The sequence below is a fragment of the Microchirus variegatus genome, assembly GCF_963457635.1.
Source record: "Microchirus variegatus genome assembly, chromosome: 9".
Lineage (NCBI taxonomy): Eukaryota > Metazoa > Chordata > Actinopteri > Pleuronectiformes > Soleidae > Microchirus > Microchirus variegatus.
This window is the reverse complement of record NC_139810.1, coordinates 14700652-14772740: the sequence shown is the minus strand read 5'-3', so window position 1 is coordinate 14772740 and position 72089 is coordinate 14700652. Positions and strand designations below refer to the sequence as shown.

Below are 72089 nucleotides of genomic sequence, written 5' to 3'. Positions count from 1 at the left end.
CTTGATCCTGTATGTTTGAAATGTGATTTTTAAAATACCAGAAGGAATGTGGGAATGCTTCGACATCATTTCTTTTTTTTCAAAGTTGAGCTTGTGTAGCTGCGATCGTTGTGAAGTCTTGACATTTTTACTAAAAATTGAGATGGATTACCTCACAGTGATCGTTACTGATCTATTTAGAGCTGCTTTTGATGATGAGAGAGTGAATTTGGCTGCGATTACGTGCCTATTAGTTTTCTCTGTAATGGCTGCCCTGAGGATTAGCGGACAGTGTGTCAGGCTGTGTTTAACTGTAATAACCCTTCATTTTGGCTCTTGCGGCGGAGACTTCTGCTTCCTACAATCTGCATTTAGTCTTTATCAATTCCATTATAATGAAAAAGAGACAGCTAGAGGGCACGACTGTTGAAAGCAGATAAGAGCATCAAAAATGAACTGTCAGGGATTTGATTTGTACATCTAGCCGTCTGTCTATCATCTAACTATACCTACTGGTCTGTCTCAATTATGTGATACTAATGTTGGCAGGGTATGTTGTGTTCACTCCCTTTAATGCAAAGATTGTGTTTGAACCGTCACATATGCTCACAGTCAAGGGACTTTTACTTTATGTTGATGTGCACATGTACGCTGGCTCAGGGACAATGTGGAGTTACGGGGCATCACAGCACTCTGCCCAGGACACGCTGACATGTGAGCTGTATGTTTTGTTTGGATTCTCTGAATAAACCAGAAGTGGTTAACATTCTCTGCGACATTCATTGAAGCAGAAGTCAATCAAGGAATCACTTGCACACTATGGAGACTTTGGGAATAAGACGACATATATACGTGAATTATAACTTATAACTTTACCTGAGATCATGAAATTGTGTTTCGAAATCAGTTTGTGTGTGAACCAACACACAAATTACAAGTGATTGTGAGGGGTTGGTAGAAAGATCTTTATTATTTGGCTTGATTCTGTAAGAGAAAAGGATAAGGACTAAGTTGTGTCTGGCAGATGTAATGTTGTCTGTAATTGTGGTGACATTCTTCTAAACTATTTTGATTTCAACTGCAAAGAATGATTATTTTTCAAAATCATTTCCACATTATTTTGGTTTGCTTGTTTGCCCAGGAGCTGAGACGTTTGTTGAGAGTTTGTTAGAGCAATAGGGTCAACTCTGGGTCATTCTGGAAGTCAGTGGTTACAACGAAGAAGTAGCTGCTGCACATGAAGAAAGGATTTGATGTGGAAAATCATTTTATGATTGACGTTACACGTGTACACTCATCTGAGATTAAAGTTATACAAAAGGACACAAACTCTGTTGCAAGATGTGAACTATGCTGAGCATGACATAACAGACAGAGATGTTAATGTAATCTTTTATATCACTCTTTTTGTTGCAAGAGTCTTGTGTGTGTGGGTTTTTTTTACAGGTTTTCAGGTTTCCTCCAAAAATGTGCAATATAGGGATTATGTAAATTGATCACTCTTAATCGACCGTAGGTGTGAGAGTGAGAGTGAGTGGTTGTTTGTCTCTATATGTGGCCCTGAGATGGACTGGCGATCTGTCCAGGGTGTGACCCCACCTATTGACCTATGTCAGCTGAAATTGGCACAGCCCCCCCCCCGCAACCCTCATGTGGAGGAGAAAGCGGTAAGAGATGGATGGATGGATGGAGTCTCGTGTGTCAGATTCAAGAGTTTCCCAACCACTCCTTTAAATACTACGCTATATATCATCAGACGAGCTTTACACTGCAGCATTATGCCACACTAACCCATGGCCTATTTTGGGACACTCTTAATAACTTCATTAAAGGCGTTTGCATCAAGGTTGACCTAAATAATCCAGATGATTAATAGGTGGACACATAGGCACAGTGTAATCACACCACACAGCTGACTTCTCTTTGCGCTTGTGTTCAAATCTCTGCCCCCACCTGTGAAAGTATGTCCACAAACACATCCACCCCCAACCTTCACCTCTGCCTCCGTTGTAGACTTACTTCATCCACCCCTTCTCATCCTTCCCACTCGCTCCTAAAGTGCTATTCTAGGAGCAAGGTAACAATCAACATGGCCAAGATCGTTAGCCTCAGCTTTCCCCGTGGGCCAGACACAGAAAATAACTTTCCCTTTCCCTGGCATCTGCAGATACTGGGGTAAATGAAGACATACAGCCCCCAGGTCCACCGGTCCGCTCAAGGTAACCTCTGCTGTCAGCACACATTTTCTAATGCCGCCTGTCGAGCAGAGGGTGGGAGCACAGAGAGAAGAGAAAATAATATGCCACTGAGGTAATATGCCTCGTTTGATATATTAATAAATATCTCGGCCCAATCCCATTTCGTTTTCATGAGTAAATTCACAAAGGAGAAATCCACTATACTATCACATATTTCTCCTGCAGTGGAAATCCCAACTCCTCCTCCACACATTCAGATCTCACGCTGTTCAGCCTTGTTTTGTCTTGTCATGCCGTTCCTTGAAATGTCTGGATTAGAGTCATTCTAGCATTTGAAAAAGTAGTTTTCACTGGCATATTACGTACAATAACAAAAGAATGTAAGCTTAACTGCTGTTCCTGTGTATCAGTCTATAATTATTTTCCCTGTGAGCACCTGGGGTTCTATGGAACAACATCTCATTCTGATGTGTAAAAATTGTTTTCAATTATGGCCTTTTATTATCCTTTAAACTGGGTTTTCTCTTCACCTTGGTTAGAAGCAACCATCTAAATTGTTTGACACTGAGGACCAATTCCAATTCCTATCTTAACCCTCAAGCTCAACCCTTAATCTTAACTGGCCCTCAAAACCAAGTGTTGAGGGTTATTTTGTCACTTAGAAATGGGACATCCCTTAAATGCAGGTACGTCTTCAGACTGTGGGGGGCAGAATAACGCGAAAGCTGCGTCCAGTCTGTCAAGAAGAAGAAGAACACATTTATGTCACGATTATTTTATTACGATCCGTTTGTCAGTCAAGTTATTAGGTTGTCAGTTAGTTATAAGATGATACTCATACAAATACCACAACCATGGACATATTCAGCTGACAGTTACCACACACCACAGCTTATTGAAAAGTAAACGATAGCAAACGATCGCTTGTCCGCACCGGCCGGCTATTGACAAAAGATCGTAAAAAGAAAATAAATGTTACGCAACAATGACGTCAGTAATCCATAATATGGGCCTAAACTAAGATAAAACAATGGTTTTCATATTTTTTATATCTCTATTAACAAAGAAAATACTTAATTTGTAGCGTACTTGTTTCGCTGCTTTCAGCGCCATCTTTGTTATGTGAAAACACGCAATGCATTCTGGGTAGCCCTTGCTCCCAAGGGTGGTCTCGGTAAATTGATTGAGGGTTAAGCAAGGATTTGGAATTCACCCTATGTCTCTGTGGCTTTTAGAATTTCAGGAGCTTTAATTCTTCTCCATGTCCCTCTAAGAACAGTGATTGAGTGCAGTGATAGAAATCCGAGGCACAGATGTGTTGACATTTTTTTTAGCTGCAATCTGATGCAAAAATAGCAAACTATCATGCATCTCGTGGCAGAAATTTGATTTCAAACGTTTTCAGAAGAACACATTCGGTCCTATATCAATAATAAAACGAGGTTGCAATACTTTTTTCTAAGCTATCCAAATAACCTAGTCACCTTTTACATATAGGTTATCTGTATTCTGATAGTAAACTTGGTCTAATCTTTCAAACGGCAACATCTGAAAACAACAAACAACACAATTCTGTTCTGATGTAGGACCAGAGAGACACTCGGCGTCTCCTGGTGTTTTCTGTAGTGCAAACTGGGAAAAGATGTCACAACAAGATGAATGTCGACAAATCAAAGCAGGACTTCACACAAGGCCGGCTTTATCTGTGTCTCTTGCTGACATTTGTCCAAAAAGTACAAATGTACAGTGTCCAACAGGACTTCAAGGCTCCAGCTAAAACAAGGGGGCAGAAGACATACGTCTGCTATTTTATGGTTTCTCTATTCTCTTATCTCAGAAAAAATGAATCCCTGTCATGAGATGTTTTCTTTAAGGGGCCACATCAAACAATCTAATAGGCCACGTACAGTTCACATGGTTTACCAACCATGAGCTAAATTAAGTTTTAATTTCCACTGTGGAAAGCTTATATTGAGGCCATAAGCGATAAGTGAAATAAATGATATCAATCAATTCACAATCCTTTATTTCCTTTTTTCTGGTTAAAGTGGTCTTATGTTATCTTGTAGTAATGTTAATCTGTTGACAAAGTGAGTGTGTCCTTGGGGAGGCTTAGTAGGTCAGCCACAGCTAGAGCTAAGAACATTCTGTACTGTACTCCAAGGCAGAAGGCTGGACTCTGTGGCTGAAGGGGGATATTTTCAACATGCACTCAGTGTGATAATTGACTTCACCTGAAACCTGTGGTGACCCAAACTGGGTCTTTATCAAAGGCACTAAAAGAAAAAGGAAAGAACAGAGAGTAGAGGAGAACCACAATAAACAGAGCGACACTGTAATTATTTACTTTGCTGAAGTCTCTGGAAAAACAAGGGTCATTTTCTCAACACCCTGAGACAGAAATGTGTCCACCCTGAGGACAAAACACCCAATCCAACCAGGAATTAATATATTCATAAAATACAGGAAAAATAGAGTGTATAGACAGATGCTAGAGTTTGCTTCAGCACCATGGACAGCTGCTTTGAGGAAACTTGTAACCAGCGGATTTATAATGATCAATAATCCCAGTCTGGATATATTAACTGCAGCTTTTGGGCTTGGTCAGCAAAAATGTGTCTCCCTACGTTGAGTAAAACAAAACACTTCAAATGTAATTTACGGATGATTTCCTTATGCAACAGCTCCTGCACATCCGCGGCCTCCATATAAACCCTCTCACAGTGGGAATGTGCTTTAATACGGCCCTCTGAGACCCAATTTAAACAGGACGGATGCACAGGATATCCCCTGATTTGTGATAACAAGAGAAGCTTTGTGATTTTAATCCTGCAATGTGTTCCAAAATCCGGGAACAAAAAGTACACACTGTTTTCTAGAAGGAAAAGCTGATTACGAGAGGATATAATAGACATTCGATCATTTTCCTGTGTGTCAATCTTATCTCCTCCGTCATTAAAACAGAGGCAGTAATTAAATATAAAACGTGGATTTAGTTCAGAGATGAGTGATTTGAGTGCATTGTAAAATGTATCAGCATTACCAAGAAGCTCCTTCTCTTTGTCGAGGAGTGTGGAGTCTCCCAGTGGCCTCAATACCATGAGCTGAAATCCACATTTTTGACCCGGATACTCCAGTAACCTGGTTCCTGGAAGAAGCGTGAAATAATAAATTAACCTGAGTAAATTCATCGCCGTTCAGGGGAAACATGGTTTACCCTATTTTGAAGTTGCTACCGTTGCAGAAGAGCAGTGTTTAACTGTGCTGTGTATTTTATTGCCTGTCTTACACACTCCCAGAATGTTTACGAGTGTCGTGTCAAAAGAAAGAAAACAATATATGGGGCTTGAATAACATAAGAGACTGGCTGTCAACTCAGCGGAATGAGAATAATAAGCAGTTTACAATGAATTCAGTCCAAATGAGGTAACAAAAAAAAAAACAGCTGATGTCAGGGGACTGTTGCCAAGTTTAATTTTAAAGATTTAAAGCCCTTTAACACACTGGAGTCCATTGGTTTAAACCAAAGTCTCTGTCCTCTGGTGGTGAGATTAGACAAAATTTCTTTTCCACAGCTCTCCACCACACATCTGCTGTCAAGCATCCAGTGCACCAAATTACAGAAATAAATTCAGTATCAATAAATTATTGATAAACAGTACTCAGTATTGTCATAGTCTATACTATAGCTAAAGCCGCCTGACTGAGATCCTGAGTTCGTTACGGATTGATGGATTTTTGTGTGCCATTTATCTGTGTGACATTTAACAGGATTACATATTTCACGAGGTCATAATGAATGTAGAATTATCACCAATGCAGTTTCTGTCTACACAGCAAAGGTGTATTTAAGTGACTGCACAGCACCATAGAATTTGATAACACCCATACTCACTGAAGCTTTTTAGTATTTAGCCTCTGGATATGTCAGGTTTATTATAATCAACTTTCATTGGTGGCGCTATTTTTATGCTATAAACGTGTCATTTCGTACATCACACCAGCCCATCACTGTCATGATGATGCAGTGAAGTGCTTTCTCTTTATATATCCCATGTTATAACCCTGTGTACTTTGAAGAGAGAGAGTCTCTATGCATTTTTAAAACTCCCATATCAGAGATGGAGGCACTGTACCTGTATTTCAAAGCTGGTGTGACAGTCAAGATGGCAGAGTGAGGCTAAACGGAAGATTACACACAAGTCATACTTCCCCTTCTTTATTTCCCTTTACTTGCTCTGTTTTTTTTCTGCGCGTCGCTGTCTTTCACTAGTCTGTCTATCTGTCTTTCTTTCCATCCTACATTGTCTCCCGTCTTCTATATCTCGCTCATTCTCACCCTCCTCTCTCTGTGTCTGACAGCAGTTGGGCTCCTTTGGGAGGTAATTAGGAAAAACTCAACAGGAACACATACAGCAGCCACTGAAAACAAGGCGTCAGAACTTTCTCCTCTCCCGTCTTGCATTATAAGAGCAATAGGCTGGGAGTCAGAAGAGGATGAAGGAGGAACTGCCAGGACAGCTTTAGGGAATATGGTGAGCAGGATAATGGTGCTTTGGTAGAGCCAAACCTTTATGTGCTGAGGTACCTGATGCAAGTTTTACATTTCTCTCCACCTGTTTCTCTTCATCGTCTAGTGAATACAACATGTAGGATAATTGCACTTGATGGTTGTTTTCTGCTTTCTTCGATCTGTAGTGATTTCAAGTGTTTGGCTGCATTTGTCATTTTGTGCCCAGAGTCTTAACAATGAACTAAGGAACTTTCAGTTGTGCTGATGACAACTTCACTTCACTTTACAACTTTTATTGAGAACTTAATTTTTAATGTTTCTAAAATCATGAACCCATTAAGGCCTGAAACGCCTGGAAAAAATGTCTCTAAAACCTGAGCTTCAATGCCTACTAAATGACTGATTTCTCAGCCTCTGTAGCAGATATAGGAACACATTTCAAAAAGTATTTGAGAGCTTACACCTGTGGCTTTCCTATGAAATCAAAATGCAAATACAAAAATGTAAAAGTAAAGTGAATAACTATTTTCAATTAAAAAACAGTAAGAAAATAAAGTAATATCAACTTGTTTCAGTGCCTTGATTTAGTCCTGATGGAGTGTGAAGAACAAGAACAGCATGTAATGACTGTAACAGTTTGCTTCACATGTGACGGCGATGATGCTTACAGCGCTGTGGCATTTGCAGGTAAATCCACTGTCACCCCTGGTGCGCGGTTGTAAATACTCCGTCGATTACGGTGCTATTTATCGTCATTATCGCGGACCTCGTCGTCTTCAAACATAATTATGTCTTAACCATAAATCCCGGTCGATTTGTTCAGCGTGTTCGAAGTAATCAGCGATGACGTCATTGAAGGCGAGAAACTCCTCAAAATCACTGCCTTCAGAAATGTGTCCACTGTCAAAGACTTCCATGTTTGTGAGAAGTAATTTCAAAACAATGTCGTGAGGAACCATTATACCCCCCGAAAATTGACGTATCAGCTTTACCGACGTCTATGGTAGAATAAAACACGCAGCCACTCTCCCGGCTCTGATGGTAAAAATGCGGCAATGCTTTCCCGGCGTCAATGGGTTAAATCAGATTTTATACGTATAATCCGCTCTCACAATCAAAATTCGCCTCACAAGTCTTAAGATCTTATAGTCTCAAATTTATGATGGTTTTATGACATTTCTTTTCTTGACAGTCTAATACAGTATATTGTCACACTCAATATTTCATTTTGGGAGAGACAATCCTTTTGAATAATCAAAAATGAAAAGGCACGATATCAATATGATATCAATATTATCCTGATGCCAACAGTATATTTGTTTTGCCGCTAAGAATGTGTCTAAACTTTTCATTGCTTCATACAACCTTATGACTGTCATATTAAAATCTTCTCAAGGAAGCCGCAGTGTCACAGGCAGCATATGAAATGTGAATTCATCACCTTTTATACACATATTAAAAGTCTCGTAGCCGTGCTAGAGTGCCCGTGTGAGACCCTAAAGCAGTCAAATGTGTGGAAAATCACCACAGAGACTATACATTTCATGCACCGCATCTGTCCATGTAGAAAACAAAGGAGGATGATTTTCTGTCTGTGTGACTCCATAACATGTTTATGTGATATGATTACAACTGTCCGAGAAGGAATTATAACTCCTAACATTAAGGGAAATCAGTTAGTCATATCTCTTTAACTTAAAAGACCTTATATAGTATGTGAGTGTATAATAACGTTTACATTTACATTTGAGCATTTAGGCATTTAGCAGACGCTTGATACAAAGCGACTTAGTGAGAGGAATAAGCAACATGGAAGAAGTCTTGGAAAGAACTCCACACAATCTGTGGAATGAGGGTGGATTGTCTTGTGCGGGGGTGTCGGCACCGCCAGATGACAATCCTATGATGAACGGAGTAGTTGAATGGTAACATAAGCCTTAAAGAGAGCATTTAAGTAGGTTTGAGTAGACCCATGAAGCACTTTGTAGGCTAGCATCAGTGATTTGAATTTGATGCGGGCTATTAAGGTTAGCCAATGGCGCTCAATGAACAGAGGTCTGACATGTGCCCTTTTAGGCTGATTGAAGACCAGGCGCGCTTCCACGTTCTGGATCTGTAGTGGTTTCACACCAAAGGTTAGCAGGGTGTTGCAGTAGTTAAGGCAAGAGATGACCAGAGTCTGTACTAGGAGCTGGGTAGCCCGTTGAGATATAAAAGCTAATAATTACTTTCTGTATCACTTATTGCTCCTGAATATGGAATGTAGCAAAGGGTCAGACAACACAGCAGCTGCTTGAGATAAATAAGTAAAGATGTTACCTGATGTGTGGAAGAGAATCAAAAAATGTATCTGTGATATACAAAGAGACTGGAAACATTAGATGAGTTTTTTTTTTTAAACAAACTAAGAGTCTACATCATATAGGCCTATCCTACTTTGTACTGAATCCATCATAGGTGTATGTTTCACAGGCCGCTGAAGATGGATCGATGCTTACGCTGAAAGCACAGTGAGGATGAATGGATTGCTTTTTCTACGGTGTGGAGAAAAGGGATAGATGGTTAGACTGTGCCACAGCATCAAGGGAGAGGGCTGAGGATGGATGACTCACCTTCTCTGTCTTTTGTGGACATTAGGACAGAAAAAGGAAAAAACTGAAAAAAACACCACATTTGGTTACTTTCCAAAAGAGTGACTCAAAGACAAGTGATGACAGCTACTGTATTTGCAATGTAGGCTTTGTACAAAAGAAATGGCCTTGGGCAATATTCCCCCCACATTCTGTTGCCCGTTAAGTCTTTGAAAATGACTCACTGTTCTTCGTTTGCTCTCTGATTAGTACTGGATCATCCATAAAAGACTACTGCAATTAAAGAACTGCATCAGAGAGAGTTCAAGAAACGGATACAATGCAACAAGACAGACAGCCCTGTTTAGTCATGTTTAACTTTAAAACACTGAGAGCATTTGCTTCATTTGATTATGAATGGTTTGTTACATGTCTGGATTCTTCAGTTGCTCGCTGATATCATTTATCTAGATCTACCATCAGAGCAATAAGTCTTTGAGCCCTGACCTCCTTATTTGCAGCTGTTTCCTTATCATCAATTTTCAGCATGTATGATCTCAGATATGACTCCTTTTAGACGCCTCTTCATTTGGAGATTTTCTGAGCATTTCCAACCTGTCGCAGACCTCACAGTGGACCTATAACTCACTGGGGAGGGGATTATACACGATGTATCCAGTCTGGACTGGGAATAACACAGTATATGCCAGGGGAAGCTGTGGAGCATTAGGAGTAGGAGTACCCTTCTTAGCGTGCTGCTATATGCAACGGAAGAAAATGAATGATCCTGAAATGTAAATATCAATATCTCATTTAAAGGATAAAGAGTTGTGTCGTTTGGTAAAAAAGTTGAGGCAATGAAGCAATATTTGTAATATTTTAGGAAATCAACTAAGTACTACGAGGGCAAAGAAACTTAGCTTTTGATAAAAACGGGAAATGTTAGTCTAGTTTTGACCAAATGAAACATGAACAGCTGCTGAAATATGAAAAGGCACGAGTATGGGTCTTTTAATGTGTGCACATCCAGCATTCCCTTTCAATTTAGAGTGAGATCAGAGAGGTGTGTTGCGAGATCTTACATTTGCATTGAGTTGCTGTTAGTTGAGATGCAGACAGTCAGGGTTGCAGACGTGCCGTATACAGCTCTCTGTCGTACGATAAAAGCTGCCTCTGGCCGACAATGTGGATGGGAGTGACATCTCTCCAGTGGCACCAGTGTACTACAGATGCCTCTTAGATGTATTAAATAATACAAAACGTAATGTTTTCCACTTAAAATTCTTAGAAAAAGCAGTAGGTTGCATAAAACAGCAGTCGCCACTTCCGCTTGACACAGGTTCGGTGACACAGCACCTTCTGCGGGTGAAGCAGTGGGTGTTTATGTTCTGTGCTACTTACATGGCCTCTGTGGTTCATAGCAATGAAATTACAATGTGTTACAATGAGTACAGGAGCACGAAGCTGATACACCTCCGCTGGTAGTCGTTTGTGTGTTATGCACTGGAGGCCGCTTCAGTGGATCCAAGCTGCTGGCGGGAAAGCTCCAAATCATTAAGTTATTTAATAGTTCATTGAGTCTCTACAGTTGGGTGGTGATTAAACAATATTCGATCAATGTGAGGAGAGAGAGGCAGTGGATGACATTAAGTCGATGAGATGGTCTCAATCCCAGCAAACTGCTGAGATCAACCGATTGGAAATTAAGTGTGAAAACTCGCTGAGATGATTTTGAAAAGCTCGAAGTTTGCAACAGGACCCAGACTGGACCTGGACCAGCTAAAGATGGTCCTGATCTGTATGGGTTCACATCAGGTCTGCAGTTACACAAACGCTAAAAATACAAAATATACAAGCGATTTACCCTGTTGTGTGGAACATTAGATCAATGATACGCATCTGTATAAACTGTATAAACTGCCGTGCGCTGACCTCTGACATGAAAGCCTGGAATTATCCACGCGAAACAGTCACTTACCTGCAGTCGGTCAGATACTGTAGGAGAGACAGAGATAGTTGCTGAAGATGGAGAGAGGTGAGGGATTGTTGGGCAAAAGGTTTCATTTTAAGAAGCTGAGCGACGGAACCATCAATAAACTAAAAGTTACATGCGTGTCACGGCACAATTTATCGACAAAGACTGAAAGTTGCGATCCTTTGCCTTCCTTGACATCCTCAACGAGCGGAAAGTAAAGTGGCAAACTAACCACTCTAGGCACCGATAGTTTCTGTTATATGCTGGCAGCTGCCCGTAGACTTCCATTTCAACACCTACCCCACGTGGCTGACTGTGCTTTCATTCTCTTTTGTGTTTTGCTGTTAACACATGCTCTTGTTGCATACAGGATGACAGTCATCCATGTTGAGCCTTTATTTTAAGATGACCTCATCTGCACTTCATAGGCCTAAATCTCTATGAAATCCCATCTTTCTGTGTTTAAAAAGAAAGATTCGGTTAAACAATGGCATCTGAAATGCACACTGATTACTCACTCATTTAGTCATTAGACGAAAAGCAAACTTGTAATTGCGATTAATCTAGATAAAGAAATTGGGAGATGGGATATTATTATTTAATTTATTTTATTTGTTGACAGCCCTAGTTTAAATGTTTGTCACATGTATTACTGTGGGATCCAGGTTTTGTGTGATTACCTATTCACGTTTTTCGTCAATAAATCACAATGTAAGACACACTCAAGTGTATTAAATGTTCCCAATTTTGTGGAACCATTACATGTGCTTTACTGTGGGCAAAACATTTTTCAAGAATATGTCAGCCCCAATAACGAGGGCTGGACGGTTGTTGACATCATGAATAACAAAATGACATCACAAATTTGCCCACAATAACCGGACCATGAAGGTTTGACATCTGCACATCATTGGTGAGACCACACACTGCCTTCAGAGCAAAGGTCAGGCACCATGTTTCATGGACGAGTGAAAAAGCATTTATCGAAATATGTATTTTTGTCGATCAAGGCTCTTGTACAAATCTACTAATTACAGTTGTTCCTCGGTCAATAAGGCCACACAGATAGTAAAAAACAGAGCCGCATCTGACGCCACAGCACAGTGAGATCCAGTCTCACTGTTGCTTTTGGAGACTGCGACAAAAGAATTGGAGAAAAGGGTCTGATTCTCTGCGGGACAGGCGGCTGCTATATTGATCATAAACAGGGCAGTGCCATGAAAACAGTTAAAAGGTCAAGCCGGCGGCACACTGTCTGCAAAATATGAAAATCACTAACTTATCTGTGATTATATTTACATTGTGCCACCTTGTCTATTGCCTGCTGGCAAATAGCATCTGGTTGGGATTATGTCAGATGTAATACATTAATCTTACAATGAAAGAGGCTTGTGTTGTTTGACAGTTTCATGTAGTCACATTTTACAACAAAGCTCTATAAAAACATGAGCATCATTGATTATTAGGAGACCTCGTAATTGAGCGTTATGACACAATGAACAGCATCGGAAGTCCTAACATCTCTACACTCTCACACAGTTTTAAAAATGTCTTGCATCAAAGTGCATTTCTAATCAGCAGCAAACATTACCATGGAAGCAGAACTAGCTTTAATCATGTTTTGACCCTCTCAAATTTTTATCTGGGGTCAATTGGAAAACATGACATATGATGATGATGATGGGGAAAAAATGTACAGTGGGTGCTTGGGCCCTTAAAAGGTTTTGTTGATTTTAAAAGTTGATCCAACACAATCTGACAGCCTTCTGCAGACTTCTGCTTAATACAATTAACTAATAACACAAAAAGTCTTAGTTCAAATCCAAACATGAGTTCCTCTTTTTTCCGCCTTGTTGATCTTCTCCTTTCTGGTTGAAGAAGAACTCAGCCAGGGAGAAAGAAGTCATCTATCAGCTGAAAACAACACAAGTTGCAGATGGTGGGCAGTGATTCTACTATACATGGAGCGCTCGCTCTCTCTGTCGGCCCCATTCCCCCCTGCTACTCCCTGTATTGTTAGACTCTTGACCTACTGGTCTTCTATTCAGAGTCACTGGGCTGAGAGAAGGTAATCAAAGTCCTGTGTGTGGAAAGGGGACATCAGGCAGTGGGCAAAGTGAGCCATACCCTGGAGATAGATGAGAAAAGATGGATCCTGGCTATCCTGAACTCAATCTGTGTTCGTTCAAAGGGAGAGAATAAAGTGGTGGGGAGGACTAGAGCGAAGGAGTGGGGAGGCGTACTCGGAGAGAGAGAAAAGGAGTTCACCTCAGGGCACCCCGCCTCTCCAGATGCTGCTGCTGAACTCTTTTAATAAACATTTAACATCCGTCGAGGAGAAAAATCAATACCCACAGGAGGAGAATTCTCCGTATTCCCACAAGTTGCTGCTAACTGCTGATAGGTTGTGTGAGCAAACTTTTGGTGTTTTATGGCAGTTGGCATCCATAATGTTAAATTATTGCCCCCTTCATGCACAGGTCAGTACAGTGTGTATATATATATAAGTACAGAGTATTCACAGTGATGTACCTTATGCAATCAGTAGAGCGACGGTACTTTTGAATTTCCATGTTTATGCATCATCAAAGGTGACTCAACACTTCCGGCAGCCAAATTGGACACCTGACAACAGTTAATGCCTCCGGCACTGACAGCTGATGGAATTGTTCAACTGGCATTTAGAAACAGAATTCAAACAAATAACATAATTAAGTGTGTCAGAAATAAATTACAGGCTCAAGCATTAAATACTGGCTACACATTTATAGATAACTTCATTTTTTAGGGCATCCTTCCAAACTTATATAATGCAAGATATTTATGAGATGAATAGCACTCAAAACCTTTGGCTCAATCCTGTTTGTATTCAATCTTTTTCTTCTGTTCATACTTTTCACTTCGATTGTCTGCCTTTGATCTGTGGGAGGAGTTACATACCACAAAGGGGGAGGTGTCTCTGATGTAATCTCCTTTGAAATAACTTCACTCATACACTTCAGCAAAATGGCAGTAATGCATACTTAATGTGTGCTGAACACAGCACACATTATCCATGATCATCACAAAGACAAAAGAATGATGCCGGCAACAGATGCTAAGACTCTGGATGCTCGGATTCGGTACTATGTTAGAGACTGGGAGACTGAAGTCAGGCAAAAGCTAAGAGCTGCCAAAGTGGAGCTTTTCACAATGTCTGATGATCCGTATGAAAGAACCGAGGTGAAAACTAAAATTGAGACACTGAGCGCAGTCCTCGATCTGCTCCAGGGGAAAAGAAAATATGAAGCTCCTACAATTACAGAGCAGAGGGAGGAAATAGCTCAGCTCACCGTGAGGCTGCAAGATGCCCAAGACAGAATTGATGAGGTTGTCAGCAGCCTGTTTGCACACAAAAAGATCATCAAGGACCTCAAGGGGCAGCTTCATGCAGATAACGCAAAGCTAATCACGACTGAAAGACATGCAGAGAGTATGACGCAGGAGCTCTACCATCAGCTGCAAGAGGCCCATGTCATCAACATGGATCTCGTGTCAAAGCTGAAGAATGCCCAAGAACCGCCGCAACAGTTGAACACAAAAGACATCCAGACTGCAAACAAATACATGGATGCATGTACAGACACGGAGGACATGGTAATTGATGAGGACCAGGGGCTTGAACTTTCCAGCACAGAGGCTGAATCCCCCTGCCAGTGGTTCTCCACTCCAGAGTTTCCAAAGGAGAGGTCGCAGGAAGAAGAGGAGGAGGAGGAGGTTTTTTGCCTCAAGATGAGTGAGTTACAGGGAATCTTTGTCAGTGAGATCAAAGATGACATCGAGGCTGAAGAGCCAGGAAGCACACAATGCCAAACTCCAGGCTGCTTTGAATGTGGTTGATAAGCAGCTGATGCCCCAAAATATAGACTCTGACAAAGTCCAAGAGTGCACAGTGGCAACTGAGGGGTAGAATAGCAATTACAATACATGAATGAGAAGAGTTGGCGTGGTGGGAAGTGGAGTACAAGTGAAAATGGTAGAGACCCAGCTCAAAATTGCTTCCACATGTAAAAGGACCTGCCACAGTAGCTCCCTTTCTGGCGGAGATCCTCAGGCTCAAACCAGGAAATTATGTTTGTATTCAATATGTAATCAAGATCATGTGTCCTTATGTACAATGGGACACACAAACTAATAAAACACTTCCTGCATTTACTGGAAGATGCTTGCTTTACATTTGGTAGCGTTTTCATTGTCACACTGTATTTTATTTATTTATTTATTTATTTATTTGTTTGAAAATGCCAGAGAGATAGAATACCCCAGCTCGACAACACAAAGAGTATGTGATGAAGCTATCCTATCAGCTCGAGTGTCGGCGGTTATTGCATCCGTTCCGCATCCGTGAGCTCTCTTCTTAAACCCGGCCAAGATGCTCTTGGAAAAGCCCATTTACAAGGAATTGAATCACTCTCTGGAACAGTCAGGCCCAACGAGGATAAAAAGAAAATACCTGAACGTGTTTCACTTCAGCTGAGAATCTGTGCATATACCGTTCCATTTTATCATAGGCAGGTGATGTTTAAAAGGCCACAGCAGAGACAAGGAAAGTGAGCTTGTGACCGTTTCAGCAACATTTCCAATGTGTAGTCAAAACAAGCATTTATATTCCTGGAGTTGATATCCAGTGTGGACGTGCAGAGGCTCATCTAAGTTTAGCCATGCAAATGTGGGGATTAAAACTCCAGGCTAGGCTGGAGAGCGGGGAAGTGATTGCTGCTAAATTAGTATTTCCGAGGGAAATGCTTTCACAGGCATGTGTGTGTGTGTCAGTGTGCTCAAACTTAGACCCAATTTCCCACTGCTGGTCTCTGACAACATGTAATGTTAAATCACTGCAACAAAGTGTTTGATGTGAAGAATAAACTGTGCATCTACAGACTTGCCATGTTTCCATGACGAGTCACCCAGCATGCTGAGTGATGTGCCTGTGGAGCTGACAAAACATCGTCATTCTGGAGAAGTCGCTCATCCACTTCAGCATCAATCAGCCAGAGGCACAAACCCCCCCCCCAGAAGCCCATTTTGGGTCTGTTCATTGATGTCTCTCCCTCAAAGGTGAATCATTTGTTCCACACCCAGACACTCTCTAATTGGATTGTAAATCTTTGGTGACGATTAATCATGCAATGTGCTTCAGAGGTGCTAATGAGGAGCTATTTTAGCTTGATGACATCACCACAAATCACCCCTGGCAACTCCATGCTTCAGGTTGAAGTCTTTCTTCCAGTTGCGGGAGGATCTAAATAGTCGTTCCTTTATGCTTTTCCTGCAGACACTGTTAAACAAAAAGTCCTGAAAGAGTCAAGCTGTGCTATCTCTCAATTTCTCACACTCTCTCTCTCTCTGGTTTGTCTCACTCTTTGGTATCTCGCAGCTCCTCCAAGTGACAGACATAAAGTTTGACTGTCACCCATTTTCAGACTCAACAATTTTTGTAAGGCTTATATTTCTGCGAGTGATAAAGCAGCAGTTAGAACCCAGCATTATTGCATCCAGTAACGACTCTACTCTCTTTAGTTTGTATTGCCATTCAATATATTGTGACACTCAAAGACTAAACACATGCATTACCAAGTGCATTGCAAGTGTTCAGCTCCTTTTTTTATGATGCACAAACATTTTTGACTCTTGCATCATACTCTGATAAAGAAGGGCTTTTGTTAGGATGTAATATGAGACTTTTATGATGGCAGATGTCATCCTTCTGTTATTGCTTTTCATGAAGGTACAGCTGAGACTCCCGGCCTGCCGCACTCAGGTAGTGCTTTGTAATTTAATTATCTCTTTCTAATTTGGTCCGAAAGAAACAGGGGAGCAACTTCCGCTCTCCACAACTTTTAGACCTAGATAGACATGATCAACTTGGTATCATGGTTCATGAGAATCAGAAGTTTGGGAAGGATAGCTTGTTAGTCTTCTTAGCCCTTCCATTTCTTGTCTTAGCTGATCCACTCCACACAGGACAACCAAAGAGCTAATCAAGTTTGACTGCACTATCAATGCTTGGCGGGAGCACAATCTTTGAAAGGTGCAGGTCTGCAGCAATGGAATTAATCTCACCGTACTAAAGTATCTCTCCTGGCAGCGTGTACCGTCCACCTCATTGATCAGAGCAGTCTGAGCAGGCAGGGCTGGATTATTTTGTTTAATGTATGAGGAGTGAAGGCCTGTCACAGTCAGTGTGGACCGATCCAACTGCCCTCGTGTTAATGCAGCCTGGCAGGCCTCTCTGCCGGAGGACGGAGGATTCTTTCTGCTCATGCCGATTCGTCAAAAAGCAGAGCAGAACTTTATCTCCAGGTGATGCCTGCCTGAGCAAGAACACAAAGCTGAGACAGAAATAATATGACTAAAGAGAGGAGATACAGGTGAAGGAATGCCCTGGTATACTTCCAAGCGAAGCGGACCCAACGCACACCATGCGCAAGTGAATTGCGTCATCAATGCGCAACGCACATGCAGCCCAGATTTTCCTGGAGGGAGATGGCACAGACGCTAGGGAAGGATGAGCAGGCTTGTCGGCAGAGGTAGAAGATCCTACTGGAGTTTGTCAAGGCAAAGAAGAAGGCTAAAGGATGGAATGGTGATGCTGGCGACAGTGTCGTGACAAGTCTCGGGTGGCTCAACACTCTCGTGAAACATTGACAGAAACTAACATGCCCCGCTGGTTACCTAAAATGACATTACCTAAATATTTATACATTCATTCACTTTCTCTTTGTTGCTGCACTGCTGCCTGTTTGCACTGAAAATGACCGTGTTAAAATGCTTTTATGTTCTTACATTTGGTGTTTTTCGATCACTGGGAATCTGAGTGGTCAAAAAAGAATCTAGTGGTAATACAAGCATTTGTGCTGGCTAGACCATAATGGCCTGCACTTACCATACACCATGTATGGTTCTGTCCAGATCAATAGCACAATCATATTGAAAATGCCAACACAATGATGGGCACTCAAAGGTAGCTTCCCTGTTCACACTCTTTGATTCTGGTGTATTCTCCCCTGTCCTGCACAGCAGCAGCTGGCCAGCCTATAAAGACTAGCACAATAAAGGCATGACTCCATCCAGACCATTAGCACAGCAACAGCAACAGAAAAAGTAGCTCTTCTTTGTCATCGTCCTCACTATCTTCATCATGTAGCATTGTTGGAACACTCTCGCTCGACAGCTTTTCCTCGCCATGGTTGCACAATGAACCCATGTGGACCCATTCATTTATCCTCTTCTTCTTCTTTAGTAGGTCGGACGCCATTGATTGTATTCTTTAAAAACCTTGAGAATTGTTGACACCTTTTTAAATGCATTTACTGTAAACCTCAGAATACTGGTTCGCTCTAAATGTAGAGTTTGATTAAGGATGCAAACATGATGGCTGACGTAATCATGGTTTTTATGAGTTGTGGAATAGAAATCTGAATTGGTCACTCTAAATTGACCATATGTGAGAGTGTGAGTGAATGGTTGTTTGTCTCTATATGTGGCCCTAAGATGGACTGGCGAACTCAGTGTACCCTGTCTATCACCCTATGTCAGCTGAGATAGACACAGCATCCCCTGCGACCCTCCGATGGAGGATAAAGCGGTAGATAATGGATGGATGGAATAAAAATCTAGCTTTCCTGATTTAAACATCAATCTACACTTTTGTCACATGTTTATTTGTTCTACAAGTTCACATTAAAGTCCACAGGGCCTTGCATTTTGCAGCACATTCCCTTCATGGTCTCTCCACAACTATGAGGGGTTTTGCGCTCAAAGCTTTAATCAATGCTATTATTAATGGTTGACTGCTCTGGATGGGAAGCAAAGCTGGCTGAGAAAACATTTCACACCTTAATCAGCTAGAAAAATGGCTATTGCAGCACTGGCGCTCTCTACAAAGATGTCGCTGCTCATTTTGGAGCTTTTTATCCAGACAGACTGTGGTGCCTGATTTGTTTTTGTCAGTTATTACAGGCAACAGTGACAAAAACACGCATTATTTCAAGTGCTTCACATTTTTCTAAATGGCAGATGTTCCAATGCCGGTAACCCCCCAGTTTATTATGATGACACAATTACAAATACAAAAAGAATCTGAGCACTTATGTTGTGCTTTATCTTACTGAACCACACGTATAGAGGAAAAGAACATGGCATGGTTTCCTGTAATTACATTTATTGAATAATGGAGATTAGCAACCTTGGGAAGTCAATTCACATATATGGTTTATTTTCATTTTTCAAATACAAATGTAACTTTGAATTCAGTTGAACTTTTTCCAACTGTGCCCTACCTTTCATGATGTGACCTTTTCACTAGATTCCTGTTATCATTTGATTATTGTAATGCCATTTCCGGATATGGTTGGCTAAACTAACTCTGGTCTCGGGATTTATGTTGCATTTTCTTTTTTCATTAATCTGAACAGGAATGTTTAAATATAGTTTTATTATTCAGCTCGTTCTGCAAAAATATCCAGAGGCTGAAATAGAAAACGCATACCATTTCATCAACCATAATTTTTCCATTACTTATATTAGGTTTTTGTTAAAAAAATGATCAACGTTGAGTCCGCCGTTGTAGTGACGTTGATGACAGATGATGGTGCTCCTTTTAGAGCAGGAGTTATTTTTTAGCACCAAAGTATTAATAAATAAAACTAAAATAATAACTAAATAAATAAAATAATTTTTGATTGATGCTTTTTTTTACAAACATATTTATATATATATATTATACCATATTCAAATCTTTTATTTTGTGCTGTTTGCCCTGATCATTCTCTGCACGTTTACCCGGACTCACTCCAACAAACTCCCTGTAGCACAAGTCCATGTTGTTTTACATTTTATTAATAGCAACATCAGAGTACTAAATGTACAGAGGACGAATCCAATGAGAATCGCATTTACAGTGCTTGCAAATACAGAGCTTAGTAGTACAAGAGTAACCAAATCAAAGTCACCTGGAAATCGAAACGTTTACCAATAACTACAAAAGGAAGAAATGTGGTTCATAGGACACAAAATAAAAGTTATACAACATTTAGCCGTCACAGAGACAGACTGGAGTCCTTTTTGTGGTGAGTGTGTGTGTATGTGTCTGTGTGTGTGTATTTGTATATACTATAGTCATAGGTCTTATACAAAAGATAACAGAGGTACTCATTGATATATTTAACACAAATATAAAAAGTTTAAGAGTCACAAAGTACAAACTCTTCATTTTTATGGCGACAACACAACTCAAATCAGGTTCCTTCATTGTTGGTATGAATTGTGATTGTAAGTCAGCTTCAACTAACAACAGTGTTCACGTGTGAAATAATAACACTTCCCCACCCATTCAAATTAAAAATGTGTGTATGATATTGCCTGTAGTCTAACTTTCATCAACTTTTCTCCAAAAAAAACAAAAAAAACATTGATTAATATTTTCTGGTACACCTAATGTATGTCTCACTCATGTCTTTGTACTCGAGGCTCCACACAGGCCCTTTATGCAAATCAAACTTTACTGTGTCCATCTCACAGAGGGGGATTATGGGGAATGCTGCAAACCACGTTTTGTTTTTCCCATTGTTCAAGTCTTGTGACTGTGTCGGTAAGCACTGACAGTGACAGCACCTTAACTCTTGTGAATAGAAAAGTAAAAACATGACCCAAGAGGAGAGTCGGAGCCCTCCACTTTAGATACAATAAGCGCACAGTATGTGATGACGTGGAGGAGCAGAGTGAGGAGCTACAGGTTTTGAATCCGAATAGATTCAAAATATAAGATACAACTCAGTCTGTGAAGATACACTTTGTCCTCTCCTCTGAGTTGAACTTGTCTTTGTTACAACATATAATTTATTCTTCCTGCTGTCTAAGCAACCTGATGTAAACGTTCAATATAATAACACCACCACAAGTGCCCACCATATAAGTACCAGCTGTAACACATGTTTCCTGGTTAATCAGGCACCCAAAGGCCATGATTAAACTGGGTCAATACACCGATTCCTCTCCCCCTGGCATGTGAATGCTTGCAATGAGATGGAAAAAAACAAAAACCTTGGCCTTGGAGATGTTCAGCAAGCGTCTAATTTAAATAACACATGTGTCGATAAGTTCCACTCTGTATGTCTGACATGTAAACAGGAATCGCAGTCCCTGCAAATGAGTGCACGGCGCATCATCCTTCATCTTGACAGCAAAAGCCTTGCTGATTGATAGCTTGTTTGTGCTGAAGGGAGCATAGGTTTCATAGGCTGCAGAAGAGACACAAGAGACACAGCAGACGCAAAAAAGAATCATTCTTTGTGGAAAAAGGCATATCAAGTCTTTGGTGTCTTTTGAAGACTTTCCAACAAGATTCTCCCGGTCTCTCCTGCCCTCTCCTGTGCTGCTCTCAAATAATAATTCCTGAACCAAATCTGACCAGCGAAGTGGAATGATTTTCCTCCCTCTAAGCCATGATACACCCCACTTCCCAGCTATCCTGAACTATAAACTGAAAAGGCAAGAAAGCAGTAAGGCATTCCCTTACATCAGTTTGATTTTAGACAGAGGTAAAAGTAAGAAGGCTGATATGCGCCGATGCCTCCAGATATTTCTTAGAGCTGCGAGTTACGTTCTTTGTCTAAATGTCTGTCAGAAACCAAAGGTGATTTGTCAGCTGCCAGCCAAAGGCATGTCCACCTTAATGAAAAACATTATAACAATGCAAATAAGGCTGAATGTCGTAAAATCCTTGCAATCTTTTTCACCCACAATATGAAATTCAATGCTCAGTTTCCTTTAATAATTTGATTTTGTCGAAGATCAGTCCCTTACAATTATAACCAGTTTGATACAAATGCCCGATGTGATTCTCCATGTTATATTTTACAATTATTGTTGCCCAGTGTTACTAAATATGACAGTCACGAATACCTTGTTTGAATAAACACTACAGAAAGTATGTGAGTGCAATAGGGAACTAAAGTGAGAACAGATCTCCCACAGGCTACACTATTAAAGCTTAAGGATAAGTCTGGTTTAGTGCAATTTGGGTCTTGTTTTAACACTTAAATACTTCTCCTTTCATTAATTATTAATGTGCACTGCACAAGTTAATTGCTGAGCGCTCGGAACTGAGCAACATCACTACAAGGAAGTCTGACGAGGCAAGAATAATGAGCTGAGAAAATGAGGTCAAACAGTAAAATCATTACACTTAGTCTCTGTTATATACATCCATCCATCCAGTTTACTCACTGGAAGGATTAAGTTAGATTCACCACACGTGTGTGTTTGGGCACAGCTGTGCACTTGTGTTTCACCCTGTCAGACTTCATTTTAGCCACGAGCCTCTGACTTGGCCGTGTCTGTGCTGCGTGCACGCGCAATTCCAATATACTGATGTCCTGATTACCGTGTTTGTCGTGTCAGTTTAGCGTGTAAGCATGACAGGCACGGGCTCAGCTCATGCAATTATAGCCACACACAACAAAAAGAGATCGTTCGGCATCTGGCCCACTGCTGATAGCATGTCTAAAAATAACGTCAAGTTGAAATAAGCCAAAATTATCCATTAAAGGTCTACGATGGGAAAAAAAGGTGAACGGCTTCCCACGTCACTGTGTTTTGGAAATAGGACAATTTAGCAGTTGGTTTATGATGGAAAATGTAAGAAAAGGGGAACTTCACACACGTTCTCTTTTTACGTGTCCGTCTGTAGACGTCTTGCCCTGGTTATTTTGGATGCTCATAAATGTTAACATTAGTCTTCGCACTCATTACAGTAAAGTATGTAAAATGTCATACATTTTCTGGGATGGTTGTATCAAATATGAGAAATATGACAAATGAACACAGCCCAGTGTAGATCAAGTTGATTCAGTTTCTTGGCAGCTACTGGATTCCCACTTTGTAATATTCGCGTGATCTTATATTAGAGTTCATGGAGAAATGATGTTTAAGAACAGCGAGTCATTGGTTTCCCTGGCCAACCACAGATACAGCGGATCCCGAGATTTGCTCACAACACCTTTTTGAACCATTCGCCACTGTTCCTCTCACACACACACCACCTGAAAAAATCACAATCCCGTCTCTATTGCAGTGTCTACTGTAGTATTATACTGGTTAGCTAAATATATAATACAAGAACTGCTTGAAAGTGCAGGTAGGAAGCTTGGCACAAGGTTAGTTTTTTTTGTTTTGAAAGAAATACTGTAGTTGCACATGTAAACAAAGACATTGTCCCCGACCTAGCTTAGAACCTTCCCAAAAATGGGACAGGTCTCGAAAAATAGAACACGCCTGTACACAAATAGAAGCAAATATATATATAAAATACATTTACACGTGTATAATATACAGTAAGTTTTTGTAACCCTCTGACTAGTGAGATAACAATCCAAAAAAAATATATAAGTTATGTCAAAGAAGCAACTCTGAAGCCTGACACGCGCGTGTGGCTGAGCTGGTATGAGTCATTCATGGGAGCGGTTTTCATGTTGTGAATGGGCAAAAGCCGGAGTTTTGCACCACAGTGTTTATCGCAGGCTGCCGTGGCGCCTCCTGAATGGCTCACATTTACTGATTTACTGTACGGATGGTGATCTCACATTTTGTCCTATTCGCGGAAGTGAGAACAGGCCCATAAGACCTAACTAATCGATTTCCCGGCGATCCGTGTCGACACGTAATAAAACCCACCTTTTTTTCAAATCTGTACATATTGCTGTCTGCAGCCAAAAACATTTGAAATTACAGTATTGTATTTGTGCTTTGTACAAACCCACAGCACAATAAATGGTAGATTCAGCAGTGGCTTCCTCAAAAGCTTCGTAGCACATGGGTAATCCCTCTTTTAGAGATTGAGGTTGATAAAATTAGCGGTGCTAGAAAACTCGAAGGGGAGCTTAACTGTCCTTCCCGACCACAGAGTCCACTCACCTTGACTTAAGATATAGTTTAAACCAATTTGGCAGCAGCTGACTGGCGTGTCTTAATCCCCTTGCTTCCACAATGTACCGATGGAGTGTTTTCAGTTTTTCGAAAGAACACAATTTCACCTTCTCACAAGTATGTTTTGTACCTCTGCTCCGCTTCTTTCGGCACATAATTTATTTGTGCACTGGCTGTGATAGCTGAAAGTCTGATATGCTTCTGATATTCTGGTATTGTTCTCAAGTATCGAGTGGATCTGACTCTGAAGAGAGTCAACTCGCCGTTCACCACACACTCAGGGAGGGAATTCGCCCCTGCTTACATGCTGTATTTCAAACACACAACGTGGATGTGGATCATTTTAAACCCTGATGGGGTGTCCTTCCTTTCTGCAGCACCGTCTGCAGAATTTTCCCTTTTTGATATCAGTCGAAAAAGCTTGGAGATCATTTCACGTACTATCTTTGATTAATTGGGTCATGTCCTTCTTGACTTTGTAACTATAAATCCGACTTTAATGTTTCAAAAATAATTTGTCAAAACTGAACTGAATGTGGGAGTCGGGAAGGGATATTAATGTACTGTCTGTGGAGGGATTAGTTTTTTCAATCTCTTTCCTATTCATGCAAATTATCACATGAATGTGAAGCGCAAATTGAATCTATTCCACTCTTTTAGTCTTGCAGCTCAGATATGAATCATAAAAAGTCATTAGGATTCATCCCAAACAGCTGCTGTGGATATAACCAATAGATTTGGGTGCAAAGGAGCTAGACAGACCTGAGGCAGTGTGAATGTCCTGCCCAGCTCCATGCAGTCTGTTGTGCAGTCTGTACATGAATTTGCTGTATTGGGATTCAGTGAAGCTGTGAGCCTGCATCACAGAAACCTTTTGTATGTCTTTCTATGAACTGTGGTCAGGTTCTAACCGTACACAATGAGCAGTGGAAGCAGGCATTGGATTGACTTGCACCAGGTGTTTTCAGATGGTTTTCTTTGTTATAATCTAGGCGCAGGGGGGAAGAGAATTTATTCACTGTGTTGAGTTCCAAGTGCTCTGGACCTCGACTGTTTGGGCTGCGGCAGACTATACTGTGTAAAAAAATAGACGTAGCAATTTGTTCCTAAAATGAGACCTGTAGAAACGATTATTTAAAATCAACTGTTCAGTAAAGCATATACCGTTGCTTTTCGGTTTTTTTTCCCGCCTCCCTCTCATTTACCCTCTTCTTTCCAACAATATCTTTATAAATATGTTTAAGACTCTTTTGCAACACATTTCTTAAACTATTTGAAAACATATTCAAATACATTTTGTAGCATTTTTTTTTTTCTTTTACTTTAACCTTTCTTAAAAAAACATAACTAAACAAAAATTCAACTGGAATCAATACAGGGTTAATATACGCTCTTTGTTAAGTCCATCAGTTGTTGTTGAAATGTCTTTCCATCCAGGTTGTGGCACATAGTGGCATTATTGGCACATTGTTCATAAATACAGTTCATCTTCCACCCACAGCAGTTCCCTAGGTTCCTTTTCCGAAATGTCCAGTGTTTTTTCCTCGAGACATCTGTGATGACCACAGTCTTGCCCCACACATCCTGTAAATATTCCTACATGTAACCTATAGCTAAATGACTGCATGTTCCTGGAAATATGGATTGGCAGCGGTGTGGCTGCTCTGCTCGTCAGCTTTAGAAAAATAAATATCTTCACCTGTGTCCAAAGAGAGATTACACTACTTAACAAAAGAGGCTGTTTCTCGTGTGTCTCTTGTTTCCAGTTGGATCCTGTGGAGATGCAGAGAACAAAAAAAATAATCATAATTATCCCTCAGTGTCGGCTCAAAAGAAAACAAAACAAAACCCAGACAGGATTTTCAAAGCTAACCTACTTTGTACTGGCCTGAAAAACATGCAACACAGTGTCTTTCTTGAATTGGATGAAAGGACTGAAAAGTGTAGACTTTTTAGATCTGCTTTATCATAAACTCAAACCTCAGAAACACATTAAGTCTGTTGAGATAATGAGGGATCTTGTGACTTTAAAGACAACAGCAATGGGAGCATGGTGTGGACGACTTTGCTGACTAAGACTAATGTGTGTCCAGAGAATGGAGAGACACTGTCCTCACTGTACACTACCTGCAGGCAATCTACTCCTTTTACAATCTGGGTCAATAGCAGACGTTACACTTCCCTCCAGGCTTCTAGTACCAATGTGGGGATGAAGCATGTGCTAAACTTTCATGCTTTGAATTTCAAATGCCATTCTGGCGTATGAAAATGTGCCACAAGTGAAGTGACGGTGCTCCCTTTACTCCCTAGAAAATCCATATTCGCTTTGTAAGAGAGTGGGATATCGTGGATATTAATGAAAATATCTCAGACATGAGGAGTGGAACATTTAAGGGAGTGTGTAATTTATCATTTATCATATCAATACTGATAATACTGCACATAAATAGTCTTTTATCTAAACAATAGCTCTCTGATCATGACACAGGAAATTGAAAGGTGCATAATGGAGTGGGAAATAAGCATATGCCAAGTTCCCTTCTATTCCTAAAGTATCACCAAGGGAGGCTATAGTTCAGATAGTGATTTGCAAGAGGACAAAGTGGCACAGTACCCACCAGAGCATGATTTCAGAGAGTCTTTCTCCACCCACACAAAGTGAACAAGGCCTTCAGCTCGTCAACAGGAGATCTCAAACCATTTCTCGGACACAAAGGCCACAGGAATCAGCTGTCGCTCACTGGGGGAAGGTCTGTAATAAAAGTTAGAACATGATCTTGTGATTATGAGGTTATTGTGATATGATGAGTTTGCCTTTAGTGCCACAATCACAGTTGCAACATTGGACTATTTACAACTTTACAAATACACATTATCGGGAGTGAGACGGTTTCAAAACAGCAGGCAAATCTCTGGAGGATTTCCTGCTGTGTTCTCACATGAGCTCACTTGGACATTAACTGCAGATTATGCCTGAGCCCTGACTGAAGGATATCTTGTGACTTCTGTAGACATTTGTGCTGAGTGCAGGTCTGAAAGCAGCTTACGTGTGATAATGCTAGCTGCTGGCCCCACAGCTTAGATCACCGTTACTGTTTTCCACTCAGACAGTAAACATTGCACTAATCTTATAAATATATAATGATACCTGAACACCTTAAATGGCTCGATTAATGTGTTGTACATCAAGAGCGACATGATCTCATCCTCAGTGTGTGTAGAATTAGAACTGTAGTGCGTAACTTATATGAACAAATGTCTGTTACATTCAAGCCCTTGTCAAATGCATTCACACAATGCTGATTAAGCATCAGCTCAGCGTGCACACAGGAAGTCAATTGTTTTTTGTGAAGACAGACGGCGGCAATAGCGCCATTGCTCTAATAAGGCGAGACGGCTGTAAACAGGTTGGTGTGTGAATGGAAACACAAAGGAGTGTCGACGAGAAGTTCCAGAAGGGAATCCTGCTGCTCTAAAAAGCCTGATCTGTCAGCCGGTTGACAAGATAAACACGTATTGACCCCACCCTGCTGTGCTGCCACTATATTTGCACACAAACTCTCCATTTTATCGTGGATGTTGACACGATTAAGTGATGGATCAGTATGGATTAATCCTGAGCCAACACACCTGTTTCCATTGTAAGCTGTCTTGTAGACGGGCGTCTGCTGAATCATCTCATCAGTGTAGATGGGCACAGCAGTCCGGACGCACTCATGTGAGCACTGCAGGCTGTCATTGTAGGCAGTGAATATGTCCACCTTGCTGGGCACCCGGGCCGGGGTGAAGTCTGTCAGATTTTGGCAGCTCTCTTCCTGCTGGTGGATCTTGCGCTGATGGCTATTGTGGCGGCCATTTCCAGACTGTGCACAGCTACAAAAACACGCACCAAAGACAAGAAGCAAACATAAAATCATACCTTCTATCTCATTGGTCGTCTATGAGGGTTCATCCCACGGAGCTAGTATACTGCCCAGTTAAAATGTCTTCTATATGTAAAGGAATCTTTCCTACCAGTTCTTAAGGACGAGTGTTGTGATCAAGGCTGCGATGACCATAATAAGAGACACAGTGATTGTGATAATCTGGTGAACTGCCAAACCTGCAGAAAGACACAAATAAACACAAGAGTAGTGTTAGAGTCATGTGTAAAATACTTTTTAATACACTGCCTGGCAAAAAAAAAACAGTTGCCACTCGAAAATGGTCCCACTGTAACAGCCTTTAGCTTTGATTACGGCACTCATTCGCTGAGGCATTGTTTCGATAAGCTTCTGCAATGTCACAAGATTTATTTCCGTCCAGTGTTGCATTCATTTTTTTCACCCAGATCTTATATTGATGATGGGAGAGTCGAACCACTGCACAAAGCCTTCTCCAGCACATCCCAAAGATTCTCTATAGGGTTAAGGTCAGGACTCTGTGGTGGCCAATCCATGTGTGAAAATGATGTCTCATGCTCCCTGAACTTTCACAATTTGAGCTCGATGAATCCTGACATTGTCATCTTGGAATATGCCCGGGGAAGAAAAAATCAATTGATGGAATAATCTGGTCATTCAGTATATTCAGGTATTCAGCTGACCTCATTCTTTGGGCACATAATGTTGCTGAACCGAGACCTGACCAACTGCAGCAACCCCGGATCATAGCACTGCCCCCACATGCTTGTACAGTAGGCACTCTGCATGATGAAATCCAGGTGGTGACTTTTCTTTTTTGGCCAGGCAGTATATGTATATTCTAGACATATTTGGTCTACTAATTAGAAGTTCAACAGCAACTTACTGCTTAATTAGGACATGATTTGATAGCAGACCATGGTTGCAGTTATTTAATAATTGCAACCATTATTTGCAAACCCACCTCACGCTACATAGAGTCAAGGGCGACTCACTTAAAAAGTGGAGCATTTCAACCCCAGACAGTATTGATGACATTATCATCGGCTGCCATTCATAATGTAATACTGATATTAATTATTCCATTATAGAACAGCCAAGTGTAATGGATGACTAAGTTTATGCCCAAGTTTCTCTAAACATGTATTATACTTATGTCATTACAAAGAAAGGCAAACGCCTAAATTCTTATAACAGCAAGTGTCATTTCACCTCTCACAATCTGCAGTCCTCTATATACGTATAACCTTTCCCCAGACTAGCTGTCTCTATATTCTATAATCGTTGTCGATTTTTCCCTAAGGCTTTCATTGAAATGTTAGGTGAGAACAAATTATTTAATACAGTGTATCAGTAAAATATTTGACTAAAAGATGAGAGGCAGTCTCGTTGACTTTGTAGACGGAGAAAAACTATTTTAAGATAGTGTGGTGTTTTTTTTTTCAGGCTTAAGATTCTTTAAAGTCTCTTTAAAATACCAACATGAAGTAGCACTTGTCATCACTTGTCAAGCATTTCTATGAATGACAATATCAAGTGCTGATCATCAAGTGCTTGAAAGGATATTCAGGTCAATATGAAATATTATATTTTACGTGAATACAAAACAAATGCCTGTGAACTGTGATGCATATTATTCTCCACAAAACAGACCTGCTGAGCAAGTATATCATCTAGTACACAGACAGAAAGGGGAGATCCCCATAGCACAGAATCCATAACGTTTGAGCAGCATTCTTAAGGCCAAAGGGCATACGCAGAAACTTTTGTCTAAAATTGTCTAAAAGGCATGATCCCTGCCGTTTCAGGAACATCTAGTGGATGAACAGGTACCTCAGCGGACAATCTCCATCACAGTCATTTATTTTTATAATGTGCCCAAAATAAATATGGCGTTCACCATCACCACATGACCCACATTTTAAAGGGACCATGGTCACCATGGGCAACCGTATTTACAACACAGCCGTTAGTGTCAAACCACACGTGCCTTGAACACAAACCTTATTTTAGTGTATTAACCTACACGTACAGATAATGGTGAATTATGCTTATACACTGACTACAAATGCAACATTAAACCTTGCACAATTTCCAGAACCTTGTTTTACTGCTTTGGTGTGATAATCACTGTCAACCTGCAAACTGTTCTGACATACATTGAAAACCTCAGATGAAAACAATGATTTTTTTCAGGCTCAAGCTTAAGCTGCATTAATTGAGGTTTTGGTCTTTTTTAAGGCCGAGAAGCAACCTGACACTAAACGGAATCATTATATTGTCAGATCATCTCTTTTTTGGCTCTGGTTTTGTCTCCGTCGTCCCCTGAGAAAACTATGTGACTCTTTAGCTGATAAATGCTGCACTGTGTGCACCTGCTTGTCACTAAACTTCTCTGTCTGCTGTTTGGTGTCAGGCAGGCAGCGTACAGGGACTTCATCATTAGGTTCTTTTTTTTTTTTCCCCTAGAAAGGCTTTGAAATAATGTTGATAATGTTGGGCCAGAAAAACGAAAATAACAAAAAAAAAAAAGATAAAAAACTTCTCCATGGAGCAAAGGTGACCTGCTATTGTGGTGGTAATGTGCAAATATGTTACTTCGGGCAGCCCCAGGTCCTTTGTTTTTGCACTGCTTTCCATAGAACCACAGTTACCAAGAAGCTTTATTCTCCACAGATAGTCTGCCTTTGAAGCACAAACCCACCAACCGTTAAAGGAATATGTCACTGATTTGCATTTACCTTTGCATTACTACAATAGGGGTAGCATTTTTGAAAAATTGTGCTCGAACTCAGTTTCCCTTGGGTCGAGAAATGCCTACAATGTTGTTTTTGTTACGTGCCCCATTGACACTTGACTAGGCTTGAAATTGCAACGCTAATTCTGCACTTTTTAGACCCACCCATAGGGCGACACAACCTCATTCACAGATTGTAAACAGTGTCCGCCATCTTTGCTCACAGTTATGCTAACAGGACCAAGTGTCACTGGTGGGCACGTAACAAAAAAGGAATGAAGATATTTCTCAACTCAGGTTAAACTGAGGTTGGAAAGCACACTTTTTCAAAAATACTACCCTTAGTCTAGTAACAGAAAGCTAAATGCATAATATTCCTTTATTCCTTTAACATTTGTGATACACTGGACGGGTGAAGCTCAGCTAACTATTATCTGCCTGCTTTGAAGATGATTGCTGAAACACACATGAGAATACGTTCTTATATGTTTGAGTGCATTTCAAGAATGGTATTATAAATCCACCTATCGCTACTTGCTGTCAAACTATCACTAAATCACTAAATTTACACACACTTTCATGAAATCCTAAGTCTGGTTTACATATGCTTTCTCCATAGAACGCATTTTCTACAATCAAGACAGTCAAAATACCCTTTAAACAAAGTGTTGTGCTTATTCACTGCTTCTGAACCTGGCATACAAATATGAATGTGGACCAAATGTTCACATCGTTGCCCCCTTTGTTCTGCATGACTAACATACAAAAAACATTGTTCTTATTTCAACTCCCTAGGACTCCCCTGTGTGCTGATCTCTCACTTTTGCCAGAGAGGAGTAATCCACAAACAAAACTGGGCTCTACATGTCTAACATGAGGATTAGTGCAAATCTATTGCACTGTACTGAGTGGGTCCGTGCACTGCTTGTGTGTGGGTGAGTGATAGAGTGTGAGAGTGACTAGGACACAATGACACACTGCAGCAGGTGAAAGAAAGAAAAAAAAACTAAAGAGAAAAGCCTTCATGATGAAAATGCCCATGTGGGCCTGATACATCTCACCTCTCCATCAGTCAGCTGCTGAGCTGCTGATCTCAGCCAATTTATCTCCGCTAATGCTTAAAAGGAAGCGCCTCTCAGTCATTTTGGAAAAAACACAGTCTCTCCTCTGCTTGCAGCTGCCTGGACAGCCTCCTCTTGGATAATAAACATCTGTAGGCAGGGCCTTGCAAGAGGCATGCAGGTCAGCCTTGGATTAATGATATCTCTGGCAGGCTCAGGGAAGTCTTACCTCCCCAGTGAAGTCGGAGTCTGTTGCCACAGCTTAGGCACATTAACTTATTCGATGAGCCATTTGCATTTCCATCCTATCCTCTCTCAATCCTCCATTGCCCTCCCTGTCAGTCTTCAGCTCACATCAGGGCTGTTAAGTTGAAAATGTTCACTTATAATTTATTATCAGTCTCACTTTGGGCATAATAGAGCCTGCCCCTGACCTTGATCAATAGCTGAAGTCTCTGCTGAGACTTGTTTAATTTTGCATTACTGTCAAAGTGAAAGTGGGGGGATTTTCAGTCGGTAGGTTTTAAATTTGAAGCTGCTCTTTGTCCTCGATAATTAAATCACACAATTTATTCTACAACCACTGCATTTGCACTCCTGGTTAGATACTAACTGCATGTCGTTGCCTGTACCCGTGACATGTGCAATGACAATAACATTTAATCTAATCTAATCTAATCTAAACTGTTAGGAACTTGGGGTTGGGTGTCTGAAGACTAGCAGTCCCTGTAAAGCAACCCCTGACCTTCCGTTTGGAAGGATGACCAATTGTACCACTGATCCACGGTTAGCTCAGATTGAGTGGAAAAATGAAATGATATATATATATATATATATATATATATATATATATATATATATATCTATATATATATAGATATATATATCTATAGATATATAGATATATATATATATATATATATATATAAATGATACTATAGATTTTACAGTTTTTAATTCCACACCAGAATAATCCACTGGCTCTTTTGGTTGACCTGAGCATGCTGTGTGTCGTCGATTGATGTCATGACTCTAATTCTACATGGCTCATTTCGACTTACAGCCAAAAAGTATTGATAGATTTCAAGTACAGTTCTTTAATGAAACTAATAAAGACTGTGACGAAGACCTGAAACACAAACACCCCCATTAAGTCCATTATAAACTAATTTTCAGGGCATTACGTTGAAAGGGGCAATGAGAAAATAGCTGATAATGACATGGTTGAAAAATCTAAGTGCAGTGGCCACTTCTATTTTCATCTTTAACTGCCAGTTGGAGGAAAGAAATGTTGGCCCGTCTATCTAAAACTCATTGTGTCCTGGCAGCCAGGTTGTAAAAAAATCACCTTTGGCAGTCACCTTGCTTTAGAGATACCCGCTTAGGTTTTGTTTGGCCTAATCCCTGCCAAACAAAAAGAGGCCGAGAGGGAGATAGATAAAGAGGGGGAGCAGAACAGAAAAAAAGGCAGTGATAGGATGGGATATGGAGAGAGGAGGGGCAGCTAACATGTGACCTCTGTGGCAGCAGAATTAGAAACCACATCAGTGCACCCAGCAGGGAATAAATGAGATTTTTTTTCCCACCCTCCTGTCCATTGAAGTTTGTTGAACTTGTCAAAGAAATGCACAGCAGTTACATAAAATCTCACTTGCCATCTACTCGTAATAAAAGATTCACCATTAGACACAAAAGCTCAGCATGGGTTTAATAAATTTGTGTGGCAGCTAAAGCTTGATTTGAAACACATTAAAAGCTCCTCTGTAAGGTTTTACTGCTGTTGCATCAAATGATCTTAGTGTTATCAGACAGAACAGATTAAGAAAAACAAAACTGAATTAATCTGTTGTAATATGAAACAGTAGGCAGCTGTTTTCAGTGTGCAAGCACCAGTAATCCCACTGGATGCAACCTGCTCGAACAGCAGGCAACTGAACACTGCACAGAATTTAGCAGCTAAATAACTGGATATTTCCCTAAAGTGTCCCTCAAACGCTACACTTAGAGAAATGCAAATACTACACTGTATGGCTGGATGTGTATAAGACGTACAATTCACTTTGCAAACATCTCAGCTGACATTGCAGGGGCCACATATAGAGGGAAAAAAAAATTCAACCATTCACTCACACACCTACGGTCAATTTAGAGTGTCCAATTTAACTGCATTATTGTGAAATTGATTTTTTTTTTAAAGACAGTGGATTTGTTATCCTAAGTCGATTATTTATATCAGTTAAACATAAATTAATGTGCAAAGGAAACTGAATGATTAGTTAATTTCAACCATATACACTCTAACTTCATTTATTTGTTTTTATTGCTTATATGCTTTTGTTCATGTACTCTTGTTGACCCAGTTATGAACTAAAACGATTCAGTCTAAGTCTTCTTGCTTCACCAGTGTTATATTTATCATGCATCAAATAATATATTTATAATATATTATTATAAGCCCACATTGCATGCTATTGGACTGTGGCAGGAAGCCAGATAACCTGGAGAAAACCCATGCACACATGAGGAGAACATGCAAACTCTATGCAGAAAGGCCCTTGTCCCATCCGGGGCTTGAACCTGGGTCTTCTTGCTGCAAAGGCAAGAGTCCTAACCACCATGCTACACCAACAATATGGCCTAAAACGGAACCAATGTGTTCAAATGAAGTGTAGTTGTTGTGTTGAATAGGACTGCAGTTTGTAAATTACAGCAACCCACCCAGGCCACACGATTGGTGTAGTGGTTAGCACTCTTGACTTTGCAGAAAGGGTTTGCGACCTGGTTGGACCCCATGTGTGCATGATCTCCCACTCTAAAATCACAGTAGGTGTGAGAGTGAATGGTTGTTTATCTCTATGTGGTTGATCAAGTTGTGTAAAATATGGTGTGGGGATGGTCGCTTCAACAAAACGGCTACAGTCTCCAGGCGAATGGGTTTCTGCGGTCATAAAAACAAATCTAATTCATGAAAATTAATGAAAACATGATATAAAAACGATTTATTATTTAAAAATATGCTACTTAAAAGGCATAAGCTGGAAATGGGGAATGAACATGAGGGTACAAGCAGTTGCCAAGTAATCCAAATCAAATGTCTTGATTGGTGGACAACAGGTATAATGGTGAGAGTATGGTGGGTCTGAAGCGAGAAATTGTGGATCATTGAAGCCAAATGTGGAGGGAGGGGAGGCGACTGAATTGTGGCACGAGGAAAACAGTGTGTGGTAGCACTGAAGAAAGAAATGTTTCTTATTATGGAGTCCCCCACCATAAGAGTGGTTGCCGGGGAGGCGAATAGGAGATGGGGTTTAGGATTTGTGGGGTGAGATGACGGACAACCCTCATCCAAGCCGCAAGCCACGGTGAGTGGTGGAAGCTTCAGCCTCATAATAATGCAATTATCTTGTTCTTCTGCCCGTGAGAGACGAAAAGAAAAAACAATCCAATGATGCTGCTCTGGGTTCAAACCTGAACTTCCATAACTACATACAGCTCACCTTATTTCTACTCTTGTAGTAATTCATGCTGAGTTCATAAATCCCCAGTACACTGATGATGTATTTATCGCTGTACCTGGTTTATTTTAAAGGCTTAAAATGATTGACCACCAATTAGTCTGAAATGTGGACATTTTGAACATAACTTTGGGTAAAAAAAATAATTTAAATACTGCAGTAGTGTAAGACATCCTGCTACATTTCATAAATTAAACTAAATGAAGACATGCATCTGTCAGAGGCTGTGAGAGGAGCTGTTACAAATTATGAGTAAACATCAGCAGTAGTTTGAGCTCTAAGTGCCACACAAGATAACGGTAATATCCATTTTCTATGACAGAGATAGGGAGCATTTTAACACTTTCAGTGGAAGGACAACAGGCCTTTATTTTAATGGCATTTTGACTTGTCAAAGTTTACCATGTCTGTAAAATGTTAGTGTCCCACTGAGCTGCTACAGTGTGATAGTGAGGCAACATGCATCACACTGGGTATAATAATGGAAAACAAAAATGAATTTCAGCCGTCATTAATTTTATTATTCCCTGTGCGTGTATCTATGATGATTGATCACGTGGAAAAAATGCAATTCACTTCCGTGTTGAATGATTCAAATTACATAATAATAATTAAAATAATGAAAGGAAATAATTATCATTTGAAATAAATCTATTTCAGTATACTCGTGACATTCAACCATGTTTAAAATGTCATGCCTTATAAATAAATATATTTCTAAAGTGTAAATGTTATTGTTGTTATTAAATGTTATACACAATCCGTGCTTGACATGCAATAATTTACTGTTTGGTTATGAGGTTTGTTCCCGTGCTGATTTCCTCAACTGTCTGTTTGTAATTTGCACAATTTACAGAGTGAATTATTTGACAGCTCCCACCAATATAATAATGCAATGTGATGAGGAAAGGGAATCATTTACATGCTCATATACATCAGTTATTGTCATGCAAAGAGTGGTGTGTTCTTGTATTTGTCACCTCTTAGGGACCTTTTCTGGCAAGAACACTGACCATAGCAGGACCAGTCGAGCTCATGGAGACCTAAGGCTGGTCCAAATGAGGCAGAACCTCATTTCTGAGGAACTGGTTCAGTTAAAGGCTTACAATTTGTGCTCTGAACTGTGGCTAGGTTATGGTTAGGGTTAGGTATTAACTGGTTAAGGGATAAGGGTTTGGCGTTAGGCTGTTGAAATGTATGGAAGTCAATGCAGTGTCCTTAGAAGAATAGCTGTGCAAATCCTTATCACACATCCATTTCAAAGAGCCATTTAGGGCTAATGGTGTCTCCACCCACTCACTGTTGGCTTAAAAGCTTCTGGAAAAATGTGGGAAAGGCCCCTCATTAGTAAAACAGAGTTACAGCTCGCAAAGGTTGAGCCACTTTCCTTCCCACACACCCTAAAGCAGATTTGTACAGTGAGGCACATTAATATACACCACTGCACTCCCGAACCCATCCAAGACCATCTCCACAATCAGCAGACACCTGACCAGGCCAGGTTGGGGGGAAGACTTCCGTCAAAGGCTGCTGATCGTTTGGAATTGCCAATTAATGCTGGTGTCAAAGTGTCAATCTGGGTTGATTTCCACTGAGTAACTGAACAGTCTAAAACACTTATTGAAAAAAAAAGAGGCTGCTGAGAGCGGGTGAGAGAAGAGTGGGACAGAGAAAGGCGGGGGGGGAGAGTTGAAGAGGGACGGATCAAAAATGATTGCCTTTTCTCTCTGTGTCAAAGGCATCACTGCATTAATCAGCCAGGCTGGATGGCAGATGCTAAACCGGCCAAGAAGCCAGAAGATATTGCCTCAGTGTTGGTATTCCTTATGGGCTGTTTTCACACCTGCACTTTAATCTGGTGTAATTGGGTCAGTTTCTTTTTTTGGGTGATTCATTTAGACAAAAATGAGCAAAACAAACACACTGCTGTGAGGGAAGGTGGTCCGCCAACTGTCTTTAAATTTGCGATGGGAGCGTAATCCGACCTAGATCCAACACAACAATCAGATGTTTACCTGTTGCCCTGTCTGCTTTAGTTGGGGTTGCATTAATATTTGCTTGAAATTAATCCAGGCAAAGACAAAAAAAACACCACCTTATACTTGTTTCGTGTACTCGCTCACAGTAGCAGCTTAAATCAACAACTTTAAATTAACAACTCCAATTTCCAGGTAGTGTGAAAAGGCATCGCTGATGAGGCAGTTTCAATCAAGCATCCTGATTCATGTCGCATTGATGACATGAGGTATTTATTTTCAGCAAAGCTTGGCTGAATTTTCTAGCAGAGGAATGAGCTTTGAAACACATCATGCACCTGCAAATATTCTATATCTTCCCTCTCAAGTAGCACAATGAAACGTTTTAACAACACTGCTACCAAGCGCTAAATGGTTTAAAACGGGGTCATATTTAAATTCTGCCTTATCACCTATGACTAACAAAACCATCTCCTGTATTCCAAATCTGTCTCAGTCAACATCTGCACTTCTCTTCCTGTAGGCAGATGTCTCAAGCCATGAAGAAAGAACTGAGCAGCAGAGAAAAAGAGAGTAAAACAGCATCTGCTCAGTCTGGCCCCTTCATCTCCTCTTGGCTGGGTTTTCTATATATCAGAGAAAAGGGGTTTGACTCTGCATGCCTGTCACCAGGCATCAGCATTTAAGCCCAGATTTAATGCTCAAGAAAAGGAGATTCATTTTACCCACTTTATTGAGAGTCAATACAGTGAGAAGCAGCAAATTTATTGGATTACCATGGTAACCGCTGGGAAAAAAAAGTGGTTTCTCTCTGTCTCCTGCTGCTGAAGAGGCTGTACGCCTCTACAGGTCCACTGCAGGTCAAAATGCTGCAGAACAATGTTCACACAACAGACCCTTAACATACATTTTACATGTGCTCATGCTGCTCTACGGTGAATGTCAACTTACTTACAGTATGTACTCCATTCATTTAACCCTCCATTCCCTTCATAAAGATGCCAAGTGAATTGCAGATAGATGAATCTGGCTGCAATGCTTCCGCACAGGATGTCATATTTTATTCTAAACACCGCTAATTGCTTTCTTTTACATGGAGCTGCATGGCAGATACTAATGCCCCACTGCGTCTTTCAGAAACACACGATAGGTTTTGCTCTCTCCTCAAAAAAACCTGTAGCATTTAACCCTGTGATTCACAGGGCGTCTAACAAGACCCCAAGTTATCAGTCGTGGCTTTACTCACTGCAGTTTCAATCATCTCATATCCTTAATGGAGCTGACAGCTCCATCTGCGTAGAGTGGAGGGGGGTCACAGTTACCAGCGGCACAATCACCGAGAACAATCAGCGAGCATCTGGAGGCATCACGGCTACAGCCTCGTCGTCAAACACCTCGTCCTTCCCCTCCTCATACATCTCCTCTGTGATGGCCAGAGCGTTGTGACTGCAGCATCAACAGAATCTCGGACTAACTTTTACGAGATATAAACTTGTTTTAAATCTTTTAAAGGCAACCACAAAGGCTTGATTGTCAAAGGCCACTTGCAACTATGGCATTTTTGCATTAAAATAGAGAAAAAACACATTTCACGGCTTTTACTAAAGGCCTTTTAACTGACTATGTCCACAATAATTTTGTACTGGGATCTAGGCATTGGATTTTCCACTACAACCAGGAGTTGTTGTTGTTTTTTGTTGGTCTACACTTTTACTGCGAGCAGTAAGTGGGAGTTAAGTCACATAGCTTACAGGCAACACATGTAACACAGACAAGCTGTGATTTTCTCTCTGTGTCACTATTGAGCTGCTTTCCAAGTAAACCACAGTGGTCGGCAAATGTCACAGTTATCACAAAACAAAACATGCCAACAGCTCGACCAAGCCACAAGCAGCCATTGCACTTCAGGAAGAAGTCGGTGGCTTTTTCCTGCACAGAGACAGAGAACAGCGTGCATCTATTTATGGATCTCTTAGTCTTAGCTGGATCTTCATTGGGTCATTTTGACCTTTCATTTAAAATAAGTACAAGGTCACATTTGTCACATTTTCTGCCAGTGAAGATATTTTGTCTGATTGTCAACCAAACAGCACATTAAATTGCAGGACCTGGCTAGTATCACTTGCTTGTATGCATGTGTGTATGTGTGAGTGTAAGGGTGTGTGTGTGTTTTGCAGAGGCAACATCTGACTTAATGTCAGGAGACACTTCTTTTTAGGAGACATGCGACTTCGACAGCATGTCCAGTGTGCTCTGAAACTTGCCTTTTCCACATTTCATTTCCATCTCCATGGTGCAACAGGCTGTCAAAGATGCATCGTGACTTGACGTATTAACGATTACCCTGGATCACAGTAGAACTGATGCAAAATACCACTACTATGAATTGCAATGTGAAAAAGACATTTTGGAATATTTTCCTCTCCTTTTCGCTGCCTCCTTACACAAACAACAGCTTGTCCTCGTCTGACAGTGATGTGCTCACACACAGCATGAGCTGATTATGGTCATGATACACACATGCCATATGGGGCTGTGACAAAGTACACTAATGGCCTGCATTTGTGCTGGTTGCCTACAGTATTCATGAGTCATGGCAAATTAATTTATTCAGTCCATTTGTTGCTGGGTTGAATGCTCACACTGTAATCTCTAAAAATTTACAAGAAGCATGGCTTGCAATGAATTTTATGATTCCTATCATTCCAGTGACTAAGGCATTGATGGAAAAATAATGAACAAAGTTATTTTTCTTTAAGAAAAAAAAGAAAATAAAAAAATTTGAATGTATATGTATGTAGGAAATAGGAGATATTCAGTTCAGACTCCACATTTGGCCGAATGTGAGGGAGTCATAATAATAGCTTAGTCATAGGCTTGGTCCTCACAAGATGAACAGAATAGAGTAACAAGCAGAAGTTCAGTTGAAGCCAATAGTCCAATGGACCGATGATTGATTTATTAAATTAGTAATTGTAAATTCAAATGTTTGTCATTTGCAGATGCAGCCGGTTAAACAATGACAACACATTAATTAGAGCTTAAACTTGATGTGCATTTTCATTATTTTTGACATTTCAGAAAAAAAAAAAAAACAATTAACTACATTCATAGCGTAGCCTTTGATGCAGACATGGTCTGTGGAAGCTTTCATTTCTAAATCACTTCTTTGAGATTTCATTAGCTGGGCGTGTTTTGGATCTTAGGGTGGCCCGGTTCATTTTCCAATGAGGTTTATTCCAACCTCAAACTGGGTGACAATAATGACAAAGTTCCAAGAGCCACAGACACATATGGTTACTGAGAATAACCTACTAGTGAAGAATTACAACGGTAGTAAACTTAGCTGTTTGTAAAGCTCAATAACATCAGAGTAGAGAGTGTTAAAGGTCACACAGATCACCCACTACTCCTGGGGTTGCACCATCCCCTGCTTAAATGCTCATATTGGAATGTGTCAGCACTGTCATGAAAATACAAGTTACATCTACACCTGAAATAGGTTTACGTGGCACAGTAAGTGGACGTGCCTTGAGGGTAACATGCTGCAACAATGGCAAGGGAAACCGTACGCAGTCGCCACCGAATAGCTAGGTGAATAGGTGAATAGGTACAGAATATCTCGCCATTGTGCAGATTCAGGACTGAGCATCTGTGTGTGTGCACAAAAGCAAACATACATAATGCATACGCGCTCTTTGCACTGTTATGCATTTTTCAGTGTAATACATCTCAATTACCCTGACATTGTGTGCATGAGCACCGAAAAAAAATCTCAACAGAACCAGAGCCACCTGTGTATTAAACACTGGCATATTTTGTTATGAATCTATTACACAAGTGGATGTCAACTCATTTGGCCACAATGAGTAAAATGTAGCTTATTGAAATGATGATGACTTAACAATTTTAAGTGTGCAACACTGTGGAAAACTAGCACACAACCATGATGCCCCGAGGGCACAATAATATTGATTATTGCCACTTCATTTACTGTGAATGGATACAAATCACAATCTGTTGTAAAGTATAAGAAGAATGTCATACAACCAAAAAGTAACCAAGGCCGACTTTGTGCTGTGTTTCCATCATTGTACAGTTTGGTTTGGAACGGTAAAGCCCTGGCTTGTGTTTTGACTGAACTAACAGAACCTTTACTAGGTAGACAGGTTGTACGCTGTGCCCGAGGGCCGCATCAGCAAGATACGTAGCATGACATTAATGTGAAGACAACGAAAGACGACATTGAATGCGATGCAATGGACAACAGTGGAGGACATCCAGCAGCACTTTTGTTCTGCTTGGTTTGTGGCCGTTTGTCTCAACAAGACATCAAGCTTGTGAGCAAGTGAGGTTTTTCTGTCGCCCAATTAGCACCCAGCATTTCCACCCAGCTCAACTCGCCTCGGCACAGCACGGTAGTATCGCTTCAGCTCACGTGGAGCCTCGCCAGAGTTGGTACCAGGTACTATCACTAGTGGAAACACGGGTTGAGTCACGATAGTGGAAACACGGCATAACTATCCAGACCACACCGTGCCATTTTACTATGGTATCCCAAGGGAAGAGAGCTGAAAATGGAATTGTTGGGGCTGGTTATGTTGGCGCCATTCCTATTGGTAACAACACACAAAAAAAGCGCACTGTACCCAGACCAAACCGTTCCACTCGATGGAAACATGACTGAGGTTTGCATTAATCAGACAAAGATTAAATATAAACACTCTCAAAGACAAAGCAGCAGAGATGAGAGTCAGGGACAGAGACAAAGTGGAGCACCTCTCCTCCAGTAATTGTTTCTTTTCATCAACTCTGTGCCGTTGCTGTGGTAATTACATCTTGCCTCGAGGTCAGTCTGAGGCAGACATCAGTTGCGCAAAGGAAAACTTTGAAAAGCTTTGAAAAGTTATTGTGCTCATCTGCCCTGACAGGACACAGCCTGCTTATTGACTGCTTATTTTTTTTGCCTCTGCATCAGCTTTCACTTAGGAGCGATGACTGAATTCTTCCAGGATTCAGGATGATGCCATCATTCTGACTCACAGGTGGCTTCACACTCACCTCCCATTCAACATATAATGAAGAAATCACAACACACTGACAAGACAATTACACACTGTCATTTCATGTCACATTAAATGCGTGCACGTCAGTCAGAGTTGAACACACTGAAGGTGTACATGACTAATATTAAAACCAACTTTTAAAGTTATTTTTGTTGCAGCAGGAGAACTTATTTTATACACTGAGAATATAGTAAAAGCAACACGGATTGGTTTGCGAGTGGTCCAGGAGCTAGTGCTGCTCATATTTATTATTATTATGAATATTAGAATTAGGGTATTCCTCATTTATTATAACCACCAAACACAAACAGTTTGACTCAGGAGTGAAATTAGGACAAAATCTTTGACAATTCTGTCACCATAATGGACCAGAAGAGACATTTCGTTCAGCACTCCTCTGTATACATTCTAACATTTCTCAGCGCTTTAACATATTTTCCGCTTTAATTGAAAAGGAGGTGGCCAAGGACTTTTGATCACACTTACTGTTCGCTGCCTAATTTTATGACATTTATATTAATGTACCAAATGGGAAAGCTTCAATTAGCATGGCGCCTGTTCAGAAGTTGTTAAACATGACTTATGTTTTACGACTACCTCTATGGCCCATTTAAAACGCCACGTCCCTCGTGGACTTAATGAAATGGTAAATCTAATATGCCTGGCTCTGAGCTCTGTGTGTCCACAGCTCAGAGGGACTGTACATAAAAATCCCATATGCCCACATACAGTATTTCAGACCACACCTGGGTCAAGGACATTGTCCATGAACCAGCTAATATTTCCCCAAGTTGCAAAATCATACGAATGAATAGACCTGGATCATTCATCCATGGCTGTAATGAAAATGTGAAATATTTTCAGACGAAACAAGTGAGAGTGAAGTTATCGTTGTCTCCATGACACATACAGTAACTTCCCAGACTGTGTCTTTTCACCTTCCAGTATAAATTATAAACTTAAGTAAAAAGTATGGTTCTACACCAGCCCCCCACAGTGCTTGTTGGAACACACAACTGCACTGGATTCAGGGTTATCACACAGAGACAAACAACCATTTACTCTTACATTCACACCTATACGGTCAATTTAAAGTGACCAATTCATCTCTGTAAGTTATTGGACTATGGGAGGAAACAGGAATACCCGCACAAAACCCAGGGTGCACACACAGGAAGAACATGCAAACTCCTTGAAGAAAGGCATCAGTGCTAGACACTACTCCACCGTGTAGCCAAAACAACTTTCTCTGTTTTCCATTAAAGACATGCAATGGAGCCCTGAGGAAATACACCCACTAAAAGACATTAGGGCACTCATTTCTGGCACATGCTCACTCATATTAAAATGGAAAGTCACAGTTCTGTGTTCTCCGTTTCTTACCTGGTGTATCCCCATATGGCTTTGGTGGTTTTACAGTCTCCGAGCTGATCGGGGCCTTGGTGGTGCTTGCCCTCTTGGGCTCTGGTGTGGTAACTACAGAGAACGTCCTTTTGGAGGACCTGGTTGTCGTGCTAGTGGTTGTGGCCACTGTGGTAGATGAGACCCGCGGGAACAGCGTTACATTTGGCTCCTGTTTGTCGTCCCCATCTATGTTATCTGGACCCGTGGGTCCCCAGTCAATAAATCCAGCCACAGTGGTAGTCCGGCCCTCCTGAGACTTGTCGTAGCTGTCAGATTTGAGCTGCCTTCTGGCTCTAAGCAACAACCTTACTGTGTCTACTCCTCTGCTCCTGCTGGATAAAGCTTCTGGAATATCTGCTATAAGACCCAAAGGACCACCTGTCTGCATTTGAGAGAATCTCAACTGGCATTCCTTACACGTTGCTTTTCCTTTATGTGCTGGATTCCGATGCTGTTGTCCCTTGACTTTTGACCCAATCCCTGCCCTGTAGTCTTTGGGTAGAGAGGCAGGGCTGAAAAGTCGGTGGGCCAATGGGCTCACTGTTCTCCAGTGTAGCTTATTGGGCGTGTCCCACAGGGGCTGCAAGCGAGGCCGCGAGCGAGGCACCGGTTTGGGCGTGAGTTTGATCCCCAGACCTTGACTAAGGGGACTGCACACTGAGAAGTCCAGAGTGAGATGTGTCATGGCCAGCAGGATCCACACTCGGTGTCCCACACAGCTGCCTGGCCTCAGAGCAGATGGACTGCAGAGGAAAGAAAGTAAATGAGAGAAACTGATTTAGATTCAAACACATATCAGTGAGATATACATATTCAAACCATTCAAGTTCACGCCAATGCCCTATTATCAAGATTCACATCTGTATTCATCATCCATCTGCAAAGTTCTACCACCACAATTTCTTAAACTACCATTTAATGAAGCTTGGATAATAATGATATTCACAAAGGTCAGACAATGTAAATGTTCAAAAAACATGGAAAGGATTATGGATGTGCACTTTTTCCTCTCAGCTGTCAAAATCAGTCAGGGTTTATCCTTGATGTCACAGATTCAAATCAATCCAGGGATGATTACGCTGACACACCAGATCAGGTCTGGTTTAGCAGGTCATCACGTTCTGCATTACACACCACTGACACCAAGTCATCAGATTCAAAAAGGGCAATTTGATTATGTCGTGCAATGATTAGGAAGGTATTATGTTAGGCCAGCAGAAGGCACGGCATGACAAGTAAGAAATTCACCTCCTCCTCTTTGCCATTCATTTATTCCAAACCAAAGTTTTCTCAAAAATGTCCTTTGTAAGTGTAGAAACGTCAAGTCAGGAACAAGATGGCACATTGATTGATAGAGTGGTTGTTGGGGCTAGGACCCTGCAGAAGACTGATTTTACAGACAACCTTCAGGGACAAAGCTACACATTGATTCCCAGGGGAGAAAGCTCATTATGGGCTATCTTTCATCTCTGCTGTCCTTGGCTAATTTAAGCCCACACAGAAGGCTCATTTTGGAAGCATAGAGGGGATGATAGATGGAAATGTGTGAATGGGTTCTTCGACAGTCGAAGGCTGCACCATGATATCTATCGATCACATTATCTCCAAGTGTTAAATATCATCTATGTCTGTACTGACATGGCAAACGAGACAAAGCGTAGCTTGAGTTAGGAATGTGGTTTTTTTTTAGGCCTGTAATGATGCACCTAAATCACCATTCGGTTCATATCTCGATTTTTTTTTTTACAACTCACAGTTTCATACACAGTTTGATGTATTTGTTGTGGTGAGGGCGTTTCGGAGAAAAAAAAAACGAAGTAAATATAACAAACAATGTAAATAAAATAAATAAATGGCTGAGCTTTTTCCTTCCACATTCCGTGACAAAGTGAATTACATCAACAAAAATAAAAAAATATATATATATCCCGCACACTGAGGTAACAGACAGAAATTAAATGACAGAAAAGTAAGAACAAAACAACATTTATCTTTTCTCTAACGAAACTTCTTCGGGAAACAAACTTTCTGTCTGTGCAATAAACCACAAAATAACTAAACAAATGAACAACTATTTTCTTAAGAGAACCAAACTTGTTGCATTGCAGAGTTGATTCAAGGACGATGAAAATACTTCTTCAGAAACACCACCATGTCCACATTGTCTGGTGAGAGGATTGCTCTCTGTGTGATGTGGCTGCCAGGGCTCGAGCACACTGAGCAAATTATTTAACCCCTCATTCTCCATCCATCCATCCATTGTCTTCAGCTTTATCCTCCACAGGAGGGTCGCGAGGGATGCTGTGCCAATCTCAGCTGACATAGGGCGATAGGCGGGGTCACACCCTGGACAGTTGGCCAGTCCATTGCAGGGCCACATATAGAGATAAACAACCATTCAACCATTCAACTATTCACTGTCACATTCACGTCTACGGTCAATTTAGAGCGTCCAATTTACCTTATCCCCATATTGCAAGTTTATTTAACTTACTCTGAGGATGGTGTCGTTGAATGTGCATCGACATGTTTGACGTGTTGCCCGTCACTGTGGGAAGTTTTTTTTTTTTTTTAAACACTTACGGTAAATGGTGTGGGTCTTGTCGACAACGAGATTACCACTCTGTTATACCGCTGACTTAAATGATCTAGCAGTAGACCAAACTTTTGCTCACCCGTCATATGATTGGAAATGGACGAGGAGAAAATGTACTGTATCTTCAACTTTTTTTTTTCTTATATTAAGTAAATAGTATTTTAAGAAAGTTTGGGAGCACTGACAGTTTATAGGGCTGCATCTGGATTAGAAGCACAAACAGGAAGTTGGAAGGCACTTGTCGCGAATCTGCCTTTTAAAACCGACAAAGGTTTGCCACTAAGATAAAAGGAGCAACGTAGCAGCAGCAGCACAGTTGTAGTAAAAGTCACACAATACATCAAAACTTGGACAAACTGGACTCCAAAGTTTTCACAAGAGTTTTAAACTCTGTCTAGGTTTTGAGGCTGAAGATCAGACTCTTAATCCAAAGTATCAGGTGCAGAAAACTTTAAAAAAAAAAACTTTATTTCTCAATTCACGATCACAATAACTCTACTTTTAATTAATGCAAATCTATACGAATGTTCCGGCAACAGCACAAAGACCTTGTTGACGTCAAGTACTCTGATTAATTCTAATTCCTCTGCATAGGAATTTGAAATACTTTTTTCTGGAATACATATTAATTTATTTTAACCAAACTGTTAATACATTTTAATTTAAACCTAATTCTTTTGTAAGTTCCCCAGCCCCACCACTTGATTTTTATGTTTATACCACAGCAAAACAACAGGAAAAGGACGATAGACTCCAGCATTTCTCAGTTCTCAGTCAAGATCTTTGCACACACACTGGTTATGAGAAGTGATTCTGAACTATGATTTGAACAATTCAGTCCCAAATTAATCTGACTTGCATGCAACCAGCAATAACAATTTTGAATGATTTATCAATTAAGTCATGGTGATTAATGTGGTCATGAGAGCACAGTGATAGTCAGTGTTGTGCTGATAGTTAAGTAAAATACGGGTCATAATAATGTGTCTTGTGAGTGTCGAGGCCTTGACCTTAGACTGAAATCACACAGGTACACTAAAAGTTATTTATGTTTTATTCCCCAGACAAATTAACTCAGTATGTGATCATAAAACAGTTTGTTACTAATCATGAATAATATGATCCACAAAAGGGATCAGACAAAACCATGGTTGACCATGAAGGTCCTTAAAACTTAAACGCTCCAGTCAAATTTCTGAGAGTCGATTTATTCTGTGCAACAAAGGTGTTCAGATGAATAAATCCACAGACCATTGACGTGGAATAAAGGAGGTTGCAGACTTGTATTATTTTTTTAATTACCGTACAATTGTGAACTGAGGTAATGAATTCACAAAAGAAAACTTTCTGAACACGTCATAGACCGAAGCTTTGGTGCCGAAGGACACCAAATAAAAAAGTGAAACTTCCACTTTTTGCCCAGTAAGCAGTGTTATAAATGGTTTTATGGGCGCTTTTACTGCTGCATCAACTTATTCTTTAGTGTCATAATTAGGACCAAAGCTCTCAAATAGCTAACCGTTAAAAAATGAGGAATGTGTCCAACACTGATACAACAGTTGGCCAGCACAGGGCTCATTTTCTATTGTAACAGCTTCAGGTTGACTCTTTAGACTGAACAATCATCAGTTTCATAAACCTTAACCAAGCCAACTGCTCATCTTTCTTTACGGTAGCTTACCCTTTTCCTCTGTTAACCTTCACCCGACATACTTTTTTTTATCATGTAATTTTGCATCGAGGCTGTATTGTTCCTAATGACATTCCAAGGCGCAACAACATAAATATTTTAATCACTTATTGGATAATAAATGGCCACGAAAGGTGATCAGTTAACTTGACATTTAAATGATGTACTTATTGTACAATAAGGCTTCATAAACAGGAAAGTTGACGAGATGATGATGATGATGTACAACTATTTTTAAAGGTCTTGTAACAGTCATATTAGTTTATTGTGATGAATATTTATCATTCAGCTTGCACACACACACACACACGCACACACACACAATGTGTACACTGTGTCATGTATACACAATACCGATGTTGTGTAGCATTTACACATTAGGATGTTAACAAGCTGATATTTAACCGATAATGAAGTCTAATGAATCAAAAGCACATTTAATTATTGGTGTTAACAGAAAATGTGCATGTAAAATGTTTATAAGCGCATTTAAAATAATGACTGTGTAATTTAGAGCTAAGTAACTTATCATCTAACCCTAAATAAATACTTAAATCATTTGAATACTTTTTCTTTAATTTGAGGTTAGAACCTTGCCAGCCAGTAAAATATACTTTAGTGCTGCTTAGAACCATCTGGGCTTAACATTTATGCAGAGCGAGGAAGTGGAGGTATGTATCTTCGAATACATTATACAGTCAGCGAGGAAATTAGGCTCATAAAATCAATCCAAGGGTGTTAAAGGTGCAGAGAGTTTGTTTTTCTAGTAACAGTAGTGGATAGACGGTAACATGATAGCATACTATGTATTAAATATTCTAAGCAGGATGGTAACAGCAGACATCCCATATTGAATGTATTTCATATTCCCAGTTGATCGCCATTACCTAGTGTCCCTTGGCTCTGGCCTGGGCAAGATGTTCATTGATCCACAGTCTTTTACACAGTCCTGAGTTTTATATCTTGGTTACATACCGTAGAACTCGCCTGCTGTTAGTCTGGTCCCCCAAGAAATAGTTTAGTTTTGAAACTAAAAAGTGCGACACCAACTGTTCTCTGTTGTCAGCGGTACAGTCAGTTTTAAAGGGTTAATAATGTTTATATATATAATCCAAAAATACATGTTAATATGCTGGTGTAGGGCACTGTAAAATACTACTGCCAATGACATGTCATAAACCTGCAGCATCATAATTTAAGAATTATGTCTATAATACAGGTTGACATCCTCATATAACGGAAATATAACTTGGAGGTACAGTATCCTGCACAGATGGCAGATAAAATTTAGTATTCACTGCAAAGCAGATTGCTTTCTTGTGGGAATGTGTGTCTGGTTTCCCTTTTTCCTGAGCACATGCTGTATCACACCATCATTACTGACTTCAGAATATCATTAAACCCTGAGAATATGGCAGGAAATCCCTTTAGTGAAGATTGTGACTTCTGATTCCGAGCTCAAGCTACCCCCTCCTCACATTCTTATCACCACAAAGCAACGTGGTTGTACATTCAGTCCCAGTGGGGGAACTAAGGCAGGCTAATGGATATTCATGGGAATAACACATTAAGCTGAAAACCAGTGGAGAACATTAAAGTTGACAACCTACTCTCTATTTGACAACGCTCACTGATCCAACGGGCCTGAGGTTCCATATGTCAAGCCCATTCTGGAGACAGACATGGTAAGACTATTTTTAAAGGTATTGAGCCTTTAATTAGTATGTCTTTTGCCTTGGAGGACTCAGGTTTGAAGGTCAGCTAAAGACTAGCTGTTATCAAGTATAACAGACAGATGAAGGAGGCAGCCTGGGCTTCTGCTCACAGAAACACAGACAAAAGAGAACCACAGAGTGTGTGTGTGCGCGTGCGTGCGTGTGTGTGTGTGTATTCTGACCTTGTGAGGGCCAGTAGTCCTAATGGAGACAAAAACCTGGTCCTAATGAGGCAGAACCTCATTTCTAAAGAACTGGTAAAGATTAGGGCCAACATTTTAATTGTGGTTAGGTTAAGGTTAGGGTTAGGCATTAACTGGTTATGGTTAAGGTTAGGAATAACACTTGGTGTTTAGACTGTAGAAGTACATAGAGGTCAGTGCAAGTCCTTAAAAGGTAACAAACACCCTCTTTTGAGGCTTATGGCCCTTTTCCACTATGGTCCCAGCTCGCCTCGGCATGGCATGGCATGGTTTAGGTTGGGTTTCACTAAGAAAAAAGTACCTACCCACATGAGTGACTAGAGACTAGTCATGAGTGACTTGTAGAGCAGTTGTTTTAATGTAACTGAATCATTAGAATCTGTTCATTAAAACTATTTGTTCAGTACTTCCTCCATGACCAGAGCACTGACTCCACCACCACACAGTTATTGAACTGAAATACAGCGGCAGGATTTGTTTTTAGGATTGTTAAGTCTTTTTAAACTGATCTGCAGTTTGGCATTGATCACATTGTTTTGTCTCTTCCTGTGACGACACTCAGTGGCCGGCAGTCTGACAACGTCACGCATACCTACTCAGCTCGCTTGGAACCTTGCCAGAGCAGGTACCAAAAAAGTACCTGGTACCCGGTAATATGCTGGTGGCAACACACCATTACTCTGCCCAATGCCTGAAATTGAAAATGCAATTAGCTTCAAGTGAGCTTGAAGCTAAGTCACAGAGAGGATGATGGAGAGAAAGTGGGGAACTGTGCAGGGGGGTGGTCTGGCAGTGAACCTGACACTGAATAGTAGTCAAGTGGAAAATCCTCAGCGCTGACAAGGTGCAACATGCAGCTATGACTTTTATAAAAGGGGGAGGGGTCTGGGACAACATGCCTCGTAGTGACTAGACAAGAGGGTGATGAAAGAAGGTACCGGTGATGTAAGGGAAGTGTAAGAAAGCCATAGGCAAAATAGAATTGCAGCAACTGGTGTTTGACCAGAGAGGCAGTAGATGTATATCCATATACACTGTTTTTTTATCTGAAAAAAGTGCTATAGGGGTTTAGTTACACTAGCTGCATAAACCAGTGTGTGTGTGTGTGTGTGTGTGTGTGTGTGTGTGTGTGTGTGTGTGTGTGTGTGTGTGTGTGTGTGTGATCCAGAGCTCTGCTTTCCAAAAATCTAGCAATGTAGACTCAACAGAAACTCAGTGATGTAACAGTACATGTAAGATGTGATATTTCTGAGTAATATATTTGGATTATATTTCTCAGTCCAAATGTGAAAAAGCACCGGAGGAGGATTCAGTAAGCTTGACTTCTCTTCCTCCCTCTCTCTTTCGCTCTCTCTCTCTCTCGTTCCAGTTAAAGCTGTACTATATTCAGCAAATCTACTTCCAACTTATTCTGCAGCTTTCTACAAATGCCACTGTCAGGGGGGTTAGGATTATTCCTTGACAGGCTCTCCAAGTTAATCACATGAACTTCATGCTTGAGTCTAGTACATAATTAGGGTTTTCCATTTTGTTAAAATATTGACATGTTACTGAAGCTCTGATTTACACAGCTCAATTGCTTTTGAGACTTGGCCATGAATAAATAATATTCTGCAATCATGTGTACGGCATGACCATGGCCAAAACAGGCTGTCAAAAATGTACAGACTTGCAGATGATAGAAAACTTCTCAAAATAGATACCAAGTAGAACTGAGCATTATAACAGTAGACGTGCAATCGTGTCAATCGTGCAAACGCTGAAAACAAGAGGGCATTCTTTTTCCATCCTCGCTTTCCTCTGCACAACTCATGCTGTGCTGTAGAAGAAATGTAATCCATCGCACACAGATACTTAATAGCATTTACCTGCCCTTGAATTGGAAACCTCATATAACCAACACAAAGCCATCGAAAGACCAAAATGAATGAAAAGTAGGCTTTGAAGTTAGTAAAAGAGATTCACAGAATAATCCTGAACCAAATGCTTGAGCAAAAAAAAAGGCCAATTATGTCGTAAAGATAAAAGGTAGATGTGTCTCACCAATGTGCGTTGTCTATATGATTGTTGACGTGTCGTGCTACTGTGGTTGTTGTACTGCTGGATTTAGGCCTGGGCGATACATCCGCCTCGTTTCCCCTCCAGATATGCACACAGATGCACACAAAGCGAAAACACGGCTACTGCAAACGAGTGTGAGAATTGGGTTCCCAAGAAAGAACTAGTGACTTCAGTTGTTGATTTGGAACTGGTTTGGGTCGGCGATAGAAGTGGAACAAGTGACTGCACGCTGCAAACTTTATTTTAAAGGTGAAGTAAGTAGTTTATAGTGCCATCTAGTGGAGAGGCTGAAATTTACAACAAAGAACTGCTCCTCTGCTCACCCCCTCCCTTCCCTGAGCGATACGGTGTCCTCAGCTGGTCAAATGTCGTCCTCGTTGTCTTTCTCTGTGTCAGCAGATGAGGTTCGTGAGGCAGGGAGAGGGCGAGCTACCGCGGCCGTAGCAGAGGAAGCGAGAGAGTGGAGGCGGGACTTCCGCTACAAGTAAAGCGACGCTTGATTTGTTCTCTCGCGTTTGTCCTTACAGGCTCCGGTAGAAACATGGCGTCTCGCTGCTAACAGTGGCTATGCAACCGCGGCTCGCGACCATGTTATTTTACATGACTTTTTGAAACACTACGAAAATGAGACAAAAAATATTATACAGCGACTAGACAATGCAGGAGCACATAATATGTATAAAAAAGTGGATTTTGGGTTATATAAACCCATAAATACTACACAGTGTCCCTTTAAGTCCATTTCAACAAAAGATAGTAGCACAGGGAGAGCACCGCTGATTGTGAGCGGCAAGCTACTGCTGTATGTAGGATCAAGCCGAACAGTGGCAAACTGTAGATAATTTAAAATATTTGACAATCCCAAAAACCTGGGTTAATCTCCAAAAATTCTCAGGGAAATCTCAATATTTAACACAGTAGTCTGGTCCACGACTGGCATCACGCTGTCTGTGTATTTGTAGTCCAGAGACCGTGACACAGACACAGAGTCTGTGCTACAGTTATGGAGGACGTATTTCAAATAGTTTAATTAACTGACACTGAAACAGTGTGTATGTGTGTGTAAAACGTCATGCATTTACACATAGTACATCATATGAATAATCATTTTGTCTTTAGTAGAAAAAAAAAATCAATTTAAATCGAAAATCTAATTTTTTTTATCAGGGATTTTATTTTTAGACCATATCGCCCAGCCCTAGCTGGATTCCAGCCTCGCTCACACTTTGATGATATGTGAATTCAGCTGGAGCAGCAGTTGAGGGTTCTTGTTGTCAGCAGCACAATGACTAAAGCACTCGAGTTGACACAATCACCACGGCCCTCCCGTCTTCTTCAGCAACAGCAAACGGCTGTCGCAAATGTGCAGTCGCAGGATCGCTGTGTCTCCACGACATGAATTTATGTGAGCTTTGCTTGATCAAATGCTTCCAACCCAGATAATCTGAGTGAGGAAAACCGAAAATGCCAAAGGAGACCATGAAATAGTTTGAATCAGACGCCGTCACGAGTTACACTCTGACTGTTATGAAGATGACCCAGGCCTTATTCATAATTTAGTCATAGTTTACGGCCAACAGTCTTGTGTGTGCAGCATCACTTCGTACTAAAACACTAAAATGGTTAATGACTCACAGTGTTGCCAGATGGAAAATACAGAAATATTATACGGTGGCTTTAAAATGATCAACTATTTGTTGCTTCACAAAGTAAACAGTCTATCCTTCACAATAAAAGCCAAAAGATATACAGTACATACAGCGCTTTTGAGAAACATCCAACATCGCATGTGACAATCTGTGCCCATGGCCATGGCCGCCTTGCTGCCAGTCACCTCCGTCCTTTGAACTCATAATTGCAATTCTCCTAAACTGAATGAACTGAATAAAATAACTAAAACTCAAACCTTTCCCTTGAATACAACTGACCGTGTCAACTGATGCTCCAAATTGGTGATTGACAGGCATGTCTCATGCCTACTGATGTGATTGGACTTCAATCAGTGAAACGGTCAAATAATCGTACATTTGGTGATATTTCGTTTTAAAATGACTGATTGTACATCGCACAGTGAATGAAATTATCACACAAATATGATAGTTATCTTACATCTTGGCAACACCGATGACTCATCATGTGTATGCATTGAGTGAGCAATGATCCGATGCAACATCTACATGAGTAAATGCTAATCGCACATGTTGAGGAAGCACTTATCATTCAATGTAGATCTCATGTGCTGTAACTGGTTGGTTTTCAGGCTTGAGACTTAAGTGCCAACACCTCAGAATTGGCATATTATTTAATGTTTGGCTTGCTAATCAGGTAAAATTGGGATAAGGCTTCCATATGAAGCAAATACCAGTTGTTTGCTTATTTAATATTTATTCAGGCTTATTCAGATATCAGTTAAAGTATACATTGCTGATTTAGCTGATGTTGTACAGATTAGCTTTCCCCTCTGACCTATTATTTGCTTGAAGAGTATGTGTGATTTCAGGGAACTTGGGTTAACTAACTCTAATTGTATCTTCTAGAATGGGAAACACGTCACATTACATACATGTATTTAAGCCTTGCAAATGTCAGGCATCTTGACAAAAGATAAGCAAATGCCCAGTGCCTGATAAATCTGCTCTTCCCTCAGAAAACATCAAAGTAATCGAGTGCTATGTAGGCTATTATGCGCTGAAATTCTGTAATTCATGTGCCAGTGGGGCACAGATACGCAATGAAACAAAGGGCAAAATATAGTGATTCTGAACGAGGTCAACTTAAAAGGCTCTTCTGAAGCCTTTTCAAACGCTGCACAGAGCCTCAGTGTTTTAGTAATCATAATATGTCACGCGTATAGTAAAATTTGGCAGTTAACAATACATTAAGGCTGCAATAAACACAAGGGAATAAAAAAGTCTGAATTTAGAGCCTGTATCATTATTGTAGTGTATATGGATTATTACCATGGGAGTACAAGCAGATGATGAAAGATTCTCTGACTCCTTGAACTCATGGTCGACCCAGCAGAAGAAAATTATTATCTCTACAGCTAATCAGATATTGCACCTATTAATTGTCTTCTGCACTGTATCTGTGGCCCACTTCTGGAGTCATCATCACGCTGTGATCACTTGTGTGAAGTAGGTCTTAATTAGAACTTCTTGGGAGTTTGCAGAAGTGAAGCCTCAGCAGATGGAGCTTCCCACCTGAGGGAGGGGAAGAAGGCAGGCTGCCTTCAATCCACGCGCCCTGTGTCTCCGGGCTGCCATTAAAAGACCTTTTATCAGCATGGTCTCCACAGTCCTGCCACTCAGCACACACTATTTTCCAGCCAACACAGCATTTGAAAGGTGCCTTGTTGAAGGTGACTCCACCTCCACTGAAAAGCTGCGTGTGATGTGATGCTATCTGCCGGGCAGGTTTTAGATTGAGTCAGTGGTTGACTGTTTTTTGTTGTTGAACTTCTCAGTGGGGTTTTTCCTGCCTTGGGAAATATGTGTCAACATTGCCTTTAGTTAGCAATTTCAGAGTCCGAAACAACGAACCAGTGGTTTTACTCAGTATAGCACCAGCAATTGATGAAGCATTCGCTGGTGTTGAACTGTGGTATCCATGTCTCTCCCACACACTGCTATAAACGGCACTTGGTATAAAATAAAAAAGATCCACTGGGGAAAAGGTTTCGCCAACTGCAGTTCATGAACTTTCAAGCTGCAGTGGGTGGTTTTCTCTGGTGGGTCCAAACAGACACAGCAAGAAGAAGTTAAAATGAGACTTTGCAAGCATTTATAAGCAGAATTCATCTAAATGAGAAACTTATTTCTACTGAATTGACTGGAATAACTTTCATGCAATAAATAGACAGTTACATATTTAATTTGATCTAAACGGGGGATAATCAAGTGATAAAAGTACTGTGCTGTCTACTCACAAAGTAAAGCCATTGATAGAGACAGGAGTTCAGAAACTAAGTGATACTCCAGTTGTACTGTAGTGTTTATTGTTGCCAGTAGTCGTGTTGAATATTTCCTTTGAGGAAATTGGAGCTTTTCCTGATATTCATTTGTGTTGAACCAATTTCAGATACTTAAGCCTCTACACTTCTAAACCAGACACTTGACCTTACAGATCAACACAACATATTCTACTGCCAGCATCAGCACACGGAGGAGAACCTCATCATGTTTTAGACAAAGGCGTGTTAAGAGTGAAGTCTTAATTCAGATCTAGATAAAGGTAACATCAGTACTCTTTCCTGCACAAACTGAAAGACTGATCTACAACGGGGCAGAACTTAAACCCTTTTTCCATAACATAAACAGAATATGTAGGCTCTAAACTAAATCTTAAATTGTAAATAAAGCTATCAGTGAAGCAATGAAAAATTTCAATGCGACGATGTACAGTGGCCAGTTAATCACCTACAATAAATGTCTCACATATAGGACCTTTAATTACTAAATACTACATACGTATATATATATATATATATAGAGAGAGAGAGAGAGAATCTCTGATAGAACAAGATGTTCATCTTTTCTTTGACAGTGTCTGTATAGATACATGTTTCTAGTTGCATACATTCACTGTGGCATCCAGTGCTTGTGTGGCTCATTGTATGAGGTGTGTATTTATAGCATCTTCATCTGTAAACCATGACATTGCTTTTCTCAAAGGCCTGCGGGGGAATGAGTGAGTAGTATGTTGTTTATTTTTATTTTTTTTTTACAATCATGCATGCACACTGAGATACTACTGCTGTTAAGTAGCTCCACTAGCCACGTTGCTCGAGTGAACAACTTTAAAGGATTACGGATTGAGAATACACCAAAGGCGGAGGTATGCTGCATGGTGAGAGCTCATACAATGTGTCTCCATTCATTCCACCTTCCCTGATTCTGCCAGCTACTAAGCACAGCCGGTTCACACTGGGGAGAAGACGCTTAAAATAGAGATGGTGGGGATATGGAGTGCACATTTGCATTACCCTAAGTGAGTGACAAAGATGGAGAAAGAAGAGACGAGAACAGGGAAGAAGCTGTGTGACCGTCTTCCCCCTCTGGGCTGTAAAAACTCTCTGATAACATCCAGGCCATAGAACAAGGACACTTCTCCTTTCAGATGACTCGCTGTGAGGGCAGGGGCACACAGGAGTGCAGATAGGACCTCGCCGGCAAAGCAAGCTGCATTTGACAGCTTCATTCTACATACGTGCATAAAAAAAAAACCTTACATTGTACATTCATGTACAATATATGCAATATACTGCATATAGATATTACTTTTCCACTCACAAAGAGAAATCCTCTCTGCTAAAAGAGCAATTTGACTGAATGGTGAGCTGGAAACTTCAGGCATTACCTTATCTATTCTGTTTTCATTCTTTGGAGCCTCCTTAGAGCAAATCCATTTGATTGTCCTTTAAACACATGCTTTAGAAAAATGAAAGATATCACTTCTCAATACTCAAATTCAATTGCTGTCCTACAATTTTTTTTTTTCTCCATTTTCGAAATGTTGAATTCTCTGCATGAAACATTCATGATATGTGAAACACTATTCATATTTATTAACCTCACAGGATTTAGGTTTTAAATAATAATAAATGTCAGAGGGATTTGTATGTGCTCCAACAACCCTTGTTCCCATGTTATATATCATCCACATACAACTCTGTGCACAAATCGAAATGCTTTTGAGTTTCAAATTTCTCCATCGACTTTATTTTGGCAGTCTAGACACTGACACTGCACCTTTCCCTGTACGACAGCGCGACACGCACCTTTCAAGCAGTGACCTAAAATTGTTCAGTCTCCACTGATTTGAAGGGTGGATCAAAGTTAAAGATGATGAAACACGGAAACACTGCACTGGACTTGTCACTTGTCTCATGACACATTCCTCTGTTCTGTTCTGTGATGCGTTTAAATGCTTTGTTTTTTGACGGCCGGTTTATGTACATGAAAGCAGGTTTATGCAGGTTTATACATGTTTAAAAACCCTGCACTAAAACCCTGGGCCACTACTTCAAACCCTGATGCCACTACGTTGACCATAAAAGCTTTGTCTTGGTGTATCAACATTGTACAATCAATACATTTAGTGGCAGAACACAACATGCATGTCTGAGTGACCCCCCGGTGACAACAGCAGGAAACAGGAGTCTTCTGCTCCGTGGATCACTGCTTGGAGACTGCTTGGTGGATTTACAGTACGTCGATGACATAGTGCAGTGTCACACTGTGATGACAGTGTGAAGCTGTCAGTAATGAAGGAGTGCACCTGTGCATAAGCAGCACTTTAAAATCACAAGTGCACCTTCAAGTCTTAGTGAGCTTAAAAAAAAAAAATAAAAATAAAAAAAAGTTCAAAGACTAAACCGACCTCTAAGTGAACATCAACCACAACCTTGGTCCGTATGTACTCACATCACTCCCACTTTTTTTGAAATGGCCTTAATATACTGGTAATTGCCTTGCTGTCCTATTGAAAACACATAAATTCACACCACCTCTAATAAATTACTCTGAGTCCTCTGGGATTAGTGTGGGAAAACATTTATTTCTTTGGCCTCAGTTGCAGCATATTGAGAAAATGAGGCCATGATAACAGTCCTTCTCTGTCCTTCCCACTTCCATTAATTCCAGCATGTAGCTTGAGACGTGTCTGACCCAGAATAATTACTGTTTTCGAGAGGAGGTCAGCAGAGACGTACTGCAAAGACCCCGATAGACTCAAGCAGGAATGCGATAAACAACTAAAGTTAACAACATTAACTCTTTGAAACACAGCAAACAAATGTATCAAAAATGATCAGCCTGGCATATTTTTTCAAGGCATAATACATGAAGATAAAGTGGCACTTTATAAAAGTATTCTATTTTACAAATATCAGATATTTTACTTTTAAAATGTAAATGACTGTACAGCCCCTTTTCCACATATGGTCCCAGCTTGCCTCGCCTCGACAGGGCACCGTTTAGTTTGGTTTCCCATTACAATATAGTACAGAGTAAGTGCAACGTCATCACTGCACTGCTGCATGAAACTACCGTGACTTCGTTTTACATGCGACACACACACACAAACAAGTCACAAGTGACTTAAGCAGTTGTTTTCAGTGTAACTGAATCATTAAAATCAGTTAGTTAAAACTATTTGTTCAGCACTTTTGTGATGCCACTCGCCGGTCGCATCATGATCAGCAGTGCTGTTCCTAAATGCACCAGACTCCTTTGTGAAATATTGAGATTTGAGACATTTACCTGGTAATGTTGGAGATTAACCCATGTTTTTAGGATTGTTAAAGTCTTTTTAACTGATCTACAGTTCAGCCTGAGACAGATGTCCTTGCTCCCCAAGAGTTAGAAAGGGAGACCAGCATGTTCACTGGTCAGGAATTAAAAGCAGAAATCTGACATTAAGCAAAAATGTGATGAATTATCAGTGGTGATAAGTAACTATTTACATTACAAGTACATGAGTATAGTGTTATGATACATGTGGTGCTTGTGTAACTCAAAGTCATGCCACTTTAAAGTCCCAATAGTCACTTTTAAGTGTAGTCAGTGTCTCCATTCAGATGCTTTTTAGTTGTTAACAGCTCCATCAAATAGTTGATTTTACTTGTCTGTCATTGTTTAGTGAATCTTCAAATCACAACTATCAAACATGTCAAGGAAAACAAAATAAAACCACACCGGTCCTTTTAAATTCATTTCATTTTTGTATTTCATTTAGGACTATAGTGTTGGTACTAGTACTAATAATAATCAGAATACTTCAATCAACATTATCATGCATCATTTTTCCTGGTCCAGTTGTCCTGGAATGTAACACACTGTCTCAGGACATGATAACTGACTGATGACTAAGACTTGATGGGGTACAAGGTAAAACTCTAGGGTATGAGTTTGAAAGCAATAACAACAACACAGCCTCTAAAGCATTTTCTTTTCTATAAGTCAGGTTATAACAAATTAAAAGTGAAGAGGCATCATATAAGCATAATGTGTTCATGTGAGCAGCATCAGACATTTGCACAAAGCAATACACGGTAGCTTTGTTTTGACTTAAGAGCTCCGGACGCCACGTGACTCAGTTGGTTTACAACCTCTGCGGTGACAGGAAGAGCTTCAGCAAAGATTAATAGTGGCAATGCCGGTTTCAAGCCGTCAGAGTTTACTGCACACTCTAAATTCACGGAGATTGAGCAATATATCTGCTCTATCTCTGAATATATCTGACCCTTACATCGCCCCAGGGTGTTAGTATTCCGTGTGTGGAAATAGCCAGAGCGCACATTATTCCAGACTTGCAGTATCTGACATCTTTAACTTTCTGACAAACTTTACAGCGTCCTACTCTGGAGAACACTTAACATTGTGATAAAAACATGTAAAAACAAACAAAACTATTCAAGTTAGGTAGAACTGGATTCTGCACCTGGTATGAAATGATCAGTACACACGCAGAATCTGTTGCCTGTGGCCGGCCATTACTCTGTCTTTTATGCTGATATGTGTTTTATGGCCGTTGTATGGCTGCGATCCAACTCTGCTTTCCCTCAGGATCTTCGTGATCCGGTAAAATGCTCTCCCGTTTGCTCGTTTCCTACTGTTTAACATCACAGGGCACAACAACAACAGGTCCACCATTTTTTATATAATACAGCCAGTGATAAAACAAGTTTCCAGCTATATATGCTGCTGGTTTTATAGGACTATGGATTTGAACAGCATTGCTTCCTGCCGAAAATTGTGTTGTTTTGGTTTTGAGTGTTGCATGACAGGACTGTGTGACGTCAGCTACCGGACCACACTTTGAAACACACTAATGGTCTTTTAATGCATGTGACAAGAATTTGTATTGCAACTTTAATTTAGCAGTGTTGCGTTATTGTCTGTTTGCATGGGTCAAAGCAGACGATTAGGCCAACTAAATCTTTGTTCAACATATAAAACAATAAATTAAAGGCAGTCTTCTCACATAACTCTGTACAAATACAGGGACGTACGTCATCTCGAGCCTCTCACGGTGCACAACTCTTGCACAGAGCGAAAATCTCAAAGAGAGTGAGGGAGTGTTGTTGTTTTAGTTCAACAACCTTCACAAAGACATAACCAGACTGTTCTGCTCCTCTTGTGTGTTCTCTCTCCTTGTATAAAACAACATACTCTTCTTTTCCAGCTCAAATACATGTGTTTATTCAGACTTACAAAACCTATAGTATAAACTGAGTATCCCTCACAGACTCAAACCACCTTCTTAGCAAAACGATTCTGCAAAAATGTCAGCATTTGATGTTTCACCAAACATTATGTTGGATAGTCAGGTTGAATACATGGGTCAACCTGACTGGGTCCAGTCTGAGCAGCTATTGTGTGAGTTGCCATTAAAACATGTAGACATTAAGGGTCATCATGTGCCTGCTGATGATCATTTCATCTTTCAAACACACAAACGTAGATGCGTAACCTGTTTTTTTTTCACTTTAATCAAATCAAGTCAAGGCATTCATCATTTTGACTTACATCTTTGTTAAATAAAAAAAACACGTGATATTTTATTGATATTCATTTACTCACACATGTTACATTTGCCATTGTAACATCACTGACAGTGGCAAAGTGCAAAGTCGCTAGCAGAAACTAAACTGCTGTACATTACAGATCATACCGACCTAATAAATGCTTAACTTTCTGTCTACTTCCATGTGTCTAGCCATGAATTATATAATAAAACCTTCAGGAAACTTCATATAATACATTGTTTTTCTGTCATTCTTCTCTGGCTGATTGAAGTAGTGTCTAGGAAAACCTACCTGTGAAATTAGATTAAAAGTTTGTTTATGGTCACAGTGATGCATGATAATGAGTCCAGAGGAAAAAGGACCAGAAGGAGGCCATAAAACACCAACAAATAAAAGGGCAACAAATATACAATGTAGTATAATAAAGAAGACCCAACGCTACTACCATTTAGCTACCATCTGCACTCTCCAGGCAAGTCTGACCACTGTTTCAGAACTGTCTGACTTAACTGGGGTCTAGACTTCTTTGGTCCACTCGGTTATTGCTCATAAAGCTAAACTAACCCTGAACCTGTAGTAACAGAATAGAAGCTGACGGCTCACAACCGTATAATCCGTACAGGTAAAGAGTCCATCAGTTCAGGTGTACCCGTAAAGTCCTCTACTGTGTACATTACAACCCCACAAGTAATTGCTAGTCAACTCATTACCCCTCCACAGTCTAACGCTTTGATCAGTGAAACATCCTATTCTGATCAAAAGTAATTGTCCGACATAACTGAGGTGTCTGTTGAGACATTAGGCTAAATTGACTGGAATCATCTCCACTTGCTCTTAAAGGACAGAACTTACAGTTGCATATAGTTGAAAAGAAAACCCCAAGTGTCATTTAGGAAAATAACCAGCCAGTTCCAAAGGCCGAACTCCTCAGAGAAATGCCGTCTGCATTTGAAAAATATGACAGCGCTGCCTTTCCAGTCCAATAAACTCAATAAACTGTTAATGATAAAGCAAATTGAAAATGTCAGAAAGTATACAAAATGCTGAAAGCAATTCTCTGTAACCTTGATGAATGGTGCTGCATATTGGATATTTATGAATTATGAGGCTACACGGCTTCTTCCTTTATTCCATTTAAACCTCATTCTAACTGGCACCTTGCCCACAGTCGTGGACACAAAAGAATCTGTAATGACAGTGAAAGCAAACTTTAGCACATTGTTGAAGTCGCACTTCACATTTTGCCAAACTCAAAAGTGAATTATTCACTGGGGGAAATAGCCGCCTAATTCATCACACCTGTCTGCAGGCCTTAATGTTTGTTAATAAGGTGTTGTGTTTGAAAGAAAAATGACAGCGCACTTCTATTATCAAACACTGATGCCCTCACACAGTCCTGAACTTGTTCACATCAGCACCATAATTCTTACAAATAGTATCATATTATGGCAGAAGCTTAAAAGGGACCATTAGCAAAGACAACTATATTTTAATCTCTCTTTTTTTCAAACCTCTCTACCACCATTGTGCACTAAATTTTTCAGGAATATGGCATCAACAGTCTTTTATCACAGAGACGATAGATTGTTGACGTAGAGGTCCAAGTGTGTGATTCAAATCTGCTGAAAATCATGTTCACCTGTATCTCAAGTGTTTGGCATTCAATTGTTTGTGTGTGTGCAATTACGGGGGCTTTGACCAACTTTGTCCATAAAATGTATGACAACATTTGTTGTAGACAAACATCACACATCTTTTTCAAGCTATGGACCGGAACAACATTTTTTTATGTAGAGAAAATCATCTAGTATTTAACCCTTTTGTGCGACGTGTCAAATGTGATGACAGAAGCTTGTGTCTGATACCTGCACTGACTGTTAGCTCTACTAACTTCATGCCTTAGCTGTAAGCCAACAGCTCAGTTTGCACTTTTGTGGTTTTTTTTGCTTCAACATCAATGGTGTAGAACCAGAAATACTTGACACTTCACATGGTTTAGTGACCTTATCTCACAAGAAATCTCCTTCTACTTCCGTGTCAAATACTAGGAAAGAAATGTTGCTGCATGCACAGAACGCCAAGTCCAACTCCAGTCTGACTAAGCGTATACATGCAGGAGTAATCAGATTTTTAATTGGATTATCCAGGTATGATAGTCCGACTAAGACTAGCTTGATTTTAGTTGGACTAACAAGTTTACATGACATTAAAGCAGAACTAGACCGGAAGTTCCTATTAATGCTGTTTTTTAAGTGTATCTGCATCATTACCTTGTTTATGAAGCCCTGAAGTTTCGAAAACAAACAGTTCAGCCATTGCTGAGAATGCTGTGTTTTATTGTAATCTCGGGCTCAGCGAGATCTCTGAAAATCCCGTTAGAGTTACGTAAACAGCGGTTCTTCGGAACAGCCGATCGTCCTGCTCCGGGCACTAGTCCGGACACATCCGGTTGCGTACATTGAACCGCAGAAGAAGAATAACGTCCGTTGTGGAGGTGTTTCACGAGCGACAGTGTCTTCTGACTCTGGGTCTGACTCCGGGTCAAAGTCATAAAAGGGACTGCGGCGGGGAGTCGTGACGAAACTATTTTTAAACACTGTTAAAACAATGTTTTGATAATGAGTAGTGCAGTGCATCCACTATTCCAGAAGGGGGAGCTGCGCTTCTGAGAGCGGGTGTGCCGAATGTCACTTCCGGGGTACTGCCCAATCACAACACAGTCTGTCTTCTCAGATTTATGTCTGAAATAGCGCGGCTGACAAGTGCTTCAAAAAGGACAGATTTCTATCGGCTCGTTTCCAGCAACTAGGAGGTTTTTGACCATAAAAACAGGTTAATATGTGTAAGTAGACCTCCATAACTAACATATAATTATGTGCAACAGGACCACTCTATGTGGCTTTTAAGAAAACCAAATTATTATCTTAGTCTGACTAAAATCGGACTTTTAACATGCATTTAAATGCACTGACTGTTGATGGTATGGATAAAGGCCAAGCTGTGCTAACAGTGCCATCTGATGGACAATTTGGTTATTACTTCAAACAGTCTGGGACACTTCTAGGCTGTATGTTTTGAACTCAAACAGGGTTAGAATGTTATCTGATTCGTCCATTAATAATTTTAATAATGGATGACTAGCCAACTATCAGAATGGTTGGTGGTTGCAGCCTTAATTTATGGAAGAACCCGTATTTCTTGCAGTGTACAGCAGCTATTTATTAATTTTTCTACTATGAGGGGAGCTGTGATGCCTCTAAGTCTCTGTTGACTATGCACTCCTGCCTTTATTTGAAGTGAAAGGGGCTGTGTACTTTCAGCTTTCAGACTAAGAGACAGGGTAAATATTACTCAGCACGTGTACACGTACACACACATGCACACTCAGGCATGCAAATTCCTCTGTGATGGCAATCTGTATTACCAAAGATACACAGGAAGCAAATCTCCTATTCCCACTATGTTGTGTTGCTAATTTGTTGATTACAGTTGATAATTCCTCCGAGATCCTGCAACAGCGAAGTGACACATCACTAATATCAACTGAATGTGATGCACAGAGACTCGCCAGGTGGTTACAAGCCCTGCTCTCATTTAACAACAAAACACTAAGCACTGACATGTCGCCCACTATTCTGCCTCTGTGAACAATATACAGTTATTGCACATCATTACATGTTTCATCTCACAAGATAGAGTCTGTCGATACACCGAGGAGCCACATCATTAAAACAGGTAACTGGTTTTACTGTGGTTGCTGATGAGTATGTTTTTTTAATTAGTCAACCAATAAAGAATAAATTAAAGCTTGAAATGGGTTTTAAATGACAGATGGTTAAGAAGAAACTCCTGTTAGAATAGGGCACATACAATAGTGTATAAGAATTAGTGTCGTCTAATGGTAGCACTCCAAAATGCAACAAAAGGAGGACTCCTCCACTCACCTCTCTTTCCCCATTGCATCAGGGAACTACAGTGGCCTTTGGAACAGAAACGATGTAAACACTCACTCACACCCTCTCTGCCATTTGCTCTGCCTTTGTCTTAATTAATGTATCAGGTTTGTGTGGGCAAAGCCATTCTTTGTTGCAAATAATTCTAAGGCTATGAATATACTCTCATCCGAACACACGTACGGATAGTATATTCAGTTTCTGCCTCCTAAATGTTACATTCTGGACCCTGAAAAGCAGTTACTGTACATATCTCATGTACAGCATTGACAAAGAAGCTAAATATACAGAGGTCAAGGAAGTTGGTGCAATGTGGGTGCACATGCCTGTGATTGTGGGTGCTGCTATTTTCAGTATATTTGTAGATGCACATTCTTCCAGTGTGCCACTGTGCACTTTAAGTGAAATCGCTTAATTCATTTCTCCCCTCGAAACATTCCATCATAAATCAAAATGCACCATTTGGAGTAATCTCCACACATTGGTTGTGTTTTTTTCCCCCCAGAATATCAGCTGCTTATATTTGTGTTGTTGAAGAGGAGAGGCTGTGAGGAGTAGGAGTTAAGCTGTCCTTACCAGATACCCAGCATAAGCGAGATAAATACCACAGCTGATTCTCCATAGAGTCCAGAGAGTTATGGATTGCTTCTGTGGCACAGGCCTCTGGGAGGCAAATATGCTGTTGAATCTTGCAAATGTTTTTGGCAGAGCACACACATACACACACACACTCTCCATGCCTCTGAGGCTGCAGCAGCTGTTGCTATACAGTCATAGTGTAAGACACAGTGTTGCATTGCTACGGTCAACATTTAATTCACCTAAGAACAAACAAAAGAAAGAAGTGGTGTGTGTGTGCATATGGATCTAGGGTCCAAGAAGCAACAGCCAAGGGTGCTGCATCATCCCATTAATTATATCCACTGCACAATGTCCTCCACCATATTGTGCATGACCTACCCACTCAGAAAGAGATGCTGGGTGGAAAAGAGCCTGGGAAACAGCATTATGTTCCAATCAACGCGGGCCCTTTTGCTGTCAGAAGTTTTTACTTCACCTCATGCCACATACATCAATGACCTTTCTACTGTTTGTAAGTATTTTAGGAGAAAGGTCCCTGCTGAGTGATGCTACCCACACCCCCTTCATTCCTCCCCACCTCCCATGTCTGGAAAAGACCAGTTAGTGGAAAGGGCCATGACAGATAAATCTGATCCTTTGTAGAGGCAGTATTGATCCAACAAAAGCTCACTACATGAATCAAGTATGAGCTCTGTGCTGTTGGTTCCATGTGCATCGGTGCAGTAGAAGCACACGCGTTTGGTGAAGTCCAAACGTAATGAGCTTATCATTAAACCGAATCGGATTCGAGGGAGCTATAGTGGGAACTTTGACTTGAATTTTGTGAGATCTGAATCTGCAAATATGAGATTAGGAAGGAACTCAATCAGTGTTTTTGTTCTTTTTGCTTCTTCCTCGTGAGGGGGTCGCCACAGCAGATGATCTGCATATTTGATTTGGCAGGGTTTTTTTTTTTGTTTGTTTTACACTGTATGCCCTTCCTGACTGAGGTCAATTTAGAGTGTCCAATTAACAATTGAACGGCGTATGGTATTTTTTTCCAGTTCTGTCATTTAACACATCGTCTGCAGTTATATACAGACACATAAATATATATATATATAAACGGGAAAATGAACTGAAAGCAGTTAGGGTGCATTTCTGCCTACATCTCCTCCCCATTAATTACTATGACAGTGAACAGGTAAGTAATTTATGGTTGACCGCTGTCTGTGGCACCAGCTGCCTTCTCTCCTTTTCGCTCATCATTCTCTCTCTGTGTGGTATTTTCAGCCCGGTCAGATGAACCAGCATCTATGTCTATGTTGTCTCTTCATACTCCCTTTACACAGGGACAACCTGTTTTGGTCCATCTAGATTTAACAGTCTGCTGAGCACAGGGTATTTATGACACACATGCACAAATGCACAGACTCACACACACACACACACACAAATATATACATCTCAAGAGAGTAGGATCTCAGAGAAGCAACACAGCCTATTTCTCTGCAAATTAGGTTAATCACCCTCCAGAGAAGCCAAGTTAATAACCCTCATCGAGGCTATTAAGATGGCACCTAAATCACAGGAATCTCTGAATATCTGATGGCCCATCACACAGCAGAGGCACTTCTGGCATTCTTGATAGCGCTCGCTTTAATGACGACGACTGGTCATGTTCACCCTAAGCAGCTCCAGATGAATGATGATGTGCGGGAGCAATTGTTTTCTCTCCACAGACAACACCTCAGCGTGGAGTATGATATATTAGAAACGCTGCTTCATTAAGCCAGTGATAATATTCAGAACGGAATAATAATTTTCTTTTTACATGAGGCTAAACAGCCAGAAGAACATTATCACTTAGGTATATTAATAGGAGGATGCAATTCCCAAATGTATGAATGGTCAGAGACCCCTCCTCTATCCAGGCTATAAAAACGAGACATAGAAGGAACAGCCACCTGTCTTTAACAGTCCTGTGGAAAAGCAAGTGGAACCTGGCGAATAAAGCCCTTCTGAAAGGCAACTGGTGTCTCTGTCAGCACAATTTTGCAGCTGTATCGTGCCGAGGCCTGATAGCATCTTCAGTGTCTCAGTGGAGTGAGAGCTCACCATGGGGAACATAAAACTGTGTGACGTCCATGAGAGTTCGAGCCTGGAGATGCCAAGCATCGGAGGAGATGAATCCCTGCTGGTTAAGTCTCCACCGAAACCCTCTTTGGCTCAAGCTTGTTAGATTGTTGTGCCATAATGGGTCGCTCGTATCACAGATCAAATTTAAATTCATCCCGAGTGAGATGCAAACTGAATTCATGAAATATTTCATTGGCAGAGCCAATTTTTTTTTTCAACGACATTCCAAGTAAAAGCACAGGGAACTGAACCACACACACACCCTCACACTCATGCACATATGAGTCAAGCCACTGAACAACCCAGTGTTAGTGTGAAAAAATATTTAGATGTTTAATCTTTTATTCCTTCCAAACCCTCCACAGTCACAAAACTGAATCAAACAGCGGGCTCAGTCAGAGAGCAGTGTTCAGTAATTGGTGCTTAAACCATGGGTCAAGATTTCAAATTTGACCTCTTGTGTAAGTAATTTATAAAGCAAAACTGCAGGAGATAATTGTAGTGTACCATTTCTTTACACACATTATTATGTTTTACATAAATTATCTTTAGTTTAAGAGCTCAAACTGGTTTGTGAGAAGCTGTGTCATGATTATTTGACCACATTGCAATATAACAATGAATTAAATATCTGAACTAAATTGCAGCCCAGTGTAAAGCAAGGCAGAATAAATCAGAATAAGGGACATTTCAATCTCTCTTTATATATTACAATATCATAGGGGCATCCTACATGAAATTAACACACTGATTTTCATTGTTCAGCATTCGTAAAACCTCACACACTAAACGAGGAAACATGAACATCTTTTAGTTTACAATGATTTGTGTATTGTACGTTTAAAGTGAGCGATCGTACAGAATTATTACCATGGGTTGTCTTAATGAGACATAATATAAGACTATATTTATGAAAACGCTGTTCATTTTATGCATATTTATATCTATTGATACGTTATCTATCCATCAGTTGCTTAAGCCAGTGCTGCTGCATTCACACTCACTGTTCGTAGTCAGTTGTTGTTGTTCTTTAGTTCACTGCTCATTTGTTTTTCGCTCTTTTTGTGTTTTTTATATATTGTACTGTATTGACAAATACAATCTGAAACATGCTAGATTATAAAGTAAAAAAAAAAGAGAGATATGTTTCCATCCATAGCAGCTCCTACACATCCCTGTTTCACGTCCCACACAGGCAAACCCGCCAGTGTCTCTGACTGACGCAGGTCTAGACAAAAGCTAAATGCTCTTATAAATTATAACTTATTAACCTATAAATGCACAGCCATCACACAGCGAGAGGTGGGAATAAGATTGTGCAGGGGAGAGAATCTCACCGCTGGGCGACTGGATGTCATGACACAGTGTGACTTTTTCCCTCCCTCTATTATCTGCCAAATGAATGGGCTCAATTTCCGCTTTTGTTTGCAGACTTCCTGGATAAGTCAGAGTGAATAGAGTGGTCTCCATCCTGTTTCATTTGGAGGGGGGGGGACATGAAGCAAATATCCTCTTCTTCTTCTTCTTTGGTTGCATTACTATGTTTTATTGTAGTGTGAGAGCAGCAGGGAAGGAAAGGAGGGGCCAAGTGCGAGTGGATTTTTGTCGAGTGGGGTAAAGATTAGCCCTCACCTCCATCTAAACACTCTGGATGACACATGCAGCCTTGGAAAGTTTAGAGAATTGCACTGTTCTCTGCATACATTTACTCGCATAATTTATGGTGGTGTTGTGGGAGCAGATTTATTAATGAGTTATAATATATATATTTTCCAGATAAACTAAGTTACTTTAATCTGTGTTGGTTTTTGTTGGAGTGTGTATGAGAGTGCGTGCATGTGTTTGTCATCACAAGTGTGGAGGAGCTGATAGACCTAACCTTGAGCCTATGTGTGTGTGCGTGCGTGCGTGTTTCTGCGCGCGTGTGTCTCAGAGAGAGAAAGAGAGAGAGAGACTGTGTATCTTAAGCTGTACTATTGGCGACCCCCAGTGTGCAGGATGAGAAGTTTTTGATCATTTTCCTCTTTTAAACAAAACAAATCAGTCCTTATAACGCCTCCACATGAACAGTGCCGTCACCAAAACAACAGAACACGATGTAGTTCAATTAAACCTTCATATGTTATCCCTTCACCCTCTATATTTTACCATTTTTTCCAGACAAAATATGATCTAATCACCAATTCCTGCGGACTCATAACTTGCAGTGGCGTATATTTAAAAATAATAACAAATAAATGCATTTTTTTAGACAACATCATTAAATATGTTATTCTGTATACACTAAATGTAATATAAATACATTTCTACGTCTTACCTCACAAACGTCTGGCAAACAGCATGCAAAAAACTATCCAAATGTCTTACCTGCGCACCACACTCCGTTTTATCCACATTTTTTCTCGACTGCAAAATCCGTCTCAGTCCTCCTGGTGCCCTCCCATTTACACGGGTTTCCACCAAAAGTCGACAATAGCTGGTTAAATGAATTTTAAAAAAAGACTCAAGTGATGGACCGTACTCCAGCTGTCATCAACGCAAACATCATTTACGCCGTATCCTTCGACGTTGCGCACATCACATTCCTCCCAAACAGCGCTGCCAAATCCGCGCGCAGATGCCACAGCAATAGTCAGCTCTCTTTCAAGTTGCTTGTCAATTGTTCTACTGACGCGGATCTTCCCTCGCGAGCGGTTTCAAAAAAGGTGATGGGGTTGCGCGCGTGCGGGGAGGATAGGTGAGGCGGGAAACCTGGAGAGGTGTCCTCAAACTTTACCTCCGCGCTTATCTGTCACTTCTTTCTTTCCTCCTCCTCACCGCGCCGCTGGTGACGGAGCTGTGAGATGCGCAAAACAGAAAAAGACTCGCAGTTGGCATCCTGTCGCTGAAAATGACCGCGCTCCTTCTCCTACATCACGGAAAAAGCTCGTACAAATAAGAAAGGAAAAAGAAATAAAAAAGGGGGTGCGGGGGACATATGGTGGGGAGGGGGGGTGTTGAAGAAGATGAAGATGTTCCGTCCTCTGAAGCACAGAGGAGACAACTCACGGACGGCAGGGGGTCCTCATTGTCTGGAGGTGTTGGAGAGCGCAGTGGAGTCAGATGAAGTAAAACATTTTTTAAAAAGAGGTGCAACTGAAATGCGTTGAGGGAGAATCCTGCTGTCTGACAGTTGTTCCAGAGGAGTTGGAGAGACAGAGAGAGAGAGAGAGAGAGAGAGAGAGAGAGAGAGAGAGAGAGAGAGAGAGAGCAAAGCGGCTGTGGTTACAGAGAGGAGAAGAGAGGAGAGGAGGCTGCTCCGTCTCCCCCTGCTGCTCCTCTTCTCTCTCAGACTGACGAACGACCTGCCCGCTGAGCCCCACGCGGCCGTGACGTCATTTTAAAGCCAAGTAAATATCCATTTCTTGCCGAAGTGAGACTCTCGCCGCCTTGTTTGATTGTCAGCTCTGGTTGTTGGGAGGATGTGACTTTGCTGTCCAGTTGCAGCGGCGGGAGAGTGAAACTGCACAAGACACAGCTGTTCATAAACATTAGGACAGATGTAAAGTCCTCAGACAGGTATCACGTGTACCCAAAAAAGTGGCCATTGTGGTCGTCTGCAGCTGTATCTCACCCCCTCAGGGTTTGACCTGCTGTATGTTCAGAGATGATATGCTGATTTTAATGAAACAAGTGGTTCTTTCAGTTCCTTTTCCTTTGTACCAGTCTGTTCATTTTCCTCTGACCTCTCGTGTCAGCCAAACATTTCCATCCGCAGAACTACTGCTATTTCCTCTTTTT

The 72089-nt window shown here is 40.7% G+C and overlaps 1 protein-coding gene across 1 annotated transcript; it reads right to left on the bottom strand.

The window, feature by feature from the left end:
- Positions 1–26880: 26880 nt before the first annotated feature.
- Positions 26881–70705, bottom strand: ajap1 (adherens junctions associated protein 1; the record flags this gene model as incomplete). Its single annotated transcript, XM_083895347.1, has 5 exons — positions 26881–26953; positions 27832–28074; positions 28216–28303; positions 43842–44605; positions 70677–70705. 5 exons carry the CDS (start codon positions 70703–70705, stop codon positions 26881–26883), a joined length of 1197 nt encoding a protein of 398 aa, XP_083751473.1.
- Positions 70706–72089: the final 1384 nt, after the last annotated feature.